Below are 72,089 nucleotides of genomic sequence, written 5' to 3' on the forward strand. Positions count from 1 at the left end.
GTAGCAGGACACCAAGGCATACCTGTATGCCCTGCGTCTTTAAGTGAAGACTTAATCAGTTCCACTGGGCAGCTGGGAATAGTTTTTACATTTTAGACGCTGCAATCAACTTTGATTACAGCGTCAAAAGGATTAATGCTGGCCATCACCGTGATTGGAGGTGTCCGGCATTAGCCATGGGTCCTAGTGGCAGGGATCATTCCGCTATAACGCGCCCTCAGCTCCTGAGCACGCGTCATAGAAGGGGAGCGCTGTACGCCCTGCATCTTTAAGGAGTAAAAGGGATTTGTCAACCATCTAAGGGTGCATTCACATCTCAATTTCTGTATAGTGTTTTGTATATCTCCCATGCGAAAACATATGCAACAAGATGCATCTGAGTGTGTGCGTTTTTGGTTGAGTACGGTTTTGTCTGTTTTTTCAACCATACACAAAACTGCAGTCTAATACGGTTTTGTGTTCTGTTTAAAAAACGTTTAACATGGAATTAAATGGAAAACGGATTTGTCTACAGTGCCATATGGTTTTTGGGATACGTTTTTTTCTTGTACATGGCATACCACACCTGCTTTCCTTCGAATTTCAATATAATAATTGAAACTTTATTGTACTAAAGTGTTAAACAAAACAATTATAATTTTTTTTATAAAAATAAAAAACTAATGCAACCGGACTTCTAAATTCAAACTGCATACAGTTTAAAACTGTATGCAGTTTGATTTCACAGGACAAGTTTGCATGCAGTTTTATGAGTTTTTAGGTCATACGTTATGTAAAAAAAAAAAAAAACTGATGTAAAACAGTATGGCAAAATCGTGATGTGAATGCACCCTTTATGTATGAGGGAGAAGAAGGGAAAGGGCATTTTAGATTTCACCATACTAAATTTGTTGTCCTCATGGAAAATAAGACACCAGAGGTGGAAGCTTATTTCCATCTTCCCACTTAGAAAATATACCTGCAAATGAATATGGAAGCTAAAGAAATACCTGTTGACTGAACAAGAATGCGAAAACATAACTCGAATGATTCACCACTTTGAACTTACTTTCCCAGAAGTTTGCTCTTTCCCTCCTACAACCATGTGGCTGAACAAGCATGCCATGTTGATATTTCCTTTTTTTGTTCTGTTTTATGGTATTATATTGAAATTGTATTAAAAGTGGCAGTTAGGAGCATGCTTTTTAAAATGTACCCTAAGTAATTCACAATCTGTATCCAAAAATATAAAAAATATATTGTTTATTAATTGACAACCACCTTCCTAATTAAAAAAATAAATGACAAATTGTTACATTTCCCGTTTCCATAAATAATAGATTGTGTATTTATAGTTAAAGCTTTACAATCATTATTCACTACCGCCTTGGCGCTCAGCCCTCCTGATTGCAGATGATAGCTCCATAGACTGTAATGAAGCCATCACCTGCAATCAGACGGGCTGAGTGCCGAGCCGGTATTGAAATGCGCTACTGCCGCACACTTCAACCAGCTATATCTGGCAATCGATGGGACTTTCAGCACTCAGGCCTGACCGATGAAAACATTTAATTTGTCCACGACACATGTTAAAAGTTTAAATAACGATAGTCCCACTTTATGTAATGTATCATAAAGAAGGAGAACATTATGCAATTATTAACAATAAAACTAAAAGGTCACATCAACATGTGAATTAGAGACATGCTGGAGTTGACTTTTAAAATAATTTGAAAAGGGGGTCAGAGGACGAAAATAAGGGTTCACGTTGAATCTTTTATTGAAACCAAATTTTTTTTGTTTGGGGCAGACACGTCATATAACTACATACCCCTTGTATTTTATTTGATTGGTTTTTTATTTCCTACTGATACATTTTAGAAGTTTTCCACTGGATAATTGTCTGAACAAGAAGATAAATCTCTCTGAGACACTGATATGTTGTACGTGCTGTGAGTAATTTGTCTGATCTTTATTTTTCCCCATAAAGATTAAAGTCACTTTGAGGTTTGTTCCACAGCTTGTCCCGTAGGTGATGTGCTCATTTCTTTTTTGGGATCACATTCAACAAAAAACAACCTGATACTATTTTGTCACAAATTAGGAGATTTAAAAAAATATATTGGAAAACACAGGTGGAAAAAGTAAAAAAGCTAACAAAAAAAGTAGCATACTAACATAACAAGACATTTTACTGAACAGAGTAGCTTAGTATTAAAATGTGTGCCATATTATACAATAAATAATTCCTATTTGGAACATAGACCATATGTCTCTATAATTATAAATCAATTTTTTATAGTTGTCGGGTTGTAACAGAACCCAGTTAGTTGCTATGGATACACGCTCAAGTTTTAGAATGGTTCCTCATTGGTTATTCTCTATTTATTTTATAATAATACATTGATCTGTTTCTATACTGTTTTCACTCACACAGACATGTTTCCATATTAGCATTCATCTGACAGCACGTAAAAATAACTTTTGGTCTTTCACTTGCCTAACTCATACAATTTATAGACGCACCAAAGTGATTACATTTTAGAGTCAAGTCTTGTCACTTACCATAGCAGAAGATGGTGATAACAAAAATATCTACAATCTGAAATTTGTACCGTAATAACATCACACCAAAATGATGTGCAAAATTAAAAATAAGAACTACAGACAATTTTCATTACAAAAAAGAAGTTGTGTTTCAAATGACTTTTGCTTGATACAGTAGTGGATTCCACCTCTGCAAGAACTGTGTTTGTGAAAAATAAGGATAACAATTGGGATGAATGATTAAAGGGAACCAAAACTCCGGGCAGCATGAAACAGTTACGTACTCCAGACTTCAGCTTATTATTTAAAATATATCAGCTTAATATATCAGAACAATTTAAAATACAAAGTGGACTTTAAAAAAATAAAAAATAACCAACGAATTTCGAAATAAACCTTTTTGTCTAGGTCTAGTTTACAAAAGAATCTATCTATCTGTGAATAAACAGGTAAATTACTACGTAAATCACACCTCCCCTGGAGTTCAACCTGTTCCTGTTAACCCTTCGATTACCACAAAACCCCAAACATAGTTAACCCATTTATTACACAACATTTAGATACAAATAAAGTCTAAGAAAATACATCTAAACATAATCAAAAATAATCTTATTTATATTTTACTGAAGTAATCCCATAAATGGAACACCTGCACTATAATATTAAAGCATAATCCATGACTAATGTTTAGAAAATATTATTGAGTGGTATTCTTAGTATAGGGGACACGTTTTTATAAACAGAAGTTCTCCTTTAATGTCCTTTAACTGCATTTGTCATAACGCTCCCATTTTTTGATGGTGCATTGCTGCCCTACATGGAGGGGAAAGAATGAGTCGGACACTTTGAGGAGTCCAATGGCTGACCTTCTAAAGAGAAACATAACATGTGAACTGCTGCTGCGTCTCCCATGCTTTTTCTTAATAATATATATCATTTTATCATTCCATCTTTTCCAAGCATAAACTTCATTGTTAGCGCAGTCCATATAGTCTCAAGCAGACTTAGTTTTTTTTCATGTTCGTTTTATATTCCTCTAATTTGTTAATGTTCATATCATTTTTTCGTTCAGTACATTGAATTCCTCTGTAATCTTATACTGCCGTAATGATTCCTGTATACTTCCCACCTTGCTTTGTGTCCCTTGAAGCACACGCTCCCATCTCTCTTTATGATAAAATAAATCAGTTTGAAGGCACACTCTGAGTGCTTCATTCCACTCAAGCAAGTACTCATAAAATAGTTACATATAGTTAGTATGGTTGGAAAAGGACATACGCCCATCAAATTCAACCAAGGAATTGTAGGGAAGGGGTAGGGTTGGATGAAAGGGAAGGGATGTGATTTTATAGTTCTGCATATACATGAATGTTATTTTGTTCTAGGAATGTATCTAACCCTGCTTTGAAGCTTTCAACTGTTCCTACTGTGACCAGTTCCTGAGGTAGACTGTTCCATAAATTCACAGTTCTTATGGTAAAGAAGGCGTATCGCCCCATGAGACTAAACCTTTTCTTCTTCAGACAGAGGGAGTGCCCTCTTGTTCTTTGAGGGGGTTTAACTTGGAACAGTTTGTCCCCATATTTTTTGTATGTGCCATTTATATACTTATATTACTTATGTACATTGATCATATCCCTCCTTAAATGCCTATTCTCAAGACTAAACAAATGTAATTCTTTAAATCTTTCCTCATAGCTAAGATGTTCTATGCCCCTAATTAGTTTAGTTGCACGTCTCTACACCCTTTCCAGCTCCACAACATCCCTTTTATGAACTGGTGCCCAAAACATATCATAAACCAATAGTTGTTAAAGGTAGTTGAGTACCACCAAATCTTTAATTGGTCTCCCATATGTTTTTCTAGTTCCAACATGAGTAAAAAATTGTCAATAATAAGCCTGACAATCTTATATTTACTTTTAGTTTCCATGTCACTAAAATGGGCTTTTCCATGTTAAAGGGGTTATCCAGGAATAGAAAAACAGAGCTAATTTCTTTAAAAAAAACGCTCCCTGTCAGTCTATTTTGAAATAAATTAGCTCTGTCTTTTCCTAGATAACCCCTTTAAGTTCTTCTCACACCCGATACAGGGAAGTATTCAGCAAAAATATACAGAAAGACCATCTCATTGACTTATTACATTTTAATAGTGGGCCTAAGGAACATACAATTAAATATCTTCAAATAGGAAAGTTTGTTAGTGTGAAGATGGAGGAATAACTTCATGAGAAATGCAGGAACATCAGGATGAGTTTGTTTAATTGGGGGGGGGGGGGGTTGTTACACGCCTAGTCTCATCTCTAATATAGCTAAAGAAACATACAGAGATCTGAATTTCTAAAAACTGGACGGAGGATTAAAAAAAACTGTTTTCTAAAATTAAATACCTCAAAATCTACAGATTTTACTGAAACTGTACTATTGGATACAATATTGCCCCAAATCTCTTTTTTTACAGGCAAATGTAAATAAGAAAACCTGGCCATCCTACACATGTAGTGTCCAGTGTGATAGGGTTAGATGCCCAATATGTTGTTATATGGCCAGAGCACAAAAGATTAAGTCAGAAACATCTAAACAAAAATGTGGTATTAATTCTTATATCTCTTAGGAATCGGCCATATTTGGATCATAAAATTAGGTACAAAATCACCACTGGGTCTAAATAATAATAGGTCTAATATTTTGCTCTTTTATTGACCATTTAGGAGAGGCAGATTTTTTTCTTATTTATTGTTATATGGTACCAGCTCACAATATGAATTGTATAAACATTAGTTTAATCTCATAGATTGTGCTTTAATATTGAAGTGCAGGCATTTTATTTATGAGAATTCTGCTGTAAAATATGAATAACTATCTATGTTTAGATGTTTGTTGTAGATTTTATTTGTATCTGACATGCCACTTATTTTTGTAAATGGAAAAAATATTTCAGTTCTTTAGCCTTACAAGTAATGTGTCAACAGAAAATTATCTACAGCAATTATGAGTTATAAGCCAAGTTAGTGGGCCTCATTGTGCTCAGCTTCCTGGCTGGCCGTCAGACCCAATCATTTCTCTACATAGAAGTCTATGTAGAGAAAACTTGGGATCTCTCAGCCAGCCAGGAAGTGGAAAGTAATGCCGTCCACTTACCTGGCTAATAACTCCCAATCCCAGCTGGTCACAGTAGATACAGTGCAATCAACAATGTTTGACATGTCTGGGTGACATGTCAAAAGTTGTGTTTTTTATGACAGTAAGGCTAGGTTACCACTTTGGCAAAAACTCCAATAAAAACGCTGATGGCATTTTTTTTTTGGGGGGGGGGGGGGGAAACGCTGTGGCCGGATGTTAGCTGCAAGTCAATAGGGAACTGCAAAATGTCACATACACTTGGCGTTTTTCAGTTTGGCATTTTTTTTAAATCCTTTTGGCGGTTTTCAGCTATTTTGGGCTCCTTGGCAGTTATTCAAAAATGACCTCTTGTTGAGGTTTTGGCGTCTTTTGGGGAAAATCTTGGCGTTTTCCTCCCATATAAGTCTATGGGAGTGAAAAAAAAACGCCTAGAAAAACCCCATGTGGGTTTTAACTTTGGCGTTTTTTGCAGGCAGTTTCTATTCTTTTTTGGACTTTTTTTGCGATCCAAAAAAGGGGTGGAGATACTTTTTTTTATTAAAATTTGGTAGGGTACTATTAAAAATGTTTTTATTTTTGTTTATTTATTTATTTTTAATTAATTTTGTTAAACTTTTTATTAGTAATGTATTTTAATAATGTGTTTAATAAAGTGTGTGTTTTTGACTTTTTTCTTAATTTTTTAAAAACATTTTTTAGGTATTACTACTTCTCCCAGCATGGAACAGACTGATGGCAGTAGTAGTACCTGTACTAATAGACAGATTGCCCCGGGTGTCACTTCTGACACCCATTGCGATCCTCCTATATAATCTATAGAAGTGGGCGGCACAGCCGCTTCTCTGCTACACTGCACTGTTCCCTTCACATCACAGATTCATATTTCCCGCAGAGAGCTGTGATTGCCCAGATGGTTCCAGCCAATCATAACTCTCAGCAACATATACCACAGTGCAAGGGACCAGAGAAGTGCAGCTCTGCCGCCCGCATCTATATATTAGACAGGATGATCGCAGCGGGTGTCAGGAGTGACACCCGCTGGGATCTGTCCTTAACTGCGGGTACTACTTTTCCCAACATGGAGCACACTCAATGCTGGGAGCTGTAGTACCAGCATTAATAGACAGATCACAACAGGTATAAGAAGTGACACCCACTGCGATCTGTCTATTAATGCATTATACTCCGGCTGGCCAGTGATGTGAATATAAATACACATCAGTGATTCATATTTCCCAGTGAGAGTGGTGATTGGCTGCCACCATCCGGCCAATCACCACTCTGGGTGAAAAATATGAATCAGTGATGTGAATTGAAATTCACAAACGTAAAAAAATAAAGAAAATTGTGAAAAAAGTTAAAAACACACACTTTATTAAACACATTATTAAAATACACTTATCACAAATAACACAATGGACGCCCGCAAAGCATGTAATGTCACCATAGAAGAAAAAGAAAAGCGGAGCGCTCACCGTCCCATGGCAGACAGGTCACTTCCGTAAGGTGATCGCTGGACCGGGAATGGATCCATGCAGTGGAGGTGGCAGCTGGAAACCGGGGTGAGCTCAGGCGTTGGGCCACAGACCGTTACATGCCCCTAGATGAAGCGCCTAGGGGCGTGTAATGGTCCGTGGCCCAATGCCTGAGCTCCCCCCGGTGTCCAGCTGCCGCCTCCCCTGCATGGATCCATGCCCGGTCCAGCGATCACTTTACTGAAATTACCTGTCTGCCATGGAACGGTGAGCGCTCCGCTTTTCTTTTTCTTCTATGGTGACATTACATTATTAAAATACACTGCTCAAAAATATAAAGGGAACACTAAGAAAACACATCCTAGATCTGAATGAACTAATCAAATGAAATACTTTCATCTTTACATAGTTGAATGTGCTGACAACAAAATCACACAACAATTATTAATGGAAACAAATTTATCAACCCATGGAGGTCTGGATATGGAGTCACACTCAAAATCAAAGTGTAAAACCACACTACAGACGGTCCAACTTTGATGTAATGTCCTTAAAACAAGTCAAAATGAGGCTCAGTAGTGTGTGTGGCCTCCACGAGCCCGTATGACCTCCCTACAACACCTGGGCATGCTCCTGATGAGTTGGCGACCTGGACTAAAGCATCCGCCAACTCCTGGACAGTCTGTCGTGCAACATGGCGTTGGTGCATGGAGCAAGACATGATGTCCCAGATGTGCTCAATCGGATTCCGGTCTGGGGAACGGGCATGCCAGTCCATAGCATCAATGCCTTCCTCTTGCAGGAACTGCTAACACACTCCAGCCACATGAGGTCTAGCATTGTCTTGCATTAGGAGGAACCCAGGGCCAACCGCACCAGCAAATGGTCTCACAAGGGGTCTGAGGATCTCATCTCAGTACTTAATGGCACTCAGGCTACCTCTAGCAAGCACATGGAGGGCTGTGCGGCCCCCGCAAAGAAATGCCACCCTACACCATCACTGATCCATCGCCAAACTGGTCATGCTGAAGGATGTTGCAGGCAGCAGAACGTTCTCCACGGCATCTCCATACTCTGTCACATCTGTCACATGTGCTCAGTGTGAAGCTGCTTTCATCTGTGAAGAGCACAGGGCACCAGTGGCGAATTTGCCAATCTTGGTGTTCTCTGGAAAATGCCAAACGTCCTGCATGGTGTTGGGCTGTAAGCACAACCCCCACCTGTGGATGACGGCCCCTCATACCACCCTCATGGAGTCTGTTTCTGACCGTTTGAGTGGACACATACACATTTGTGGCCTGCTGAAGGTCATTTTGCAAGGCTCTTGCAGTGCTCCTCCTGCTCCTCCTTGTACAAAGACAGAGATAGCGATCCTGCTGCTGGGTTGTTGCCCTCCTATGGCCTCCTCCACATCTCCTGATGTACTGGCCTGTCTCCTGGTAGCACCTCCATGCTCTGAACACTACGCTGACAGACACAGCAAACCTTCTTGCCACAGCTCACATTGATGTGCCATCCTGGATACGCTGCACTACCTGAGCCACTTGTATGGGTTGTAGATTCTGTCTCATGCTACAACTAGAGTGAAAGCACCGCCAGCATTTAAAGTGACCAAAACATCAGCCAGGAAGCATAGGAACTGAGAAGTGGTCACCACCTGCAGAACCACTCCTTTATTGGGGGTGTCTTACTAATTGCCTATAATTTCTACCTGTTGTCTGTTCCATTTGCACAACAGCATGTGAAATTGATTGTCAATCAGTGTTGCTTCCTGAGTGGACAGTGTGATTTCACAGAAGTGTCATTGACTTGGAGTTACATTGTGTTGTCTAAGTGTTCCCTTTATTTTTTTTGAGCAGTGTATATTACTAATAAAAAGTTTAACAAAATTAATTATAAAAAAATATATATATATTTTTTACATTTAAATAGCCCCTTTCCATATTTTTATTATTGTCGACTACATTTTTAGGTCCCTGCCCACCCACATAAATTGGTCCCTGTTTAAAAATTAATAAAAATGTTGTTATAAATAATATAAATTTCATTACATACATTTTTTTTTGCATCCCTACTGCATCTTTTTTTTCTGGTACCCAACAAATTTTGAAAAAAAAAACAAAAAAAAAAACAAAGGGGCCAAAAATGCAATTTCCACTCAAAGGCAAACACGCCAGAAAAAACGCAAGAAAAAACTCAAAAAATCTGGTAAAATCAGTGGCAGTTTTTCTGGCAGTTTTTTTTTTTTGTAAAAAAATTAATAAATAAATTAACGCCAGAAAAAATACTTAGTGGAAACCTAGCCTAATTTTATAATTTTGTGTCATAACAAAAAAAGACAAAAGTATTATAAAAGTGATACCTTTACCAATAACAAGAATAAAATATTGCTGAACCTGTCACAGTATGAGCCTGGTTCAGTGGAAAAGTGTTTTATCTACAGGACAACCATTCTATCCTGAAAAAGGACATTGTAAACTGATATGAAAAAAAAACCTGGACATAACAAAACATAGATCATTATCAAGAAATCTTTTCAGACAAAAAAGTAAAAACTGATATTTTTGACATTACAGACAATCCCTCTTTGGGGGAAAAGAAAGTCCTAAAATCTAACACAGTTGGTATAACAGAGCTGTAGTGATCATGAACACATCAGATTATCCATCGCATCAATATTTGGTGGTGTAGGTGGCACATGGTGTTTTTTGCACACCTTTCCTTTTAAACAACAACAAAGACTTGGTCTCAAAGGGCTGGAGGTGCTCAACCCCAAATGCAGTCTTGCATTTATGCTGGGGGAGTAGATCCTGCCCTTGTGGTCTGTTGCTAGCGGAGATCCCCAGCATAAAATGCATACAATGGAGGATGCCTGCAGTGGACTACAAGTGCCACAATAAGATCCTACACCAGATAGACAGTGTGAATGTGTAAAAATTTGAATAATACAAGAATTTTGGTGCACTACTGTGGTAAAAAAAAACTTTATACTTGGAGGTGTGTAAACTCCATATGTAATGCGACTTGAACATCTTCCAGGCAGCATTAGAGGGGTATTCCAGGAAAAAACTTTTTTTTTTATATCAACTGGCTCCAGAAAGTTAAACAGATTTGTAAATTACTTCTATTAAAAAATCTTAATCCTTTCAATAATTATCAGCTGCTGAAGTTGAGTTGTTGTTTTCTGTCTGGCAACATTGTTCTCTGCTGACATCTCTGCTGGTCTCGGGAACTGCACAGAGAAGAAGAGGTTTGCTATGGGGATTTGCTTCTAAACTGGGCATGTCCCAAGACACGTGTCATCAGAGAGCACTTATACAGAAAAGAACAACTCAACTTCAGAAGCTCATAAGTACTGAAAGGATGAAGATTTTTTAATAGAAGTAATTTACAAATCTGTTTAACTTTCTGGATATTTATATATATATATAAAGTTTTTTCCTGGATAACCCCTTTAACCTCTTTAGGACATAGGACGTTCTCTAACGTCCCCGCTACCTGGGCTTTAATGCCCAAGGACGTTAGAGAACGTCCTGTTGTATTTCCGGTCTCTGCGCTCGCCGAGCAGAGATCGGAAGCAGATGCCTGCTGAAATCCTTCAGCAGGCATCCAGGGCAAACGCCGAGGGGGGCCATGTAGGCCCCCCATGTCGGCGATCGCCGCAAATTGGAAGGATAAATAGCCCTTGCCATCTGCGGCGATACCGGGCTGATCGGGTCTCTGGGACCCGACCGCCCGGTAATTTTGCATGATCCCGGTTGTCACAGACAGCCAGGACCATGCTGGAGGCTAGGAGCGAGGTGGCAATCCTGCCACCTCCTCCTATCCCCTGCGATCCGTCTGTTAGCTAACCGACCAATCGCAGGGGGGGGCGGTTACTTCCTCCCGCCCTGCCCGGCCCCTGGAAGTCCGGAGAGGACGGGAGAAAGACCGGAGGACGCGGCGGGGGACGGGGGAGTGCTGGGGCCCGGCCCCGGTACTTACCTCGTCCCTGAAGACCCGGATCCCGGCGATGAAGGCGGCGGCGACAGGTGAGATCCTCTTCAGCCGCGGTCGGGCCCTTTACAGCAATGCGCGTCGCCGTAAAGCGACATGCATTGCTGTAATGGGACCCTGTATGCTAAAACTCCCAGCATGCCCAGCCAGCCCTTGGCGTCTGGGCATGCTGGGAGTTGCAGTTTTGCAACATCTGGAGGTCCACAATTTGGAAACCACTGTGCCCCTCCAGATGTTGCAAAACTACACATCCTCAGCATGCCCTTACTGTGCAGGCATGCTGGGAGTTGTAGTTCTGTAACATCTGGCATTTCAGATGTTGCAGAACTACCACTCCCAGCATGCCTGGACAGTTTTGGCATACTGGGAGTTGTAGTTTTGCAACATCCGGAAGGGCACAGATTGGGAATGTTGCAAAACTAAAACTCCAAGCATAAAGTAGAATATGTCACGAAAAAACAATCTCGGAATCAGAATGATAGGTAAAAGCATTCCAGAGTTATTAATGTTTAAAGTGACAGTGGTCAGATGTGCAAAAAACGCTCTGGTCCTAAGCTGTAAAATGGCCTGGTCCTTAAGGGGTTAAGGTCCACCTGTGAGGCCGGCAACTATATCAGCCAACTTAGGTGGTGTGCTCAGCCACACTGGAGGGTACCTGGGAGGAGGCTGTGAGTCGGCCTAATGCTGCCGTAATTGCCCACTGGCCCCTAGTTTTGCTTATCACGCACAGGTAGGTTTAGTGTTAGGTCCTGTGCCACTTGAGAAAACTTGGCGTTGGTGTGCGGGCTCAGGTATGTCCTTCATATAAGGATACACTGGCTAATGTCTCAATTTTAACATCAGTTTTGAGGGTTAGCCAATGTCATTGTTTACATCTACCACAGTAGTGCACCTAAATTCTTGTATTACACCTTTCATTTTGTAAGATTTCAAAAAATGGCCTCCCGTGTCATAGCGGGCCGGGCCCGGCAGTGACCCGTGGCTAATAGCATGCGGCACTGATCGCCGGAAGTGACGTATCGGTTGTTCTCCCGGCCAAATACGCGCACTCCAGGCTAGCTGCCTCAGACCAGCGGCAGCACAGACGCAAACAGGACCTCAACCCAGGTAAAGAACTACCCTTATTCCTCCATCCCCTACCCACTAATCTTCACATACTAAACATCGCTATGTCCACCCCATAGCTCTACAGTACCACAACAAGAAACTACTTGGGGTGAGTACCATCTTATCATTAATACTAACACCAATGCAACCCCCTACCAGTACAATTGTTACATGGAGATTTCATCCATATATTTTATCAAGACCAATAAGAAGCCTATTATTGTTGTCATTGTTTTTTACAAGCAATTTTATGCCCCTCCCCCCTCTTTTTTTTTTTTCTACCAAGGACCCACCACCCCAATTACCATTGGGATAACGTTTTTTAATGTTTCAACCCACAAATTTTACTGCAACAAAATATATATCACTAAGAACATACTGTGTAACTCCATTTCATTTTTCAAAATAACTGAGCCTAATTATCTATATATACTACCACCCATATATAAACAAACCTCCTTATCCAGCAACATTCTGACTTTCAGTTTTATTCTGTACAAAAATGTTTTCTTTTTTATACTTATGTGTATACATGTCTATATCCTTTTAGCACTGTAAGTGGACCTGAGGAAGGCATGAGTTCATGCCAAAACGCGTTGTCCCCATTATACCAATAAAAGCATTTTATTGCCCTGTGCTGCTCGAGTCCTCGCTTCATGTTCTTGTGCAGCGCCTCCGCAAAACCGGCTTTTTTCTTTCTTATCGGTGCTGTGTGCTATTAACCCTTTAGACGCGGCGTGCAAAGTTGATCGCCACGTCTTAAGTGAAAGTAAAATGCTGCCGGTTAGCTCAGGGTGCTGTTCGGGACCGCCGCGATTAAATAATATGGATTTTTAAATAATATGGATTTTAGGTGAAAAATTTAAAGGGTTTTGATTTTTAATAGGTAAGGAGGAAAAAACAAAAGTGCAAAAACTGTAAAAGGCCCAGTCCTTAAGGGGTTAAAAGTTAAGTTTTACTTTACTGATGCCACACATGTGATGCCAAGTTCTCCTTCCTTTGTCATTAACCCCTTAAGGACCAGAGGTTTTTCTGTTTTAGCACTTTCATTTTTTCCTCCTTACCTTTAAAAAATCCTAACTCCTAATCCTTTCAATTTTGCACCTAAAAATCCATTTGATCGCTTATATTTTGCGCCACCAATTCTACTTTGTAATGACATCAGTCATTTTACCCAAAAATCTACGCCGAAATGGAAAAAAAATAATTGTGCGACAAAATTTAAGAAAAAACACCATTTTGTAATTTTGGGGGCTTCCGTTTCTACACAGTAAATTATTTGGTAAAATTGACACCTTATCTTTATTCTGTAGGTCCATACAAATAAAATGATACCCTACTTATATAGGTTTGATTTTGTTGTACTTCTGGAAAAAATCATAATTACATGCAGGAAAATGTATACGTTTAAAATTGTCATCTTCTGACCCCTATAACTTTATTTTTCCACGTACGGGGCGGTATGAGGGCAAATTTTTTGTGCCGTGATCTGAAGATTTTAGCGGTTCCATTTTTGTATTGATCTGACTTTTTTGATCGCTTTTTATTCATTTTTTTCATGATATAAAAAGTGACCAAAAATACGCTAATTTGGACTTTGGAATTTTTTTTTGCATACGCCATTGACCGTGCGGTTTAATTAACAATATATTTTGTATAATTCGGACATTTCCGAATACCACATATGTTTATTTTTATTTTTATTTACACAGTTTTTTTTTTATGGGAAAAGGGGGAGTGATTCAAACTTTTATTAGGGAAGGGGTTAAATGATCTTTATTCACTTTTTTTGCAATGTTATAGCCCCCACTATAACACTGCACACACTGATCTTTTACAATGATCTTTGTTATCCCATAGGATAGATCAATGATTCTGCCGCTTGACTGCTCATGCCTGGATCTCAGGCACTGAGCAGTCATTCGGCGATTGGACACCAGAAGGCAGGTAGGGGGACCCTCCTCGTGTCCTACAGCTGTTTGGGACACCGCAATTTCAACTTTACACGCCGCATTTAAAGGGTTAATAGCGCACGGCACAGCGATCAGTATCGCGCGCTATTAGCCACGGGTGCCAGCCATTGTTAGAGGCTGGTCCCGACCCGCTATGACGTGGCCCCGCGTTATAGAAAGGGAGCTGACTTGGGGCGTACAGGTATGCCCTTGGTCCTTAACAGGTTAACACCCACCAACCCACTCTACCAAAGTGTACCAAAGTGCATGGCAGCGCCGACATTTGGAGCTGTAACTATGGTCAGGAACAATACATGTCCTTTATGGCCCACTGGGTGAATGTGGTTCCTGCACAGCCACAACAGCAACTTGGACAGGTCACGCATCCTCCACCATGTCCCATAGTCACATCAAGGAGAACTCGTCTGTCCATGAAAAATGTGGAGAGACTGACCTTTGTGAAAATGATTCAGGCATAGATCAGCCAGGATTTCCACCCACCAATGCCTGATGCATCAGAGTAGATTGAGCATGGTGCCACACCAACACTTCACAAATGTGGATAGTGGCAAACAGATTTAAGGCACTGCTCCCCAGTTACAAACATTCCTCCGCATCAGACCATTTTTCACCCACCTTCGTCACCGGGTACTGGTATTGCCACCCACCGCACCACTTTCAGGACTCCTGATGCTGCTGCCGCCACCTTCATTCTGTGCCATTCAGCCTCTATATGTTCTCGTCATTCTGCCGCCAACTCCCGGCTGTGCCATTCAGCCACTATAGGGCCTCCTCATGCTTCCGCCACCTCAAGGCTGTCTTATTCATCCACTATATGTTCTACTCATGCTGTCTCCAACTCCAGGCTGTGCCATTCAGCCATTATATCGTCTCCTCATCTGCCGTCAACTCCAGGCTGTGTCATTCAGCCACTATATGTTCTTCTCATGTTGCTGCAAACTCCAGGCTGTGCCATTCAGCCACTACATGGTCTCCACATGTTTCCACCACCTCTAGGCTGTGTCACTCAGCCACTACATGGTCTCCTCATGCTTCCATCACCCCCAGGCTGTGTCATTCAGCCACTAAATGGTTTACTCATGCTGCTGGGCCTGGAACATTACCTAAAAAATGTTATGGTAGCACTAGCTACCATAAATCTTCAATTTAAATGTGAAAATCATCTTTTAATCTTAGGGATTGTGAGGCCCTATGGTCTCCTCATGCTGCCACCAACTCCAGGATGTGTCATTCTGCCAGATTATGGTCTCCTCATGCTGCTGCCACCTCTAGGCTCTGTCATTGTGCCGCCATGTGACTCCTTGTCAGATTGGGTTTTGTGGTCACAGTATTAGTTCAAAGTAAACACCGGGACAATAAACTTGAGAATCTAATATAAATCTTAAATTTAAAAAAATCAATGTAATATTTTCAAGACTGAGGCCCTCTGGTTATTGACGTCATGTTACCTGTGGAATTATCACAAGAATCCAATGAAACAGCTTGGAGCGATAACAATGAACCATAACTGATCAAATGAAACATTCACACTTTCACAGTCTGGGCTGCACTGAGAGGCAGGGTCTGGAACAGGTGGTATCTTGCCTGGCGGAGGACCGCTACCTCAATGCACACCAGAATGGGGAATAAAAAAATTTAAATAAATTCAAATTAAATGAAATAAAAATTACATTAAAAATCTGCCCCATCTAGACGCTCTGTGGCAGTGATTCTAACAGCGATGGCTGTAATCTGCATGTCATACTGAATAACAATATTATTTCACTAACACAGCACATACCCTATGCGTGTTAGGACAAGGCAAAGTGTTCTACACCCCTATTGAGCCTCTCTGTAGGCCAGAAGTAGCCATTTTTAATAGCGAATAAATTCGGACCGAACCAATTTTTTTAGGAAAATACGGCGAATCGGCCGAATCAAATTTTTCTGAAATTCGCTCAAATCTAATAAAAGCCAAAGTAATAATCATTAAAATTCTAGTTTAATTTGACTGGTTTTATATATTTATGCTATGCATGTCTATAAATTCCTTTTTCGTTGTGTATATTATACACTGAGCTTACGAAAGGAGTGAAACAGACCAAAGCCTTATACAGCTTGTTCTAGTGCCAAAATGTAGTTTTACTATTACTCAAGGAAAAATACTTCCAATTTAAATTAAAGGGGACTCCGCCCCTAGACATCTTATCCCCTAAGATAAGATGTCAGATCGCCGCGGTCCCACTGCTGGGGAGCCCCGGGATCGCCGCTGTGGCACTGCTCTATCATTGCTGCACAGAGCGAGTTTGCTCTGTGCGTAATGAAGGGCGATACAGGGGACAGAGCAGCGTGACATCATGGCACTGCCCCTCGTGACATCACGGCCCGTCCCCTTAATGCAAGTCTATTGCAGGGGGCATGACGACCGCCACGCCCCCTCCCATAGACTTGTATTGAGGGGGGGCGTGATGTCACGAGGGGCGGGGCCGTGACGTAATGATGCTCCGGCCCCTGTATTGCCCGTCATTACGTGCAGAGCGAACTCGCTCTGTGCAGTAATGATAGCACGGTGCCGCAGCGGCGATCCCGGGGCTCCCCAGCAGCGGGACCGCAGCGATCTGATATCTTATCCCCTATCCTTTGGATAGGGGATAAGATGTCTAGGGGCGGAGTACCCCTTTAAGGGCAAAATAAATTCTGGTTAGAAGTCAGCTACACACTTCAATTGTGCTCTCAAAATGTAGTGTTAAATAGTGCCCATGTAAGTAATGTATAATACATATTTTTAACTTTACAGTGGGAGCCTATCTTAATGAGGGGCTCTGTATTCTGCCTTATAGATGTAGTAAAAGTAGGAGGACCCTGTTTATAGTGTTCATATGTGGTAAGTTTGGGTTCCAGAGCAGAATCCATTAGAGTGACAAACAACAGACCTAGGCAGTCTGTTATACAATGGACAGCAACAGGTCCCAATGTTCTCATTGACTTTGAATAGGACCTTCAGGTTTCTGTATGGTATCTGTTGTTTCACAGGAGTTGAGCGAAGGAAAATGCGTGCCTGCAGTATTTTTTTTTCCACTCAAATCCCATAATTTTAATGTAGCTTGACACTGATGTGAATCCAGCCTAATGCTGTGACATAGAAAGGAGTGGATCTGGTAAGACAACTACAAAAAGATTTTCATGATTTTCAGATTTTCAAATAGATTTCTATTTGCAACTTACATTTCCCAAACAAAAGCACTGAGCCTGGTAGGTATTTTGCACTGGGCAAGACAACAGTCAAAAGATATATGGAGATTTTATATTTAGCTTTCCATTCTTTGAAATATTATAGTGAAACTACAAGATCATGTGTTTTGTTACATATTCAAACCTTGTCATTTGGTCTGCAGACTTACGCAGAATATTCCTTCTGCTTGTGTGCATGCCAGATTGCTACACATCTGCATGCCAGGGGCTTGTTCTGCAAAAACAAAAAAACGTGCTTAAGATAAAAAATGTCAGATAATCAAAGAAATCAGGAAAAAGTATATTAGGCAGAAAAAATTTCACCATAAAATATTTTATCCTTAAGGCTATGTTTCCACTTGATTTTTTTTTTTTTTTTTTTTTTTTGCACTTAAAAAAACGCAAAAAAAAACTGCCATTCATTTTTCCTACGTTTTGGCAGTTATTCTGGAGTTTTTTCTGCCGTTTTTGCCTTTTAGTGGAAATTGCATTTTTGGCCCCTTTGTCATTTTTTTCTAAATTTGTTGGGTACAAATGCTCCACATCTCTGCAATAGATAGGACGATTGCATCGGGTGTCAGGTATGACACCCACTGTGATCTGTTCTTAACTGCAGGTACTACTACTCCCAACATGGAGCACACTCTGCTCCTTGCTGGGAGCTGTAGTACCTGCCTTAATAGACAGATCACAGCGAGTGTCACTTTTAACACCCAATGCGATCATCCTGTATAATGTATAGATGCGAGCGGCCTCTCTTCTATTGTCCCCTGCACTGACGTATATATACACCTATTCATATTTCCCACAGAGTTGTGATTGGCTGGAACCATCTGGCCAATCACAACTCTCTGTGAGAAATATGAATAGGTATATATATACGGCAGTGCAGGGGCCCATAGATTATACAGAAGGATCGCAAAGGGGTGATCTGTCAATTAGTGCAGGTACTACTACTCCCATCATGGAACAGTGTGTTCCATATTGGGAGTAGTTGTACTACCTAAAAAATTTAAAAAAATAAACAGACACACACTACATTTTTATTATTGTCGTCTACATTTTTAGGTCCCTGCCCGAAAACATAAATTGATCCCTGTTTAAAAATTTATAAAAATGTTGTTATAAAAAACATAAATTTTGTTAAATATTATTTTTTCCATCACTACTGTATCTTTTTTAGAATTTTTTTTAATGGTACCCTACAAAATTTTATTAAAAAAGGTATCTCCATCACTTTTTTGGATCGCTAAAGTCCAAAAAAGAATAAAAACTGCTGGCAAAAAAGCTAAAGTTACAACCCACATGGCGTTTTTCTTGGCATTTTTTCATTCCCATAGACTTCTATGGGAGGAAAACGCCAAGTTGTTGCTTTAAAAAAGCCAAAGTCTCAACAAGAGGTCGTTTTTGAAAAACTGCCAAAAATAGCTGAAAAAAAAATGCCAAACTGAAAAACGCCGAGTGGATATGGCATTTTGCAGTTCCCTATTGACTTGCAGCTAACATCTGGCCACAGTGTTTTTTCACACAAAAAAAAATGCCATGCGGCAGAATGGGCATTTTTATTGGCGTTTTTGAAAAAAAAAAAAAACAAGTGGGAACCTAGCCTAAAGGATAGAAAAACATGGCTGCTTTCTTCCAAAAATAGCAGGTTGTATCTGGCATTGTATCAATTAACCCGATAACAACCACAGACGAGTATAGACGTCCAGGTTGGCGGCCGTTCCCGCACCTGGACGTCTATACTCGTCCATTATTCTCGTGGGTGCTGCCTAGTGCACCCACGAGATCGCGGCAGGGACTCGGCTGTATCACACAGCCGGGACCCTGCTGCACTGCCAGGACCGCAGTAAACTTCGGTCCCGGCAGTTTTAACCCTTACAGCAACGGTCGGAAGTGACCGCGGGCTGTAAGTGTTATGACAGAGGGAGGGTGCTCCCTCTGTCTCCTCTGCAGCACCCCGCATCGCGATTGCGGGGTGCTGTGTGTGGCCGCGGCTGGCCAGGGCCTGCCGCACTGCCGGGAGTGAAGTTCACTTCACTCCGGACAGTTTAACCCTTACAGCCGCGGTCAGAAGTGACCGCGCGCTGTAAGGAGTTCTGACAAAGGGAGGGGGCTCCCTCTGTCTCTCCTGCAGCACCCCGGAGCATCGCGGGGTGCTGCTGCATACCTGGGCAGCCGGGGGTCCTACAAAGACCCCCAGGCCTGCCCTGGGTATTGCCTGAAAGGACGTGCCAGAGGCAAGTCCTAATATGCTGCCTGCTAGTGAAAACTGGCAGGCAGCATATAACTGCAATGCTTTGGAATACTAAGTATTCCAAAGCATTAAAAAGTGTAAAAATAAATAAATAAATAAAATAAAAGTGTAAAAATAAATAAAAATGTAATAAAAGTGTAAAAAAAAAATTTATATATATTTATATATATATATATATATATATATATATATATTAAAAATACATTTATTAAATTAATCTAATTAAAAAAAATGCATAATGTGTAGGATCGCATTGGCGGACATCCGCAGCATGTAATATGCTGCGGATGTCCACCATGTGATCCTACACATTATGCAGCAGTCACGGTAATGAGCTCCCTGCTGCGGCTGGGTAGCTTTGTGTGTCCACTCATAGCGGCGGATTTCCCGCCAGCAGTCATGAGCCGACACACTGAGCTACCCAGCCGCAGCAGTGATGGATATATTCGCCATGAGCGGGTGCTTATTCCCACAACATGGCGGATATATCCATCAGGAGCCTTAACTGTCACAGACAGACGCGTTATACTGCCAGCCGACCAAGGAGCAATCAGAGAGGACCCTGGTCCAGCCAATAACTTGTAGGGGTGCGGTATATGAATGGGGTCACTTGTGGGGGTGGGGGTACTGTTCTGCCCTGAAAGCCAAATGGCGCTCCTCTCCTTCTGAGTCCTACCACGCGGCCAAGGAACCATATATGGCCAAAGCGGGGGTATTTTCGAACATGGGACAAGCAGCTAAATAAAATATAGGGTGCATTTCTTTCAATATCAGAAGTGATGTACAAAAAATATGCCCCCCAAATGATGCATTTGTGAAAAATTGCAAATTTCGAATTTTTAACACTGACTTTGTGATAATTCCTGCCAAAAAACTATGGTGTTAAAATACTCACTGTACCCCCTAGCGAATACCTTGAGGGGTCTAGTTTTTAAAATGGGGTCATTTGGGGGGGTGTTCCTATGTTCTACTACCTTTTAATTTCTGCAAACCTTGCATAGCATACAAAAAAAGATGTACTTTTCAAATTTTCAACATTTTCAAAATTTCAAGTTAAATTGTTAGGCTTCTAACTAATTTAAAATGTTAATTAAAAACAAAAAAATGATGTCAAAATAAAGTACACATCTGAAAGTATAAGTTTAATAAACTATTTGGTCAGTATGTATAAATATATGCAACCTATTAGTGTTAAAATAGCAAAAAATCGTAATTTTTTGTAAAAGTTTCATGATTTTTTACATTGTAAAAAAAAAACTCGGCTTACTTTTATTATGTACATGAAGGACAACTTGTGACAAAAAAACAATGTCAGAATTATCGTGATTGGCAAAAAGTTACCAGAGTTATTCTCTAATAAAGACAGACATCCCCGATTTGAAAAAACAGGCCTGGTCTTTCAGGGGCGTACAGGTTTATTTGTATTGGTCCTTAAGGGGTTAAACTTATAATATGCTAATAATATACGTACCAGCAGTTGATCTATAACTAAATTTGACTGTCCAAAATTCACCAGATATATATTAGTCACTATTTGGATGTACTTATGGCTTTTTTTACTAACCTGTTGGTATAGGCTTGTAGTGTGGGTGACACTGATGACAAAGATTTTTGCTTTTTTCTGGTACCGTTTGCCCATTTTACAAATTAGCTGGCTTGGTGACCTCAGCACGTTCCAAATATGATGTGCACCATGACGTCTAGCCTGATTCCTTATAGCAAATGTACAACTTATTTATATATAAATATCCCTTTCCCTGTGAAATCTCTCTTGCAAGAGATTTCACTTACTGCCTCCATTTGGCAAGTGTGGCGCATGCGCAGTACAATGTACGACTGTACAGTCTTAAACAGAGACTTTGTTGGCGTAAATTGATCCAAATTTCATTAAAGATGAATATGAAGGAGATTTATCATTCTTTTCAAATGTATGGCTTTTATATGACAATGTTTTTTAACTTACTTTTGCTTACATACGACCTATTTATCAAATAGTCGCACAACCTTGATAAATAAATCACACGTAAGCAAAACCCGGGAAAACCTGGGAAACCCGCTTACAAAATAATTTTTTAAAGCAGAAGAGTTTTCCCTTATATTAAAAGCCAAAGTTCTTTATCTACCCTTTATTACCAGTAGCGTTGCTAGAGATTGACGGGGAGGGGGGGCGTACCGCAGCGGGTGATACTCTGACTGGCCTGCCTGTCACTAAATAGCTGCACTCCAACTATCCCGCAACAACCCATACATCCTCCTAAGAAATAAAAAAATATTTAAAACATACTATGCCGCACCATGAATATTCGCACTCTGGAGGCTTTCTTGTTTAATTTTGAGCCCCCATTTTGTGACGCTGGTGGGCGGAGTCTTGTGTCGCTGAGCTGAGGCCAGAGTTTACGTCAGGAAGGAAGACAGCGCAGCACCAACAGGCACATAAGCAATAGTGAAGCCAAAAAAAAAAAACGACTCGGTATGTTACCCACCCAAAATGTGCATGAAGCTGTATTACTATGGATGTTTCTTTTTTTAAAAGGAAAAATTTTAGTCCCACATATGGATTATTTACGTAGTCTGTAAAAATTCTTACATAATTATTTTGTGCCTTATTCTATTTTAACACAACATTAATATAAAAATATATAGGGTACGCCAGCATGTACGTGTCCTAAAATGAAAAAGGTGTGCAGTGTGAATTTTTAACCTTAAAATTAATAGAGTTATTAGTTATATAATACATTTTTTTCTATAAATAACATTAACATTAACGTAGTAGCTTTGATTCATGATGCAGAACAAGAACAGTTGTTAAAGTGGGTGTCAATGTCCTTTTCTGCAGACGTATGCACTTTCTCTAAGCCAGGTTGGGCCTGGAATACATATGTGACTTTTAAATGGAGATGCTACTTTTTTCTTCATAAATAGCGACTATCGCATTTGATATATACTTGACCACTGCAAAGTAAAAAAAAATTACTACATGAGCAGATTTCAGAAATGTGCTTTGGAAGAAGCAAAAAATCAAAAAGTTGCAGCATGTATAGAAAAGTCGCAAAAAAAATCTACAACGGAGCTTGATAAATCTCCCTCTATGCCATTTTTGGTTTATTCTAAAGTTAGAAAAAGAAATCTACATATGACAGCAGCAGACCATAAAAAGAAAAGAAAAAAAGATACTAATTCCAAAAAATAATCGTAGCAAGAGCATCCTTTTCAGTAAAGGCATTTTCGCACGACAGGATCGCTAAAGATATTCTGGGCAAAGATCCCATTTTTAGCATGAACATGTTCATTCTTTTTTTTGGAGTCTGAGCTTTTGAAATTCTGTAGCGTGAATGGTAGTACAGAATCCCATTACAAACAAAGAAAGGTTATTGCACCCTATTATCCCCAATGGAACTCTGGAGCAGTATTCTGTTTGGAAAATATGCCGTGTGAATAGGCCCTAATCCTTTTTATTTAGCACATAACAGCATATATAGATTGCTGAAAAGTATGCTGTCACCACCATGATTTTCTGATTTTAACTCCTGCAGGCATGTCAAGAGCATGAGCATTTTTTTTTGCTTACAGTGTCCAAACATTGTTGAAGGAATACAAACAACTACATATTGTAAAGTAATAAATAGACAGACAGACCGACAGATAACATCCAAGGACTACTTTAAAGTGTTTCATCTTTAATGTAGTGTTTCCCAACCAGGGTGTCTCCAGATGTTGCAAAACTACAACTCCCAAGGAGGGACTGCAGCACCAGCAACTTAGACAGGAGCACATTAAAGGGTACCTCTCATCAAAAAAACTTTTGATACATTATAGATTAATGTATGCAGAATAACTTTACAATTGCATGTTATTAAAAAATATGCTTCTTTCTATTTAATTTTCCACTTTGAAGAAATGACCACTAGGGGTCTCCCTACCAGTCCTGGCAGCAAGCATTTCAGACTCATGCTGGAGTCCTAAACACTACGAGCTGCCAGTCTGCTTTGTTCACAAAGGAGAACACTCAGAGCTGCCAGCCTGCTTTGTTCACAGCCTGTTTGGCTGTGAACAAAGCAGGCTGGCAGCTCTGAGTGTTTAGGACTCCAGCATGCTTGCTCAGAAATGCTTGCTGACAGGACTGATCGAGAAAAATACAATAGAAAGAAGCATATTTTTCATTAATATGCTATTGGAAAGTTATTCAACATTCATTAATCTAAAATATATCAAAAGTTTATTTGATGAGAGGTACCCTTTAAGCTTCTGTGCCGTTAAATGAGTAGACGCATACTGTTGTCTCTTGGACATGGCTTTGCCGATGGATTGCTGGCGGAATGGCTGACTAAAAGTGGGAGAAGCAGGAGCATCTGGAGCGACAGAAGAAGGGTATGACACACAGCTCCCTTCGGCTGAGGTGGTGGAGCCTTGGCTGGATGAAGGAGGGAGCGGATGGTCACTGGGTGATGCAGCATGCTGGACCAGTACATTGGAGCAACAGTTCTCCCAGGCCGCTTTATGGTGGTGAAGCATATGTTGACGCAGGTCCGTGGTGCCAACATTGGGACCCTGGCCACGCTTCACCTTCTGCCAACATATCTTGCATGTGGCTATGTGAACCTCCTCCGGATGCTTGATGAAAAACTGCCACACCGCCGAGTAGCTGATTTTCCCACCAACAGTCCGCACTAATTGACTGCTACTGCCGCCGTGTCCAGGAACCCCTGTTCCACTACCTCCAGGGAAGGTAGGCTGCCGCGAAGCAGGTGGTCTCCCCAAGGCACCTTTGGCTCCAGAATTTACACTTCTGCCACCACGCTGACTGCTAACCATGCTAGCGCCTTGCTGGCTCAGCTGCTGCCTCACGGGCAACCTGCAACTCACTTCTCCAGATGATGATGAAGCCCCTTCTGCACCCGGCTCCCAATTGCAATCGGCTTCATCATCATCAACAAGTGTCTGCACATCACTGATGTCCTCTTCAGGTTCCTCAACAGTTTCTGCTTCAGGACCCTGAACCCTGGCAACACCGCCACCCACGTCACTCTCCTCATCACTACTTGCCCGCCTAGTGGAGGAAGCGGCGGATGTCTCCTCCACTTCTTGGCTGGCCAGTAGCTGCTGACTGTCCTCTATTAGATCGTTCTCAGTGAATAGTGGAGCTGAACCCACAGCAGAGGATACTTCTGTAGAAGAGGGAACAGCATAGGACAGAGACAATGGGAGGACAGGGACTGCTCCCGGGCCATGCCAACTGAGGGTTGTGTCTGAGGAACCCACCGACCTTTGACTGGGGGTGTCAGATGTCACTTGTGATGAAGTGGATGACCGTGTTAACCAATCGACGATGACAGATGGGTTGCTGGTCCAGACACGACCGCTAGCTGATAACGGGAGCTCAGGCCTCTCGCTGCGACTCCTGCTGCCACACGCCCCTAGTCTGCTGCGACCTCTGCCTGAAGGATTTAGGCCTTCTTCCACTCCACTGTGCACATCCTGGCACTTCTCTGCCTGACATACTTGCGTATATGAGGGGAGTACAATACACTTCACTACGCTTCAAACAGTATTTGTCTAGAACAGCAGCAGGTGTGCACCTTTTGCTGTCCTCTCACAGTATCTAGGCCCTTGACAGATTAACACGTAAAAATTAGTACACTACTTAGATGTACGTATGCGGTATGCACTTATGAGGGCTGAAAAATGTGCTACAATGAGCCTAAGAACTCTGTAATTTTTTTAAAACACCAGCTGGTGATTACTTTTAGCTGTCCTTTCACAGTATGTAGACCCTTGACAGATTAACAGGTACAAAATAGTGCACTACTTAGATGTACGAATGCGGTATGCACTTATGAGGGCTGAAAAATGCGCTACAATGAGCCTAAAAACTTTGTAATTTTTTAAAAACACCAGCTGGTGATTACTTTTGGCTGTTCTTTCACAGTATGTAAACCCGTGACAGATTAACAGGTACAAAATAGTACACTACTTAGATCACTTAAAAAGTATCTGAGTACAACACGAGCCAATGAGTACTTTTGCTCGGACTTTCACAGTATGTAGGCTTTTGACAGATTAACAGTTACAAAATGGTACACTACTTAGATGTACATATGCGGCATGCACTGATGAGGGCAGAAAAATGCACTACAATATGCCTAAAAACTCAGTATTTTTGTAAAATGCCAGCCGGTGAATACTTTTGCTTGGATTTTCACAGTATGTAGGCCCTTGACCGATTAATAGGTACAAAATGGTACACAATTTAGATGTAGGTATGTGGTATGCACGTATGAGGTCAAAAAAAGCGCTACAGTACACTTAGAAAATGTAATTTCGTAAAACACCAGCCAGTGATTACTTTTGCCTGGACTTTCCCAGTATCTAGACTTGTTACAGATTTACAGCTACAAAATAGTACACTGCTTTGATGTAGGTATGTGGCATGCACGTATGAGGACAGAAAAATGCACTACAGTACACTTAAAAAAGTATCTGAGTACAACACCAGCCGATGAGTACTTTTGGCTGTCCTTTCACAGTATGTAGGCCCTTGACGGATCTACAGGTAGAAAATAGTAAAGTACTTAGATGTACATATGCGGTATGCACTTATGAGGGCAGAAAAATGCGCTACAATGCGCCAAAAAATTCTGTATTTTTGTAAAACACCAGCCGGTGATTACTTTTGTCTGTCCTTTCACAGTATGTAGGCCCTTGACAGATTAGCAGGTACAAACAGTACACTACTTAGATGTATGTATGTGGCATGCGCGCTACAGTACACTTGGAAAACGTCTTTTCATTAAACAACAGCCAGTGATTAGTTTTCCCTGGCCTTTCACTGTATGTAGGCTTGTTACAGATTAACAGGTACAAAAAAGTGCATTACTTAGATGTAGGTATATGGTATGCACGTATGAGGGCAAAAAAATGCACTACAATACACTTGGAAAATGTATTTTCATAAAACAGCCAGTGATTCGTTTTCCCTGGCCTTTCAGTGTATGTAGGCTTGTCACAGATTAACAGGTACAAAAAAGTGCACTATTTAGATGTAGGTATTTGGTATGCACGTATGATAGCAAAAAAAAAATGCGCTAAAGTACACTTGGAAAATGTATTTTCATCAAACACCAGCCAGTGATTACTTTTGCCTAGACTTTCCCAGTATCTAGACTTGTTACAGATTAACAGCCACAAAATAGTACACTGCTTTGATGTAGGTATGTGGTATGCATGTATGAGGGCAGAAAAATGCACTACAATCCGCTGAGAAAACATATTTTTGCACAACAGCAGCAGTACACAACAAAGCAGCACCACAAAAAAAAAATGTGTATAAAACCCAAAATTGCACTCTGTCAAAGAGTATTAAGAATGGAGTGAATTGCTGGTAATTATACCGTCTACATACTAGTATAAGCAGCAGATGATTTCTTGTGGAAAAAATGCACAGAATTGCACTGAAAAATAATTCATGCCTCCTCTGCTAAGGTTGATGAGGTTGAGGCAGCTTGTTGAAATGTATGAGGCAACAAAAAGCTATCTGCCCCTCTCTGATAAAATGCTGAATAAAGTGACTGGGAGGTTAATGGCTGGCGTAAAAATCCTTTTCAGTGAGAACAAGCACTGCTCTCTGTCCATAACGCTGATGTGACTAGCAGTTGGAAGTGGAACGCTGCGCTATGATCAATTCAGTGTGTCGATATAACACACAGAGACACGCAGTTTGTCCTATCACTCTGCAGGGAATGGCATGAAATGAGCAGCTGCAAAATGGCTGCCGATTATATAGGGCTGTGACATCACAGGGGTCAATGAATACTGATAGGCTGCATCCTGCATGTGATTCAGGGTCATCCTGCCTACCTCCCTTCCCGCCTTGCCTTCCTGCCTTCCCAGCATCCCCTGCCCCATGTACTGACATGTGGATCTGCCATTTTAGGTGTCCTGGAGCCTCGAACGCTGTAAAATGGAGTTTAAGTAAGCAATTTGCGCAATAGAATCGTGACGATATTCGCATTCATTGTGAATCGAATACTTCCTGAAATTCGTAATGTATTTCCGGTTCATCTGCTTCGATTCGCTCATCTCTAATTATCACCATACTTTTAACCATCAAACTGTTACTGACCAAATCTTGTATACTAAGTCTATTATTATCAGTAATACCAGTATACAAGTAGAAATATAATCACCATACATATTACCATCAAACTGTTACTGGCCAAATTCAGTATATTTAGACCAATTTTACCAATCATACTAGTTTACAAGGAAGAATATTATCACCATATTATATTACCATCATACTGTTACTGACCAAATCCTGTGTACTGAGGCCAATGTTACCAATAATACCAGTATACAAGGAGAAATATTATCACCATACATATATTACTGTTATACTGTTACTGACCAAATCCTGTAAACTGAGACTAAAATTACCAATCATAATTGAGGAATATTACGACCATACTTTATTTATTACTATCATAATGTTGCTTACCAAATCCTGTATGCCGAGACCAGTGTTACCAATAAAATGCCAGTATACAGGGTGGAAATATTCCCACCCATACAGTGACCATATAGTGGTAGATATCAGCTCTACAAATACTCTGCTTCACAGGGGAAGTCTTCTTTGTTTGGTGGTAACTTTTCCTTTTCTTAGTAAAAACCCATACTTGTCAGGGAATCCAGGAGTGGTGTTCTGGATTTCCAGGAATACCCCCTTCCTCTCTCTCTGTGTCAGCCAACTTCGGCCCTAAATACACACTGGGTGACCAGCCCAGGGGATGGGTGGCAATATGCCCCTCCCCCCAGCCCAGACAGAAAGCCCCCATTATCGTTTAAAAAGGAGTCCCTACAATCATTGCTTTTTACAAAATTTTCGGTGAATACTTACCAAATTTTTTTGTATTCATCTATATCAAACTGATTAGAAAATACACAATCATCCATTCTTTGCGCCATTACACAGATTCTATTTAAAGAATGAAGCTTTATGAAAATCTGCTTTTTTTTATTTATCTATCCATTTTTTTTGTTTAGCAAGGATCATGTTTTAAAATGACCAGTTGCTGGTCACGACATTTTGAAAGTGTTATTTTTTAGTGATCTTTGTCATTAGTGGAAGGTATAATTTCATGGCATCAAGAAGCTATTTTGAGCACATCACGCAGAAAAAAAAAACTAGCCAGGGATGCATGAGTCATTTGTGAATCTGTCCTACATGTGGTACTCACTTATCTACAGTGTCATCCGAGCATGGATATACGCAAGATAGAAAAGCCTCATTAGAAAATTGCAAAGGGAGCAGTGGCTATACAAGAACAAGCTCCCTGGAGTGATAAATCCTTTTCAGCCATATCCATTACATAAAAAGTCTATCATATGGATGTACCACGCTGGAAACTTAAATTGTTAAAAGTACCAAAGCTGCCATCATTCATTCCATGCTGGGGACTAGTTTATTCTTCAATTTAATGGGGTCTTTGATTTTTATACATGATTTTCCGGGGAGATATACTAGAATGATGTCAGCCATGAAAATCAATCAGAATTGACTTTCCAGAGAGCTGGTTAGAGACACTGTTAACCTTTCACATGGGGGGGGGGGGGGGGGGGGACACTGCATTTGATGAACAGTGTTTTTTTTTAAGGGAATCTGTCAGATAGTTGCACATAATTTAACTCATCACAGCACAAGGTAGGGCTGGGCATTTGTGTGTATATATTCAAATAAGCAACAAATGCCAGCATTTTTCTACCCTATCCTCACTTGACTCTTCCTCCTGCATTTGATTGACAACCTCTGTGCTGTTTGCAGTAGGGAATGGAAGTGCTGGGCACTTGAGGCCCCCACCCTGTGGACTCTTGCTGCTCATTTGCCTATTTGAAAAATAGAAATTGTTTGTCTCATAAGCAGACATTTTTAATCTGAAGGTATGTCTGTGAAGGTGCTTATAACCCTTACCTGGCACCATTACACTATGTGAAACCATCTGCCAGCTTTAAACCTAAAAACAAATAATTAAAAACTAATAACAAAAAACATAATCTGACTAATTCTCACTGTAGTTGTAACTGCCCTGAGGACTAGGGATGACCCCTTTTCAAATCCTGAAACACACACATTCACACATCTCTCTTTCAGCTAAGAGTTTAGCTTAATGGAGTACTCCGGTTAAACCCCTTTTTATTTTTTTTTACATCAACTGGTGCCAGAAAGTTGAACAGATTTTTAAATTACTTCTATTAATAAAATCTTAATCCTTCCTGTACTTATTAGCTGCTGAATACTACAGCGGAAATTATTTTCTTTTTGAAACACAGAGCTGTCTGCTGACATCATGAGCACAGTGCTCTCTGCTGACATCTCTGTCCATTTTAGGAACTGCCCAGAACAGCATATGTTTGCTATGGGGATTTCCTTTTACTCTGGCAGTTCCTATAATGGACAGAGATGTCAGCAGAGAGCACTGTGCTCATGATGTCAGCAGACAGCTCTGTGTTTCAAAAAGAAAATAATTTCCACTGTAGTATTCAGCAGCTAATAAGTACAGGAAGGATTAAGATTTTTTTATAGAAGTAATTTACAAATCTAAGAATAATACACAGGAATTGGGGCTCAAAGGTCAATGATAGTGGACACCAAATGTAAGTGAAAATAAATATAATAATTTATTAATAATCGGCAATATTATAATACTATAAAATAATGGTATACAGTGGTAACCGTGACCCACAGGGCCCTTGTGGAATCACGGTATTCACTAGAATAATAATAATATGGAATGCTGGACGCATTTCAAAACTATCTCAGTTTTTTCCTCAGCAGCAATCATAGATACATAGAACTATGTATCTATGATTGCTGCTGAGGAAAAAACTGAGATAGTTTTGAAACGCGTCCAGCATCCCGTATTATGAACATTGCGACCACCTCTATTAAGAGCTATTAAGCCCCAGTCGATCACTCACTACACTGACCAGACGAGAGGCATTTTATTCGCCACCTAGTCTGCCACATGCGCGTCTCGCTGCCACGAGGACGCCGCTATCTTGTCCATCCATCCAGGAGATAGAAGCGCTGTAGGACCATTGCTGACAGCATCTTCCTACACTAAGCGCTACTTTGTCATTTTCTACATTGCTACAGTGTATATGCCTATGAACTAGCCATTTGTCGGCAGTCCATTGCTATATCTATTCAGTGGAGACTATCAGACACTAAGTTCCATTATTCCAATAAGGATGTAGATACGGTTGCTATTGGTTACCACAGCTGCAAACCAAATTGCGCTGAAGCAGTGTGTTTGCATGAGGATTCCCACTTGCTGCTATTAACTGTGTGGACAATATTCTATTATAGGCTAATTTGCAATACTTTGCTGGCAATTTTACAATTGTTATTGCATTCATGTAATTTTATGAGGTTCGTCATATTTTATATTTGAGTGAATATCTATTTTTATCTTGATACTATTATTCTAGTGAATACCGTGATTCCACAAGGGCCCTGTGGGTCACGGTTACCACTGTATACCATTATTTTATAGTATTATAATATTGCCGATTATTAATAAATTATTATATTTATTTTCACTTACATTTGGTGTCCACTATCATTGACCTTTGAGCCCCAATTCCTGTGTATTATTCTTATATAACTTTGAACACCGTGGGTATAGGTGTTATTATTGGGCTGCCCAGGTCTATTTTGGTGTAGATATAACAGGAGCCACTCCATAGATTATTTTTGTACTCTATAATTTACAAATCTGTTTAACTTTCTGGCACCAGTTGATTTAAAGTACCCCTTTAAGGCAAAATAGTGAAATATACATGCCATAGCGAGGTTAAATAAATGTCTAAGGACACACACCTTAAAGGGGTATTCCAGGAAAAAAACTTTTTTTTTATATCAAATGGCTCCAGAAAGTTAAACAGATTTGTAAATTACTTCTATTAAAAAATGTTAATCATTCCAATAATTATCAGCTGCTGAAGTTGAGTTGTTCTTTTCTATCTGGCAACAGTGCTCTCTGCTGACATCTCTGCTTGTCTCAGTAACTGCGCAGAGTAGAAGAGGTTTGCTATGGGGATTTGCTTCTACTCTGGACAGTTCCCGAGACAGGTGTCATCAAAAAGCACTTACACAGAAAAGAACAACTCAACATCAGCAGCTCTTAAGTACTGAAAGGATGAAGATTTTTTAATAGAAGTAATTTGCAAATCTGTTTAACTTTCCGGAGCCAGTTGATATATATATATATATATATATATATATATATATAAACATTTTTTTCCTGGATAACCCCTTTATTATTATGTATATCAATATCTAGTGCAGGGAAAGTTTAAGAACAATCCAAAAAGCAGTTTGTGGTATTTCCCATCAGTCCACACTGGCTTTTGGGCATCTTCACGTTATTATAGTTAAATACTTAAGAGTACTTTAAAAGGTACGTACACTAAACTCAATATACACTAGGTTATAGTATGGATGAACAGGAGTCCATACACTGGTAACTTACTTTTTTATGTTTTATTTCTGCTGAGTTGTTACATTTCTGTAATTTTGGCCTTCATTAGCGCTCTGGCGAGTCCCTCGCTGGCAGCCTTGCTTTGGGTTCCGGAGGAAGGGGCCTTAGCCCGCCCCCTTGTTCGCGTATTCATTTTCCCCCTGAGTGCAACGCTCTGCTGTCTGCAGAGCGCATGCCCTGAAGTTTTACCCAGCTCTTGCGTCCTGATGATGTGAGAGCTGTGCGTCGGGAGACTGTTCTGCATGGTGTAACTGTGCATGCACTGGTCCCTTACTACACCCGGAAGTACCTCTTTCTAAAGTCTTCTGGCTTCCCAACTCCCGACTTCCGGGTGTAGCGAGGGACCGGCACATGCGCAGTTACACTGTGCAGAGCGCTCTCCAGACCCACAGCTCTCACGTCATCAGGACGCAAGAGCCAGGTAAAATCTTCAGCTCATGCGCTCTGCAGACAGAGCGCTGCGCTCAGGGGGAAAATGAATATGCGAACAAGGGGGTGGGCTAAGGCCCCTTCCTCTGGAACACAAAGCAATATTCACCCACCCTGTTCACCCACACTATAACCAAGTGTATTAGGTTTAGGGTGAACTGGCTGACAGTTTTCCTTTAAAAGACTATGAAATAACCCTGAATCCAGACCTCAGCTGACTTTGCATAAATATATCAATGGGTAGAGAATATAATACATTTGTGTTTGGCTGTGGTATGTCTCCTGAGTGGTCAATGGATTAGGCATGGTACAATCCAACATGACCACTATCACTGACAACTCGACACAACGTATCGATAGCTTCTAATCATCAAACCATGAACAATACTTAGGAAGCTAATTTTAACAATTTATTAAAGTCTTAAAAACCTTGTACCAACATAATACTCAAAAGCACCAGTTACATAAATCAACAAAGTAGTACAATTCTCCAAATGATGAACACATGTATATCCCTACGCGTTTCCCCGTGTATCTAATCACATACAACGGTTCATCAGGGGATTTTCATATACAAGAGAGATAGTACTATAAGATCAGGGATAATATAGACTATATAACAAAATATGGAGCTGAATTTAGCAGACAATGCAGACATTAACAGTAGCTAGACAAACATAGCATAACATAAAGCAGATGGTGTGTCCCTAAATAAGGGGCCTTGGAGTTTTGCTTGTAGTATAATCTGGCTGTGAATCCTGTGGCAAACGAAGAGAAATAGACAAACCACATAGAAAGCACAAAAAATACAATTACAAAAGTATATCAGCACATGAAAGAAGGTCTATCATGCAATACATTTAAAGCATGTGCTACATACAGAGATCTAGCAACATAGAACACAAAGAGGAAAAATCACATGCAAAAGTAAGGAACCAAAGGAGAAGGTAAGTAAAATATCTAAAAAGATGTGTAAATTCTCCCAATAACAGACAACACCAAAAAACTGATATTCATAGATAGAAAAAAGGAAGAAAAAAGAAGGGGAAATCAAAATGGATAGTAAATAATTCCCCTACCAGAATACACCTGGTGAACCCCAAAGACTTCTCAATTGTTAAAAAAAGGGGGTTAAGGTGGATATCAATTACCTTTTGGATAGTGTGTGGGGTTATTAGATGATACTATCCTGGTATGAGTGACTTTATTCCGCACTGACCAGATATCTACAATAAGGTTATAATATGACTAACTAATCACATATCTACAATGAGACTACAAGGAAACTTATATCTCCTACCTCAACTAGATTGTATAAGGTATAGACCTTAAGGGAATCAATTTTCCTCCAATACAAGTAAGTTTCCTTTATATGATATAATTTATGTTAACGTCCAAGATTTATATCCACACCTACAGTAAATTAAGAGTAATAATCTCAGGCTATATACTTTCTTGATATTCCACCAAATTATCAGTTTATCCACCATCACCACAAAAACAATTCCTTATCAAAGCTAGTTACAGATAAAACTTGCCTCCTAGACTTCTCTTACTAATATACAGATAGCTCCATAAATAAGTAAAATCTGCAGATGGAAAAGGACAATGCCACCAAATATAAAACATCAGAAGAATATTCTGAAAACAATTTTCTACAGACATCCTAAAAAGCTTCAGCTCCTTACTCCTGATCCACAAGGACTCAAGATACACGACACCACAGCCGCCGATCCAGGCTGTAGGTACTTACTGAACTGTCAGACGCGGTCTTTTATCCCAAATCCAGCAGGCATGGTTAGGACGCCACATGCGTCATTTCCGGTTTCGCGCAGCAGATCACATGATCGCTGCATTAGGGATAATACGACAAATATCAGGTAGACTACACTTAAATCATAAATTGATATTTAACCCCCTCAAGGACTAAGCCCATTTTCACCTTAAGGACCAGAGCGTTTTTTTCCCATCTGACCACTGTCACTTTGATTCCGAGATTGTTTTTTCGTGACATATTCTGCTTTAACATAGCAGTAAAATTTCGACGATACTTGCATCATTTCTTGGTGAAAAATACCAAAATTTCATGAAAAATTTTCGAACTTTGAAACTCTCTGTTTGTAAGGAACATAGACATAACAAATTAATTATATATTGATTCACATATACAATATGTCTAGTTTATGTTTGCATCATAAAGTTGACATATTTTTACTTTTGGAAGATATCAGAGGGCTTCAAAGTATAGCAGCAAATTTCAAATTTTTCACAAAATTTTCCAAATCTGAACTTTTCAGGGACCAGTTCAGTTTTGAAGTGGATTTGAAGGACCTTCATTTTAGAAATACCCCACAAATGACCCCATTATAAAAACTGCACCCCTCAAAGTATTTAAAATTACATTCAGAAAGTGTGTTAACCCTTTAGGTGTTTCACAGGAATAGCAGGAAAGTGAAGGAGAAAATTCAAAATCTGCATTTTTTTACACTGGCATGTTCTTGTAGACCCAGTTTTTGAATTTTTATAAGGGGTAAAAGGAGAGAAATCTCCCCAAAATTTGTAACCCAATTTCTCTCGAGTAAGGAAATACCTCATATGTGTATGTCAAGTGTTCGGCGGGCGAAGTAGAGGGCTCAGAAGGGAAGGAGCGACAATGGGATTTTGGAGAGTGAATTTTTCTGAAATGATTTTTGGGGGGCATGTCACATTTAGGAAGCCCCTATGGTGCCAGAACAGCAAAAAAAATCCATGTGGCATACCATTATGGAAACTACACCCCTCAAGGTACATAACAAGGGGTCCAGTGAACCTTAACACCCCACAGGTGTTTGACGACTTTTCGTTAAAATCGGATGTGTAAATAAAAAAAAGATTTCCACTAAAATTTTGTTTTTCCCCAAAATTTTACATTTTTACAAGGGGTAATAGGAGAAAAAGCACCCCAAAATTTGTTAGGCAATTTCTCCTGAGTACGAAAATACCTCATATGTAGCCCTAAACTGTTGCTTTGAAATACGACAGGGCTCCGAAGTGAGAGAGCGCCATGCACATTTGAAGACTAAATAAGGGCTTTGCATAAGGACACAACCGGATGCAAGAATTACACTTGCCTCTGATACCAAAAATACCCTATGACAGCGTTTCCCAAACAGGGTGCCTCCAGCTGTTGCAAAACTTCCAGCATGCCTGGAATGTCAATCGCTGTCCGGCAATACTGGGAGTTGTCTTGCAACAGCTGGAGGCTCCGTTTTGGAAACAGTGTCATACGAGAAATTTTTTATTTTTATTTGGGGGGGGGAAGTGACAGTGTAGGAGTATGTGTGTGTGTAGTATTTTACTTTTTATTTTGTGTAATGTAGTATAGTGTAGTGTTTTTAGGGTACACTCACACGGCCGGGGTCTACAGCGAGCTTCCCACTGGGAGTTTGAGCTGTGGCGGAAAACTTGCTGCATCTCAAACTTGTAGCAAGAAGCTCGCTGTAGACCCCCGTCCATGTGAATGTACCCTGTAAAACCTCCAGCTGTTGCAAAACTACCACTACCAGCATGCCCTCTGGCTGTCCGTGCATGCTGGGGGTTGAAGTTATGCAACAGCTGGAGGCACACTTGTTGTAAAACACAGAGTTTGTTACTTAACTCAGTGTTTCACAACCAGTGTGCCTCCAGCTGTTGCAAAACTACAACTCCCTGCATGTACGGTCTATCAGTGCATGCTGGAAGTTGTAGTTTGCAACAGCTGGAGGCACACTAGTTGCGAAACACTGTGTTAGGTAAAAAAACTTTGCAACCAGTGTGCCTTCAGCCGTTGCAAAAACTACAACTCTCAGCATGCGGTGACAACTGAGGGCATGCTGGGACTTGTAGTTATGCAACAGCTGGAGGCTTACTACTAACAATCCCAGCATGCCCTTTGGCTGACCGTGCATGCTGGGGGTTGTAGTCATGCAACAGCTGGAGGCACACTGGTTGCAAAACACTGAGCTTGTTACTTAACTCAGTGTTTCCCAAAAAGGGTGCCTCCAGCTGTTTCAAAACTGCAACTCCCAGCATGCCCAGACCGCCAAAAGACATGTTGGGAGTTAGTTTTGCAACATCTGAAGGGTCCCAGTTTGGTGACCACTGTTCAGTGGTGTCCAAGCTGTAGCCCTCAAGATGTGGCAAAACTTCAACTCCAAGCATGCCCAGACTGTCAAGGCATGCTGGGAGTTGCAGTTCTGCAACATCTGAAGGGCCAGATGTTACAGAACTACAACTCCCAGCATGCCCGGACTGTCTGGGCATGCTGGGAGTTGTAGTTTTGCAACATCTGGAAGGGCTACAGTTTGGACACCACTGAACAGTGGTCTCCAAACTGTGGGCCTCCAGATGTTGCAAAACTACAACTCCCAGCATGCCCAGACAGCCTTTGGCTGTCTGGGCTTGCTGGGAGTTGTAGTTTGGCAACTCCTGGAACGCAGCAGTGAAGATCACTTACGGCTGATCTTTACTGCTGCGTCCGCCGCTGCCTCCGTCGGTCCCGCGCTGCCTGTCCCGATCCTGCCGCCAGTCCCGCTGCGATCGTCGGTCCGGGTGTGAGGTGAGATTTCCGAACCATCCACCATCTTCCCCCCGCTCTCCGCCGACATTCAGGGGCGGGCAGAGCGGGGATTTCACCTTTAACCTCCCGCCCCCCTCCTGCCATTGGTCCCTAGCCCTAACGACCAATGGCAGGGGGTTAGGAGCGAGGTGGCAGCTGCCACCTCGCTCCTAACCCTTCAGGATGATCGGAGCAGTCTCTGACTGCTCCGAAAATCTCTAATTTCCCGGCGATCGGGTCACCAGAGACCCGATCAGCCCGGAACTCCGCAAGTCCTTGTCATTAGTCAGTCACTGACTGACTGACTAATGACAACAATCAGCAGCAGGGGACCAGTCTGATTGGTCCCCAGCTGCAAAGTGTCATCGGTCAGCTGTCCAGAACAGCTGAGATGACGTTTCTATCACCATGCTAACGGACATGGTGATAGAAAATGTATTGGACGTGTATACACGTCCATTTGCGTTAAGTCACAGGAAAAATTGACGTGTATACACGTCCATTTGCGGGAAGGGGTTAAGGTGTGCTCCTTTGTTCTACCCATGATATTATTCTGTCTATTACGACAGTAGCCTGTATTGTGCCGGTATGAGGCTGTTGACGTCGTTAACTACTGTTACCTTATTTTACCTAATACTGGAGGTACAAGTACCGTAATACTAGCCCCATAGCGCTCAGTCTCTTGAACTAGGGAAAAGATACCATAACCACGTTGAACTATGTTCTGCTCAGGGGTTCACCAGGAGAATATATAAACACTAGAAGAACAATAGAAGAATAATGAAAAAATACATTGCAACTGGTTAAATAATGATCATGTTGAAAAATATAATCAATAAGGGAAAAGAAAAAGGAAAATAATATATAAAGAACAAAATATCCAATATATCATTGCCAAAAGTACATATCATACAATATTGTAAAAAAAAAAATTATTTTACAAAGTTTCTCACTAAGTGCCGACCAAGCCACAAAGTGAACAGATAATATATCATATATTGCTCATTTGAGCCGATTCAAAGAATAGTAGCTTTCTCGCTAGGATAAATATTACAGGTATATACATGACAACCAGTACTGCGATCAAAAAAACGATCACAGGAATGGAAGTCAAGAAAAGTGGAAAAGAGCAATTAATAATGCGTTTCCAGAACCAGAATAATGCCAGTATACATATATCAATTTTAATTTATAATTTTACTGCATTATACATATTCTTGAACAGAGGTAACGATGCTACACAAAACAACTAAAAGTAAGGCGTTCATTAAGGCCAAAGGGGGCTACACTGCGCATTCTGAATATCCACTCTGCTTCTCTTTGCAGAATCCGTCTGTCCCACATACCTCCTCTAGGGGACTTTCTCACCACTTCAATAACACAAAATGGTATGGCTTGTATATTACCACCATGTTTTTTCCAAACATGTTGAGAAATGGGGGTATCTCTCTTATTCACAATATTGCAAATGTGTTCCCGAATCCTCTTTTTTAGAGCACGTTTAGTTTTCCCAACGTACTGCAGTGGGCAATCACATGTTCCCATGTATACCACCCCTTCTGTATTACAATTGGCAAAATCCCTGGACTGATAGATCCTGCCAGTGGTGGTACTCCGAAATGTTTTGCCTGGTTGGATGTTACTGCACGCCCTACATCTTCCGCATCTAAAGGTGCCCAGAGGTTTCCTATCCAGCCAGGTCCCAATTTTCTTTACTCCTTAAAAATGGCTATGTACCAATCTATCTTTAATGGACCTCCCCCTTCTAAGTGTAATCGTCGGGTATGATGGAATGAGATCCTTAACCCCTTAATGACCAGGCCATTTTACACCTTAAGGACCAGAGCGTTTTTTGCAATTCTGACCACTGTCACTTTAAACATTAATAACTCTGGAATGCTTTTAGTTATCATTCTGATTCCGAGATTGTTTTTTCGTGACATATTCTACTTTAACTTAGTGGTAAAATTTTATGGTAACTTGCATCCTTTCTTGGTGAAAAATCCCAAAATTTGATGAAAAAAATGAAAATTTTGCATTTTTCTAACTTTGAAGCTCTCTGCTTGTAAGGAAAATGGATATTCAAAATAAAACATTTTTGGGTTCACATATACAATATGTCTACTTTATGTTTGCATCATAAAATTTATGAGTTTTTACTTTTGGAAGACACCAGAGGGCTTCAAAGTTCAGCAGCAATTTGGAAATTTTTCACAAAATTTTCAAACTCGCTATTTTTCATGGACCAGTTCAGGTTTGAAGTGGATTTGAAGGGTCTTCATATTAGAAATACCCCATAAATGACCCCATTATAAAAACAACATCCCCCCAAAGTATTCAAAATGCCATTCAATAAGTGTATTAACCCTTTAGGTGTTTCACAGGAATAGCAGAAAAATGAAGGAGAAAATTCACAATCTTCATTTTTTACACTCACATGTTCTTGTAGACCCAATTTTTGAATTTTTGCAAGGGGTAAAAAGGAGAAAATTTTTACTTGTATTTGAAACCCAATTTCTCTCGAGTAAGCATATACCTCATATGTCTATGTTAATTGTTCGGCGGGCGCAGTAGAGGGCTCAGAAGGGAAGGAGCGTCAAATGGTTTTTGGGGGGCATGTCACCTTTAGGAAGCCCCTATGGTGCCAGGACAGCAAAAAAAAAACCCACATGGCATACCATTTTGGAAACTAGACCCCTCAGGGAACGTAACAAGGGGTAAAGTGAACCTTAATATCCCACAGGTGATTCCCGACTTTTGCATATGTAAAAAAAAAAAAAATGTTTTACCTAAAATGCTTGGTTTCCCAAAAATGTTACATTTTTAAAAAGGATAATAGCAGAAAATACCCCCCAAAATTTGAAGCCCAATTTCTCCCGATTCAGAAAACACCCCATATGGGGGTGAAAAGTGCTCTGCTGGCGCACTACAGGTCTCAGAAGAGAAGGAGTCACATTTGGCTTTTTGAAAGCAAATTTTGCTCTGGGGGCATGCCGCATTTAGGAAGCCCCTATGGTGCCAGAACCGCAAAAAAAAAAACACATGGCATACCATTTTGGAAACCAGACCCCTCGGGGAACGTAAAAAGGGGTAAAGTGAACCTTAATACCCTACAGGTGTTTCACGACTTTTGCATATGTTAAAAAAAAATTTTTTTTTACCTAAAATGCTTGGTTTCCCAAAATTTTTACATTTTTAAAAAGGGTAATAGCAGAAAATACCCCCCAAAATTTGAAGCCCAATTTCTCCCGATTCAGAAAACACCCCATATGGGGGTGAGAAGTGCTCTGCTGGCGCACTACAGGTCTCAGAAGAGAAGGAGTCACATTTGGCTTTTTGAAAGCAAATTTTGCTCTGGGGGCATGCCGCATTTAGGAAGCCCCTATGGTGCCAGAACAGCAAAAAAAAACACATGGCATACCATTTTGGAAACTAGACCCCTCGGGGAACGTAACAAGGGGTAATGTGAACCTTAATACCCCACAGGTGATTCACAACTTTTGCATATGTAAAAAAAAAAAATGTTACCTAAAATGTTGGTTTACCAAAAATTTTAGATTTTTAAAAAGGGTAAAAGCAGAAAATACCCCCCAAAGTTTGAAGCCCAATTTCTCCCGATTCAGAAAACACCCCATATGGGGGTGAAAAGTGCTCTGCTGGCACACTACAGGTCTCAGAAGAGAAGGAGTCACATTTGGCTTTTTGAAAGCAAATTTTGCTCTGGGGGCATGCCGCATTTAGGAAGCCCCTATGGTGCCAGAACAGCAAAAAAGAAAACACATGGCATACCATTTTGGAAACTAGACCCCTCGGGGAACGTAACAAGGGGTAATGTTAATACCCCACAGGTGATTCACAACTTTTGCATATGTAAAAAAAAAAAAAAAAATTTACCTAAAATGTTGGTTTCCAAAAAAATTTAGATTTTTAAAAAGGGTAAAAGCAGAAAATACCCCCCATAAATTGTAACACAATTTCTCCCGAGTACGGCGATACCCCATATGTGACCCTAAACTGTTGCCTTGAAATACGACAGGGCTCCAAAGTGAGAGTGCCATGCGCATTTGAGGCCTGAATTAGGGACTTGCATAGGGGTGGACATAGGGGTATTCTACGCCAGTGATTCCCAAATAGGGTGCCTCCAGCTGCTGTAAAAGTCCCAGCATGCCTGGACAGTCAGTGGCTGTCTGGTAATACTGGGAGTAGTTGTTTTGCAACAGCTGGAGGCTCCATTTTGGAAACAGTGGCGTACCAGACGTTTTTCATTTTTATTGGGGAGGGGAGGGGGGCTGTGTAGGGGTATGTGTATATGTAGTGTTTTTTACTTTTTATTTTATTTTGTGTTAGTGTAGTGTTTTTAGGGTACAGTCGCACGGGCGGGGGTTCACAGTAGTTTCTCGCTGGCAGTTTGAGCAGCGGCAGAAAATTTGCCTCAGCTCAAACTTGCAGCCGGATACTTACTGTAATCCTCCGCCCATGTGAGTGTACCCTGTACGTTCACATTGGGGGGGGGGGGACATCCAGCTGTTGCAAAACTACAACTCCCAGCATGTAGGGTCTATAAGTGCATGCGGGGAGTTGTAGTTTTGCAACAGCTGGAGGCTCCGTTTTGGAAACGGTGGCGTACCAGACGTTTTTCATTTTTATTGTAGGGGTATGTGTATATGTAGTGTTTTTTACTTTTTATTTTATTGTGTGTTAGTGTAGTGTAGTGTTTTTAGGGTACAGTCACATGGGCGGGGGGTTCACAGTAGTTTCTCGCTGGCAGCTTGAGCTGCAGCAGAAAATTTGCTGCAGCTCAAACTTGCAGCCGGATACTTATGTAATCCTCCGCCCATGTGAGTGTACCCTGTACATTCACATTGGGGGGGGGGGGGCATCCAGCTGTTGCAAAACTACAACTCCCAGCATGTACGGTCTATCAGTGCATGCTGGGAGTTGTAGTTTTGCAACAGCTGGAGACACACAGGTTGTGAAACACCGAGTTTGGCAACATACTCAGTGTTTTGCAACCAGTGTGCCTTCAGCTGTTGCAAAAGCTACAACCCCCAGCATGTACGGACAGCGGAAGGGCATGCTGGGTGTTGTAGTTATGCAACAGCGGGAGGCATACTACTTTGGCTGGGGATGCTGGGGATTGTAGTTATGCAACAGCTGGAGACACACTGGTTTGCTGCTTAACTCAGTGTGCCTTCAGCTGTTGCAAAACTACAACTCTCAGCAGTCACCGACAGCCAACGGGCATGCTGGGAGTTGTAGTTATGCAACCAGCAGATGCACCACTACAACTCCCAGCATGCACTTAAGCTGTTTGTGCAAGCTGGGAGTTGTAGTTACACAACAGCTGAAGGTACACTTTTCCATAGAAAGAATGTGCCTCCAGCTGTTGCAAAACCATAAGTCCCAGCATGCCCATAAGTGAATGCTGGGAGTTGTGGTGGTCTGCCTCCTCCTGTTGCATGACTACAGCTCCCAGCATGCCCTTTTTGCATGCTGGGAGCTGTTGCTAAGCAACAGCAGGAGGCTGTCACTCACCTCCTGCTGCTGCTTGATCGCCGCACAGGTCAGTCCCGCCGCCGTCGCTCCTGGGGCCCCGATCCCAACATTAACACCGGGGATCGGGGTCCCCAGCACCAGGGGTGCAAGTCCCGCACCCGCTCACGTCCTCCGGAAGAGGGGCGGAGCGGGTGCGGGAGTGACACCCGCAGCAGGCGCCCTGATTGGTCGGCCAGTAATCCGGCCGACGAATCAGGGCGATCGTGAGGTGGCACCAGTGCCACCTCACCCCTGCAGGCTCTGGCTGTTCGGGGCCGTCTCTGACGGCCCCGATCAGCCAATAATTCCGGGTCTCCGGGTCACTGGAGACCCGATTGACCCGGAATCGCCGCAGATCGCTGGACTGAATTGTCCAGCGATCTGCGGCCATCGCCGACATGGGGGGGCATAATGACCCCCCTGGGCGATATGCCGCGATGCCTGCTGAACGATTTCAGCAGGCATCGGGCACCGGCTCCCCTCCGGCTAGCGGCGGGGGGCCGGGAAAGGACAGGACGTACTCCTACGTCCTCGGTCCTTAAGGACTCTGAAATGGGGGCGTAGGACTACGTCCATTGTCCTTAAGGGGTTAAGGTCCAGGTCACTTCTCAGGATAGGCCAGAATCTACCAAGGACTCTTTGAACTCTCTCCGCCCAATTGTCATAAGTCCCTATCAATCTGACCAAATCCTCCTCTTGTGGCACATCTCTAGGTGTCAGAAGTGTTTTTCGTTCAGATGCCAATGCTCTCTTATATGAGGTGGTGAGGATATCCATAGGATAGCCTCTTTCCGTGAACCTATCTCTTAAGTCTTTTGCCTGTCTATTAAAGCCCAACTGCGACGAACAGTTTCGGTGAACCCTCAAAAATTGACCAATAGGTATACCTCTCTTGAGGGGACATGGATGAAAACTGTCCCACCTCAATAAACTGTTCGTCGCTGTTGGCTTTGTGAACGTTGCGGTTTCCAGGAAACCTGCATCTCCTCTCCTAATAAACACATCTAGAAAGGGAAGTTAATTTCTGTTAATCTCGAAAGTAAACCTAAGGCCCAAATTATTACAGTTCAGGCCATTGACAAATTCTCTAAACAGGCCCTCACTTCCGGACCACACAATGAACACGTCATCAATGTATCTACCCCAAAAAAATAATATGGGGGTTCCAGCTACTCTCCTCCTCCCCAAACACAATGGTACTCTCCCACCAGCCCAGGGTTAAATTTGCATACGAGGGAGCCACTGGGCTCCCCATAGCAGTCCCCCTGAGCTGGTGGTAGTACCGAGTGTCAAAAACAAAATAATTATGAGTCAAAAGAAAATTGAGTAGCTGGATGACGTATTCACTGTGTGTCCGGAAGTGTGTTCCTCTGGTTTGAAGAAAGGATGGTACAGCTTTCAACCCATCCTCATGCCTTATGGAGCTATACAAAGCCTCCACATCTATAGAAGCAAGAAAACAATCCTCATCCAATTGTATCCCATCGATCTTCTGTAGGAGATCACTAGTGTCTCGAATATATGAGGGTAATGAAGACACGTATTCTCTCAATATCCTATCAAGGTAAATCCCTACCTTCTGTGTAATTGAATCTACCCCGGATACAATTGTGCACCCCTTAAGGGTTGTAACCCCTTTATGAATCTTCGGGAGCGCATAAAAGGTGGGAATCTGTGGGTTAGTTGGGCACATGAATTTACACTCTTGATCAGAAATTAATTTCTGATCAAGACCCTTAATCAACAGTTGTTCCAATTCTTCTTTACATTTTTTAAAATTGTTTTCAGAATATTCTTCTGATGTTTTATATTTGGTGGCATTGTCCTTTTCCATCTGCAGATTTTACTTATATATGGAGCTATCTGTATATTAGTAGGAGAAGTCTAGGAGGCAAGTTTTATCTGTAACTAGCTTTGGTAAGGAATTGTTTTTGTGGTGATGGTGGATAAACTGATAATTTGGTGGAATATCAAGAAAGTATATAGCCTGAGATTATTACTCTTAATTTACTGTAGGTGTGGATATAAATCTTGGACGTTAACATAAATTATATCATATAAAGGAAACTTACTTGTATTGGAGGAAAATTGATTCCCTTAAGGTCTATACCTTATACAATCTAGTTGAGGTAGGAGATATAAGTTTCCTTGTAGTCTCATTGTAGATATGTGATTAGTTAGTCATATTATAACCTTATTGTTGATATCTGGTCAGTGCGGAATAAAGTCACTCATACCAGGATAGTATCATCTAATAACCCCACACACTATCCAAAAGGTAATTGATATCCATCTTAACCCCCTTTTTTAACAATTGAGAAGTCTTTGGGGTTCACCAGGTGTATTCTGGTAGGGGAATTATTTACTATCCATTTTGATTTCCCCTTCTTTTTTCTTCCTTTTTTCTATCTATGAATATCAGTTTTTTGGTGTTGTCTGTTACTGGGAGAATTTACACATCATTTTAGATATTTTACTTACCTTCTCCTTTGGTTCCTTACTTTTGCATGTGATTTTTCCTCTTTGTGTTCTATGTTGCTTGATCTCTGTATGTAGCACATGCTTTAAATGTATTGCATGATAGACCTTCTTTCATGTGCTGATATACTTTTGTAATTGTAGTTTTTGTGCTTTCTATGTGGTTTGTCTATTTCTCTTTTTTTGCCACAGGATTCACAGCCAGATTATACTACAAGCAAAACTCCAAGGCCCTAATTTAGGGACACACCATCTGCCTAATGTTATGCTATGTTATGTTATGTTTGTCTAGCTACTGTTAATGTCTACTGTTAATGTCTGCATTGTCTGCTAAATTCAGCTCCATATATTGTTATATAGTCTATATTATCCCTGATCTTATAGTACTATCTCTCTTGTATATGAAAATCCCCTGATGAACCGTTGTATGTGATTAGATACACGGGGAAACGCGTAGGGATATACATGTGTTCATCATTTGGAGAATTGTACTACTTTGTTGATTTATGTAACTGGTGCTTTTGAGTATTATGTTGGTATAAGGTTTTTAAGACTTTAATAAATTGTTAAAATTAGCTTCCTAAGTGTTGTTCATGGTTTTTAAATCCAACATGCCCTATGTTTTTTCTTCTCTGCTAACTGGCTTCATCTAGTTTTATAATGATGTGTGAAGCTAGTATTTTTAGAAACTATAGAATAATGCACCATATTGCTTGGTCATTTAAACGAATGCCAAAACCAGAATATGTAAAGGTGCACAAGGTCTCAGACCAGATTCTTAAGACTTTTTTTTTTACATTGAAAATAGTGAGCAAGAATGTATTGTCCATTTTTTGTACTTTGTTTTACATTTAAAATAGTGAGCAAGAATGTATTGTCCATTTTTTGCACTTTGATCCAGTTATCATACTGGGCAGGGATAAGTGCTGCCCGGTACTGACTTACACCCTCTGTCCCTGAATTTTTCTGTGCCCATCTTCTTAAAAGGGTGACCCCAACCTAAGGGCAGGGTCAACAAAACATGCAACATAGTATGGAAGTCAGGGAAAAAGTCAGGGCACAAAATCAAGCAGGCCAATTCAGTAACAGAGAGAGTTGTGCGGTACAAAATCAGAATGTTATAGAGTAGTCTGGAAAACAGGCCTAGAAGATACACAGGAATAGCAAACCAGAGCCAGGAAAGGAAAAAATATATTACAAGGCAAGAACATGATAAATAAACTAGCTGAGGGTGTGGATGTTAAAGGGGTACTCCGGTCGTCAACGTGATTTTCCGTTTTTGACAACCTATTTGTTTTGTTTCATTTCTATTCTTGTTGTTTAGGCTACTCTATTTCCGTTCTTTTTTGTATTTTTATTCCTCACTTTGTTTTCCTATCTTTGCTTCTATTTCCTGTTTCTTGCTGTGCTGAAAACTACAAATCCCAGCATGCTACATGCCTTGCTGGTTTGGAGCGGCTCCTTTTTTTTTTGTTCCGCCTTTTACCCACCCTACTATTTTCCCGGGTCGGCCCCCTTATACACAGCACTGTCAGGGCATGCTGGGAGTTGTAGTTTTACAACAGCTGGAAGCACACTGGTTTGTAAACACTAGCATACACACACATAACAGGAACTACAACTCCCAGCATGTGTCATTCAGCAGACCCGTGTCCTCCGGGAGGGGGAGATGAGGGGGCATTGCTTCTTTCTCTCATGCAGACCTGTGTCCTCAGGGCTCTGAAAGAACAGAGAAAAAAAAGCCCTGATGCGTTGTCCACAGCCAAATCCTAACATGGCCGACGTTGTGGACGACAGTAAGAGATCCAACACAGAACTACAGAACAGGTAAGAAAAAAAGACACATGCTACACAAACATATAATACATGTCAATTGCAAAAAACAGGAACATTAAAAGAAGATGCAATATAGCCAAAAATCTCAACCACCGGAGTACCCCTTTAAGGCCATACACTTTTGGCCAGTTGATCATATCTTCTGATTGGCCTGGGCATCATCACGCAACAGTCAAAGCTGCAGTTGCTGTCAGAATCAAAAACAGCACCCATTACGACAGTTTTACTACTTTCATTTATGTGTGCAAATAGTTTCAATGACATTCAAATAAATAAAATATTCAGTTTTAGAGAAATAATAAAAGTACATTTATTTATAAATCCTTTGTCGTGTTTACGGTCATACATAAAGTAGAGGCCTCTATTCGGGCCTCTTTTAGTCATGTGTGACACCATTATGTCCTTTCCTAACAAAAAGGGCCTGGTGTTTATTTAGTCTCCACTTCTTTGCATAGTTCTTATGTTATATACAGGCAATAGATTTTTTTTCCAATAAAGTAATCCATCATGAATTTTCAAGTGAACTTACCATTGCAATGAACAGTGGGTCCTACATAAGAAATCACAGACAACTTATTTTCTTACCACCCCTAGACAATAAATGGAGCTGTGGTCATACATTTATCCAGGATTACATGGAAGATCAATCTTATGAAGTGTTTCATTTATTGTGGAATTGCTATTACTTTGAGAGAAGTTCAATTTGACAATCACATCTCTGGAACAAGAGGAACGATTATGTACATAACAAATACCTAAAGGATGTGCGCCTTAGTAAGGACAAAAAAATGACCAGAAGAATTGAAATAGAAGATCAAATAAAAATCTAGGGTATGAAGTGGAATGGCTTTTATGTCACAATTCAGTGAAGCATGAATTATTCAATAACTTAATTCAAATATAACTATCCTTAAACACTTGACTGAATATATAATTTTTTTTCTCAATACAACTATCATACCTGCAATAGACCTACCCATACATGTTTCCGTGCCACTGGGTTTACACAAAGCAGTTAAAAATAAAAGCTAAAAAAAATCCAGCAAACTGATGTCAGGTGAAGAAGAACATTTGATTTTCTCAGAAAACATTATTATAACATTTTATTTATGTAATTCAGTTAATCTTAGAACACTATTTTTTTTTTCATTTCTTTTTCTTCATCACAGAATGCTCTAGGTATATGGTTTCATTAATCGATTTCACAATATAAAATTAATGAGTTGTGTAAAAACAGCATGTGTAGTTATGCAATAGGGTACGTGAGTGTAATGGGTGTTCGTGCATTTTGCTTTGAATGCAGCTCCAGCCCCTCTTGTTCAGCTGCTGCATCGCACATTGCTGTGGGCAAGGGCCAATAGGGAGGAGTGGTCAGCCAATTATGTCCGGCCATAGTGACCACACCCTCCTGAGTTGGTCTATTTAAGGTTGCAGTCTGCTAATAGTCAGTGCCTGAGAAAAAATATTCTTCCTTGCCTCCAGGCTAAGGTTTTGATCTATCCTGTGAATCTATATATCTCACCTTATATTTGTCACTTTGGGCAGGGATAGAGTGCAGCCCTAGTCTTGCCCACTCCCTCTGTCCCTGCCTACTTACGTACCCGTCCTAAATATTTGGTCCATAACCACTTTCTAAATAAGTGAGGGACAGTCAAAGAGTAAAAACAGAAAAATACAATACAGTAGGATGTCGGGAAACAGCTGGAGGAACACAAAACTAACAGAAATAAAACTAAACAAACACACAGAAGAGCAAGGTCAGACAGGCCAGGTCGGTAACAAGAATTATATGAAGTACCAAAACAAAAGCAAGAGAAGAGTCACAAAGAAGAACCGGAATGAATAGCCAAAAATACAGAGAATAAGATTGCTGGTTACTGGAAGCTAACTTCTTTCACTGGCAACTAGACACTGAATGAGCTGGACTTAAGTAGCTGAGCCCACAGGTGCAGACTAAGCCTGGAAACTACTCACAGCCCAGATTGGCTAAGGCATAGCCAAGCATCCAGACAAAACAAAGCTCAGGGAAGGTTAACCCTTTGAGTTCTTACAACATTGTTCTCTGACTACTCTTCTGTTTACCCTATCTAAACTGCAGCACTCTCTCCATTACCGACTTGACTTGTTTTACTCTGATTTTACATTTGTATGTGCATTCCCTGTCTGTATTTTTGCTGTGCTCTTGTTGGTAAACCCTTTTGTGCCCTGATCTTTCCCCTGACTTCTTTAATGTGTTTGTTTGTTACTCTGACTTTGCTATGCCCTTCACCTTATTACCATAGGGACTGACTCTGTGGTTTGTCCACCCTGTTAAGGAGGTTGGCATCCTAAAAGGCAAGAACAGAGGGTGGGGCTCAGTCCTGAGCTGCAAATGTCCCTGCTTTACATGAAAGTGAGTTCATAGATAGGAACTGTTCAAAGGCCATTTCCTGGAACTATTCCTAAATGGTTTACTCTGAGTTCGCCCTGCAGAGGGTGTTGTTACTCTAAAGCCTAGTTAGAAAATGGCCATGTAGAAGAATCTCGGCTTAACATCAGTACTGGGATTAGAAGCTCCAGATGCTTTTGAGCCTGATCTATTGCAGATTATGTGGGTGCTTCATATTGTGTACTGTACTTGCATCTATTACTTCAGGCTTTTCAAAAAGTAAAGTAGGCAAAATTTAGGCAAAGGAAGATAATTTGTGACATTGTGACAGAGGCTGGCACATCTTTAGATTGTCTAGTCAAAGTTGGCACCTTTAGTTGGCTTACTTTTATGCCAAAAATGTGCACCAAAAAGCGGTGTATTGAAAGTGTACCATTAGAATAATAGTCACTCCCTGACTATCAACGACCTCCATCCAGCTATCCTATACAGCCCTGTTATAAGTATAGGGGACTGGACAGAGATCACTGGGAAATAAAGCTCATTACTGCCTACTTATTTCTGCTCATTCTTATAAAGAATGGGAGTCTCAGCATTGGGACCCTGACTGATCAAAAGTTTTGACATGTCTATATTTGACATGTCAAAATATTTTTTGAATAACAGGTACACTTTAAGCCCTCCTCTCTTTCCAGTCCATGAAAAGTTTCCAATACACCATGTTCTCATTGTGCAAAAGCCTAAAAAGTGGTGCAAGCCATGGAAGCCAGTTTTTTGGTGTGCATTGAGCAAGATTTTTTGTCACAGTCTTAATTGTTTACCCAATATTTATCTTGTGCAAAGTACTGTAGGATGACATTGCTTATGCAATGGTGAGCTAAACGAATCATATACCCTCCAAAGAAATTGATTTAGTGGGCCCACTTTCCATTAATGTTGAATTGAGACATCTAGTTTTAATTATATAGTAATCACTGCTGTTAACATATTGTGCACAATGAAAATTACTTATTTCTTATAAAATTATACAGAATCTAACAGGCAAGAACTCCATATGTCTCTGTCTGAAATCATTACAGTAGACCCTATAAATGCCATAATATGGTAGCGTGCATGAGGCCTGAGGCTGAAACAGATAGCAATCTTAAAATTACATTTAGTAAATTAGAAAAATGGAATAAACAGGGTAAAAAGGTTCAATGGACTATATTGTAATGGTATTCTAGACCTGGGTGCTTATGCGCATGTGATATAGATGCCAGGCATTATGATGTGAATTTGGGGTGAAAGATCTGATATTAGAAGCAAAACATATGTCATATGTAGAATTCTTGCCAGTCCCCAGGCTAATCTACTACATGTATTTCTTGAAAGTACTTAAGAGATTAAATCATCTTTTAGTGCCAGTTTTTCTTAACTTTTCTTTTCCGTTCAGATCTCTAGAAATGCAGCTGTATGCTGTGGAATTTTAAGAAAAGTAGTTCTCTGTATTTGGTTGTAAGGGTGACTACTAGGGATGAGCATATCGAATTTGATGAATCAGAATTTGTTACGAATTTCAGGAAAAATTCGATTTGCAACAAATGCGAATATCGCCGTGATTCTATCACTCAAATTGCTTCATTAAACTCCATTTAGTGCAGTCCCGGCTCCAGGGCATCTAAAATGGCTTATCCACATGTGAGGACACGGGGCAAAGAATCCTGGGAAGGTGGGAACAAGGGTAGGCGGGATGACCCTAAATCACATACAGGATGCCGCCTATCAGCAGCCAGTCACCCCTGTGTTGTCACAGCCCTATATAATCAGCAGCCATATTGCGGCCAGTCACTTCAGTCTTTCACTGCAGAAATATAGATAGGGACAGACAGCCCTGTGTGTTGCACAGAAAAGCTTTTTCCAGCAGCGATTCACCTCCTAGTCAAGTCAGCGTTCTGTTGCACAGAGAGGGGGAAAGAGGGCAGTTTGTGTTTCACAGAAAAGCATTCTTACTACAGCGATTTACCTCCCAGTCAATGTCTACAGCGTTCTATTACAAAAGCAGTGTGTTGCACAGAAGAACCGCAGTGATTCAGCTCCGGCACACATCATGCCTAGAAGCACTGATAGGAAAGGGAGTGAGATTGAGAGAGAGATAGTGCAATTTTGGGTGTAGTACACAGCGACTGTGTGCTACAGCACTGTTTTGTACTGCTGGTGATGTGCACAAATACTTTTTTAAGCATACTGTAGTGCATTATTCTGCCTTCATAAGTGCATAGCACATATGTATGTTACGCCGAGCGCTCCGGGTCCCCGCTCCTCCCCGGAGCGCTCGCAACATCCTTGCAATCGCAGCGCCCCGGTCAGACCTGCTGACCGGGTGCGCTGCGATACCTCTTCCAGCCGGGATGCGATTCGCGATGCGGGTGGCGCCCGCTCGCGATGCGCACCCCGGCTCCCATACCTGACTCGCTCTCCGTCGGTCCTGTCCCGGCGCGCGCGGCCCCGCTCCTTAGGGCGCGCGCGCGCCGGGTCTCTACGATTTAAAGGGCCACTGCGCCGCTGATTGGCGCAGTTGGTTTAATTAGTGTATTCACCTGTGCACTTCCCTATATAACCTCACTTCCCCTTCCCTTCCTTGCCGGATCTTGTTGCCATCGTGCCAGTGAAAGCGTTTCCCAGTGTGTTCCTAGCCTGTGTTCCAGACCTCCTGCCGTTGCCCCTGACTACGATCCTTGCTGCCTGCCCTGACCTTCTGCTACGTCCGACCTTGCTCTTGTCTACTCCCTTGTACCGCGCCTATCTTCAGCAGTCAGAGAGGTTGAGCCGTTGCTAGTGGATACGACCTGGTTGCTACCGCCGCTGCAAGACCATCCCGCTTTGCGGCGGGCTCTGGTGAAAACCAGTAGCAGCTTAGAACCGGTCCACTAGCACGGTCCACGCCAATCCCTCTCTGGCACAGAGGATCCACCTCCTGCCAGCCGAATCGTGACAGTAGATCCGGCCATGGATCCCGCTGAAGTTCCACTGCCAGTTGTCGCCGACCTCACCACGGTGGTCGCCCAGCAGTCGCAACAGATAGCGCAACAAGGCCACCAGCTGTCTCAACTGACCGTGATGCTACAGCAGCTACTACCACAGCTCCAGCAATCATCTCCTCCGCCAGCTCCTGCACCTCCTCCGCAGCGAGTGGCCGCTTCCGGCCTACGACTATCCTTGCCGGATAAATTTGATGGGGACGCTAAGTTTTGCCGTGGCTTTCTTTCACAATGTTCCCTGCACTTGGAGATGATGTCGGACCAGTTTCCTACTGAAAGGTCTAAGGTGGCTTTCGTAGTCAGCCTTCTGTCCGGAAAAGCTCTGTCATGGGCCACACCGCTCTGGGACCGCAATGACCCCATCACTGCCTCTGTACACTCCTTCTTCACGGAGATTCGAAGTGTCTTTGAGGAACCTGCCCGAGCCTCTTCTGCTGAGACTGCCCTGCTGAACCTGGTCCAGGGTAATTCTTCTGTTGGCGAGTACGCCATCCAATTCCGTACTCTTGCTTCCGAATTATCTTGGAATAATGAGGCCCTCTGCGCGACCTTTAAAAAAGGCCTATCCAGCAACATTAAAGATGTTCTGGCCGCACGAGAAATTCCCGCTAACCTGCATGAACTTATTCATCTAGCCACTCGCATTGACATGCGTTTTTCCGAAAGGCGTCAGGAGCTCCGCCAGGATATGGACTTTGTTCGTACGAGGCGTTTTTTCTCCCCGGCTCCTCTCTCCTCTGGTCCTCTGCAATCCGTTCCTGTGCCTCCCGCCGTGGAGGCTATGCAAGTTGACCGGTCTCGCTTGACACCTCAAGAGAGGACACGACGCCGCATGGAGAATCTGTGCCTGTACTGTGCCGGTACCGAACACTTCCTGAAGGATTGTCCTATCCGTCCTCCCCGCCTGGAAAGACGTACGCTGACTCCGCACAAAGGGGAGACAGTTCTTGATGTCTACTCTGCTTCTCCACGCCTTACTGTGCCTGTGCGGATATCTTCCTCCATCTTCTCCTTCTCTACTATGGCCTTCTTGGACTCCGGATCTGCAGGAAATTTTATTTTGGCCTCTCTCATCAACAGGTTCAACATCCCGGTGACCAGTCTCGCCAGACCCCTCTACATCAATTGTGTTAACAATCAAAGATTGGACTGTACCGTGCGTTACCGCACGGAACCCCTCCTAATGTGCATCGGACCTCATCACGAAAAAATTGAGTTTTTGGTCCTCTCCAATTGCACTTCCGAAATTCTCCTTGGATTACCGTGGCTTCAACGCCATTCCCCAACCCTTGATTGGTCCACAGGAGAAATCAAGAGCTGGGGTACTTCTTGTTTCAAGGACTGTCTTAAACCGGTTCCCAGTACTCCCTGCCGTGACCCTGTGGTTCCCCCTGTAACCGGTCTCCCTAAGGCTTATATGGACTATGCTGACGTATTTTGCAAAAAGCAAGCTGAGACTTTACCTCCTCACAGGCCTTATGACTGTCCTATTGACCTCCTCCCGGGCACTACTCCACCCCGGGGCAGAATTTATCCTCTGTCCGCTCCAGAGACTCTTGCTATGTCTGAATACATCCAGCAAAATTTAAAAAAGGGGTTTATCCGCAAATCCTCCTCTCCTGCCGGAGCTGGATTTTTTTTTGTGTCCAAAAAAGATGGCTCCCTGCTTCCTTGCATTGATTACCGCGGACTTAATAAAATCACGGTAAAGAACCGCTACCCTCTACCTCTTATCTCAGAACTCTTTGATCGCCTTCAAGGTGCCCACATCTTTACCAAACTGGACTTAAGAGGTGCTTATAATCTCATCCGCATCAGGGAGGGGGACGAATGGAAGACTGCATTTAACACCAGAGATGGACACTTTGAGTATCTGGTCATGCCCTTTGGCCTGTGCAACGCCCCTGCCGTCTTCCAAGACTTTGTTAATGAAATTTTTCGTGATCTCTTATATTCCTGTGTTGTTGTGTATCTGGACGATATTCTGATTTTTTCTGCCAACTTAGAAGAACACCGCCAGCATGTCCGCATGGTTCTTCAGAGACTTCGAGACAATCAACTTTATGCCAAAATGGAGAAATGTCTGTTTGAATGTCAATCTCTTCCTTTCCTAGGATACTTGGTCTCTGGCCAGGGATTACAAATGGACCCGGATAAACTCTCTGCCGTCTTGGATTGGCCACGCCCCTCCGGACACCGTGCTATCCAACGTTTTTTGGGGTTCGCCAATTATTACAGACAATTTATTCCACACTTTTCCACCATTGTAGCTCCTATCGTGGCTTTAACCAAGAAAAATGCCAATCCCAAGTCCTGGTCTCCCCAAGCGGAAGACGCATTTAAACGGCTCAAGTCTGCCTTTTCTTCTGCTCCCGTGCTCTCCAGACCTGACCCATCTAAACCCTTCCTATTGGAGGTAGATGCCTCCTCAGTGGGAGCTGGAGCGGTCCTTCTACAAAAAAATTCTTCCGGGCATGCTGTTACTTGTGGGTTTTTTTCTAGGACCTTCTCTCCGGCGGAGAGAAACTACTCCATCGGGGATCGAGAACTACTGGCCATTAAATTGGCACTTGAGGAATGGAGACATCTGCTGGAGGGATCAAAATTTCCAGTTATCATTTACACCGATCACAAGAATCTCTCCTATCTCCAGTCTGCCCAACGGCTGAACCCTCGCCAGGCCAGGTGGTCGTTGTTCTTTGCCCGTTTTAACTTTGAAATTCATTTTCGCCCTGCCGACAAGAACATTAGGGCCGATGCCCTCTCTCGTTCCTCGGATGCCTCGGAAGCAGAGGTCTCTCCGCAACACATCATTCCTCCTGACTGTCTGATCTCCACTTCCCCAGCCTCCATCAGGCAAACTCCTCCAGGGAAGACCTTCGTTTCTCCACGCCAACGTCTCGGGATTCTCAGATGGGGTCACTCCTCCCACCTCGCAGGCCATGGGGGCATCAAAAAGTCCCTGCAACTCATCTCTCGTTTCTATTGGTGGCCGACTCTGGAGACGGATGTTGTTGATTTTGTGCGGGCCTGTACTGTCTGTGCCCGGGATAAGACTCCTCGCCAGAAGCCTGCTGGTCTCCTTCATCCTCTGCCTGTCCCCGAACAGCCTTGGTCACTGATTGGTATGGACTTTATTACTGACCTACCCCCATCCCGTGGCAACACTGTTGTTTGGGTGGTCGTTGATCGATTTTCCAAGATGACACATTTTATTCCTCTTCCTGGTCTTCCTTCAGCGCCTCAGTTGGCAAAACAATTTTTTGTACACATTTTTCGTCTTCACGGTTTGCCCACGCAGATCTTCTCGGATAGAGGCGTCCAATTCGTGTCTAAATTCTGGAGGGCTCTCTGTAAACAGCTCAAGATTAAATTAAACTTCTCTTCTTCTTATCATCCCCAATCCAATGGGCAAGTAGAAAGAATTAACCAGGTCCTGGGTGACTATTTACGGCATTTTGTTTCCTCCCGCCAGGATGACTGGGCAGATCTTCTACCATGGGCCGAATTCTCATACAACTTCAGAGTCTTTGAATCTTCTGCTAAGTCCCCATTTTTCGTGGTGTACGGCCGTCACCCTCTTCCCCCCCTCCCTACTCCCTTGCCCTCTGGTTTGCCCGCTGTGGATGAAGTAACTCGTGATCTTTCCACCATATGGAAAGAGACCCAAAATTCTCTTTTACAGGCTTCATCCCGCATGAAAAGGTTTGCCGATAAGAAAAGAAGAACCCCCCCCCCATTTTTGCTCCCGGAGACAAGGTATGGCTCTCCGCTAAATATGTCCGCTTTCGTGTCCCCAGTTACAAACTGGGACCACGCTATCTTGGTCCTTTCAAAGTCTTGTGCCAGATTAATCCTGTCTCTTACAAACTCCTTCTTCCTCCTTCTCTTCGTATTCCCAATGCCTTCCATGTCTCTCTCCTTAAACCACTCATCATCAACCGTTTCTCTCCCAAACTTGTTTCTCCCACTCCTGTTTCCGGTTCTTCTGACATCTTCTCCGTAAAGGAGATACTGGCCTCCAAGACGGTCAGAGGAAAAATATTTTTTTTGGTAGATTGGGAGGGCTGTGGTCCTGAAGAGAGATCCTGGGAACCTGAGGACAACATCCTAGACAAAAGTCTGGTCCTCAGGTTCTCAGGCTCCAAGAAGAGGGGGAGACCCAAGGGGGGGGTACTGTTACGCCGAGCGCTCCGGGTCCCCGCTCCTCCCCGGAGCGCTCGCAACATCCTCGCAATCGCAGCGCCCCGGTCAGACCTGCTGACCGGGTGCGCTGCGATACCTCTTCCAGCCGGGATGCGATTCGCGATGCGGGTGGCGCCCGCTCGCGATGCGCACCCCGGCTCCCGTACCTGACTCGCTCTCCGTCGGTCCTGTCCCGGCGCGCGCGGCCCCGCTCCTTAGGGCGCGCGCGCGCCGGGTCTCTACGATTTAAAGGGCCACTGCGCCGCTGATTGGCGCAGTTGGTTTAATTAGTGTATTCACCTGTGCACTTCCCTATATAACCTCACTTCCCCTTCCCTTCCTTGCCGGATCTTGTTGCCATCGTGCCAGTGAAAGCGTTTCCCAGTGTGTTCCTAGCCTGTGTTCCAGACCTCCTGCCGTTGCCCCTGACTACGATCCTTGCTGCCAGCCCCGACCTTCTGCTACGTCCGACCTTGCTCTTGTCTACTCCCTTGTACCGCGCCTATCTTCAGCAGTCAGAGAGGTTGAGCCGTTGCTAGTGGATACGACCTGGTTGCTACCGCCGCTGCAAGACCATCCCGCTTTGCGGCGGGCTCTGGTGAAAACCAGTAGCAGCTTAGAACCGGTCCACTAGCACGGTCCACGCCAATCCCTCTCTGGCACAGAGGATCCACCTCCTGCCAGCCGAATCGTGACAATGTACATCTAAGTGGTGTACTAATTTGTTCCTGTTAAAGTCTCAAGGGCCTAGATACTGTGAAAGGCCAGGCAAAAGTACTCACTGGCTGGTGTTGTACACAAATACTTTTTTAAGCGTACTGTGGCGCATTTTTCTGCCCTTATAAGTGCATAGCACATGCGTACATCTAAGTGGTGTACTATTTTGTTCATCTTAAAGTCTCAAGGGCCTAGATACTGTGAAAGTCCAGGCATAAGTACTCACCGGCTGGTGTACACATATACTTTTTTAAGCATACTGTAGCGCATTTTTCTCCCCTTCATAAATGCATAGAACATATGTACATCTAAGTAGTGTACTATTTTGTTCCTGTTAAAGTCTCAAGGGCCTAGATACTGTGAATGGACAGCCAAAAGTACACACCTGCTGCTGTTCTAGACAAATACTGTTAAGCATAGTGGAACGCATTCTACTGTACTCATAAGTGCATACCACATACCTCCATCTAAGTAGTGCACCATTTTGTTCCTAATAGAGTCTTAAGGGCCTACTAACTGTAAAAGGCCAGTCAAAAGTACACACCTGCTGCTGTTCTAGACAAATACTGTTTTAAGCATAGTGAAGCGTATTGTACTCCCCTCATATACACACTAAGTATGTCAGTCAGGGAAGTGCCAGGATGTGCACAGAGGAGTGGCAGAGGCCTAAATTCCTCAGGCGCAGGCAGAGATCACAGCAGACTAGGGGCGAGTGGCAGCAGGAGTCACAGCGACAGGCCTGATCTCCCGGTATCAGATAGTGGTCATGTCTCAACCAGCAACCCATCTGCCATCATTGATTGGTTAACACGGTTATCCACTTCCTCACAAGTGACATCTGAGACCCCCAGTCAACAGTCGGTGGGTTCCTCAGACACAACCCTCAGTTGGCATGGCCCTGGAGCAGTCCCTGTCCTCCTATTGCCTTTGTCCTATGCTGTTCCCTCCCCTACAAATGTATCTTATGCTGTGGGTTCAGCTCCACTATTCAGTAATGACGATCAAATAGAGGAAAGTCAGCAGCTACTTCCCAGCCAAGAAGTGGAGGAGACATCCACCGATTCCACCGCTAGGCAGGCAAATAGTGATGAGCGAACTTTTGAAAAATTTTATTCAGCAGATTTGCCGAATTTTTCGAAAAAATTTGTTTTGGGTCCAATTTATTTGTGGTGAATCTGTATTAAAAACGGCTATGTCTGGCCTACAGAGAGCCTCAATAGGGGTGTAGAACAGTTTACGTTGTTCTAACATGCATAGGGAGTATGCTGTGTTAGTGAAATAATACTGTTATTCAGTATGACATGCAGATTAGAGGTGTCGTTACTAGAATCACTGTCACAAAGCGGCACAATGAATTGCTATTAGAATGACTGCTGCAGAGCGTCTATGTGGCAGCAGGGAGACCATATGGTGTCAAAATTGAAGAGGATGAAGAGATTTTTTAATGTCATCTATATTTACTTTAATCAGAATTTCTTTTTATTTTTTGAGTACCCATTCTGGTGAGCATTGAGCTGGCGGTCCTCCGCCAGGCGAGATACCACCTGTTCCAGCCCCTACCTCTCAGCTCCCCCCTGACTATGAAAGTGCAAATGTTTCATTTAATCAGTTATGGTTCATTGTTATCGCTCCAAGCTGTTTCATTGGATTCTTGTGATAATTCCACAGGTAAGATGACGTTGACGACCATAGGGCCTCAGTCTTGAAAAAATTACATCAATTTTTTTCCTCTAAATTTAAGATTTATATTAGATTCCAAAGTTTAATGTCCTGGTGTTTACTTTGAACTAATACTGTATGACTGTAAAACCCAATCTAACAAGTAGTCAAATGGCTGCACAATGACAGAGCCTAAAGGTTGCAGCAGCATGAGGAGACCATAATCTGCAGAATGACACAGCCTGGAATTGGAATTTAAGGTAATGTCCCAGGCCCAGCAGCATCACTAAACCATATAGTTGCTGAATGACACAGCCTGGAGCAGGCGGCAGCATGAGTAGGGCTAGGGCTTCACAATCCCTAAGATTAAAAGATGAATTTTAAAATTGAAATGGAAGAATTATGTTAGCTAGTGCTACCATAAAATATTTGTGGGTAATGTCACAGGCCCAGCAGCATCAGTGTAACACTCACCTTTCAGAAGACAGGAACACAGGTGGATGTGGATCCACTGGACCTGTGTGGCAGATGACTCGGACCGTACCAGGGAGCAGAGTCTAAGATGCTGCTGGTTTTCAAAAGAGCCCCACCGCAAAGCCGGATGGACTTGCTGCGGCAGGTGGCACCCAGGTCGTTACCCCTGGCACGGCTCGACCACACAGGCGGCTGAGGAAATGCGAGGCACAAGAGGGATAAGGAAGCTCGTAGTCTGGATAGCAGAAGGTCAGGGCAAGCGGCACAGTAGCGTAGTCAAGACGTAGCAGGTGTTCATTAGGCAGGCGGCAGAGGAGCAAGGTCAAAGTCACAAAGCAAGGAATCAGATACACGGCAAGGCAATACTGAGGAACGCTTTCTCTAAGGCACAAGGCAACAAAGATCCGGCAGGGGAGTGAGGATGGTGGAGGAATTTATAAATAAGCTACAGGTGAATTACACTAATGAGCATACTGGCCCTTTAAATCTTAAAGCTCCAGCACGTGCGCGCGCCCTAGATGACGGGGACACACGCGCCAAAGCAGAGAGGCAGAGGCGGAGGCAGGAGAAACACCAGGAGAGTGACAGACTGGGGCTCGAATGCGGGCACGTCCCGCGATGCGAGTCCCAGCCACGTCGGCAGCAGCAGGTAAGGGGACCATGTGCTCTCGGCCAGCGTGTGCGGCCGGAGCGCATTATGTAACAGTACCCCCCCCCTTTGGTCTCCCCCTCCTTTTATGAAAGAGGAAACTCCTGAGAAGGTCACGGTCCAGGATATTCTCCTCAGGCTCCCAAGATCTCTCCCTTAGGACCGTAACCCTCCCAGTCGACAAAAAATAATAATTTACCTCTCACAGCTTTTGTCGCAAGAATCTGTTTAACTTTGTAGACGTCAGAAGAGCCAGAGACAGGTGTGAGGACAAGATTCTTCTTAGAGAATCGGTTTATGACAAGAGGCTTGAGAAGAGAGACATGGAAGAAATTGGGAATACGTAACGCAGCAGGTAGAGTTTGTAGGAGACAGGATAGATTTTTTTGTAGAATCTGGAAGGGACCAAGGTAGCGGGGACCGAGCTTGTAACAAGGGATCTTGAAGCGGATGTACTTGGATGAAAGCCACACCATGTCACCATGAGAGAAGGAAGGAGGAGGTCTTCTACTTTTATCCGCTTGCGCCTTCATGCGTGAAGAAGCCTGGGATAATGACTGTCGGGTCTGTTGCCAGATGGTGGAGAAGTCATGGACCAGATCAACAGCAGGCACACCGGAGGAGACTGTGAGAGGAAGATGGGAACGGTGATGGAGTCCATAGACAACAAAAAAGGGAGACGACCTTGAGGACTCAGAATCCTTATGATTATATGAGAATTGAGACCAGAGGAGACGGTCATCCCAATCATCTTGGAGAGCTGAAACAAAATGCCGAAGATAAGTCTCAAGGATTTGATTAACCCTCTCCACCTGACCGTTGGACTGAGGGTGGTAGGTCGAAGAATGTAGCCAAGAAACGGAAGACTAGATTTCTCAAAAAGGCATTTCTCCAGTTTGGTGTAGAGATGATTCTTCCTTAGTCGTTGAAGAACCAGACGAACATGAGAACAATGCTCCTCTAGGTTGAAAGAGAAGATCAGGATGTTATCAAGGTATATGACAACACAGGTGTAGAGAAGATCACGGAAGATATCATTGACAAACTCTTGAAAAACCTCTGGAGCATTGCAGAGACCAAAATGCATTACAAGATACTCACAATGTCCGTCACGAGTATTGAAGGTCATTTTCCATTCATCTTCCTTGAGGATACGAATGAGGAATTGAGGTTATACACACCGCGTAAGTCCAACTTGGAGAAGACCTTGGCACCACGTAGACGGTCAAAAAGTTCTGAGATAAGAGGTAGAGGGTAACGGTTCTTGACCGTAATTTTGTTAAGTCCCCTGTAGTCAATACATGGACAGAGTGAGCCATCCTTCTTCCCCACAAAGAAGAAACCTGCTCCAGCAGGAGAAGAGGACTTTTTAGAGATTCTCCTGCATATACTCAGCCATGGCGTTGGTCTCAGGAACTGATAGAGGGTATATCCTTCCATGAGGAGGAGTGGTGCCGGCAGAAGATCAATAGGGCAGTTGTAAGGACGATGTGGAGGCACTACTCCATGTTAACTAGTAACTAGTTACGCGACCCCGGGCTTTGTATACATTAATAAAGTCATTGTATAATAGATACTTTAGTGGTGTGCATTCCATTTTCAGTGGTAGCTGTTCTGGTTAATATTGTGTAGTTCACTGAATTGCACCCCTTGTTTTCTTTATTTGATTCAGTGAGCCCCCCCTGTTCATTGCTTGAGATGTGGAGGCAGAGACTCAGCCTGTTTCTTGCAGAAAACGTCAGAGAAATCTTGGTAAGGTGGTGGCAGGCCAGGTAAAGGAGGAAGACAAGAAACAACTTTATGCAGAACTGGTTGGAGGCAAAAATGTTGACAGGATTGTCCCTAGCGAATTATTTCTCCAGTTCTCCAATCCAGTTGCAGGGAATGGCGTTGCAGCCAAGGAAGGAAGGAAGATTCTCAAAAGTACAGTGTGGCAGAACATAGAATGCAATCTTTTCTTTATGCAATACTTCCACTTGTATGACGAGAGATTCAGTACGGAGTGAACCCTACAGTCCAGATTTTGTCCATTAACAGAGGAGATGAACAAGGGCTTGGCAAACCAAGTAAGGGGAAGATGATACTTGTCGACTAAAGCCGCTTCAATTAAGTCGCAATACTGAGGAACGCTTTCTCTACGGCACAAGGCAACAAAGATCTGGCAAGGGAGTGAGGAGGGTGGAGGAATTTATAAATGAGCCACAGGTGAATGACACTAATGAGCATGCTGGTCCTTGAAATCTTAAAGCTCCAGCGTGCGGGCACCTTAGGGGACGGGGACACGCGCGACGGAGCAGAAAGGCGGAGGCAGGAGAAACACCAGAAGAGTGGTGAACGGGGGCTTGCATGCTGGTGCGTCCCGCGATGCGAGTCTCAGCCCCGTCGGCAGCAGCAGGTAACGGGACCATGCGCTCACGGCCAGCGTGTGCGGCCGGAGTGCATAACATAACAATCAGTAAATATGTTGGCTGAATGACACAGCCTGGAGGTGGCAAAGACATAAGGAGACCATATAGTGTCTGAATGGCACAGCCTGGAAGTGGCTGAAGCATGTGGAGACCATATAGTGTCTGAATGGCACAGCCTGGAGGTGGCTGAAGCATGAGGAGATCATATAGTGTCTCAATGGCACAGCCTGGAGGTGGCTGAAGCATGAGGAGACCATATAGTGGCTGAATGGCACAGCCTGGAGTTTGTGGCAGCATGAGGAGACATATAGTGTCTGAATGGCACAGCCTGGAGGTGGTGAAGCATAAGGAGACCATATAGTCTCTGAATGGCACAGCCTGGAGTTTGTGGCAGCATGAGGAGGCCATATAGTGGGTGAATGGCACATCCTGGAGGTGGCAGCAGCAGCATCTGGAGTGGTGTGGTGGGGGGCAATACCAGTACCCAGTGACGACTAGTGTTGAGCGGCATAGGCCATATTCAAATTCGCGAATATATGGACGAATATTCGTCATATATTCGCTAAATTCGCATATTCGTAATATTCGCGGTTTATTTTCGCATATGCGGAAATTCGCGTATGCGAAAATTAACATATGCGAAAATCAGCTTAAATCAAAATTAGCATAAACGAAAATTCGCAAATGCGAAAATTAGCACGCCAGTCTCACACAGTAGTATTAGAGCCTTCTTTATACCACACAAGCTGGAAGCAGAGAGGAATGATCACTGTGTACTGTGAACAAAAAAATTCCACCCAAAAAATGAATATTCGTAATTACGAATATATAGTGCTATATTCGTGAATATGCGATATTCGCAAATAAAATTCGCATTGCGAATATTCGCGAGCAACACTAGTGACGACGGTGGGTGAAAAAAGGTCTGAAGCGAAGGAATGTTTGTAACTGGGGAGCAGCACCTTTAATCTGTCTGGCATTATCCTTTTTTGTGAAGTGCTGGTGTTGCACCATGGTCAATCTTCTCTGATGCATCAGGCATTGGTGGGTGGAAATCCTGGCTGATCCATGCCTGACCCATCTTCACAAAGGTTAGTCTTTCCACATTTTTCGTGGACAGACGAGTTCTCCTTGGGGTGACTATTCTTTAGGGGAGGGAACAGCTTAGGACTGAGGCAATGGGAGGACAGGGACTGCTCCAGGGCCATGCCAACTGAGGGTTGTGTCTGAGGAACCCACCGACTGTAGACACGGGGTAACAGATGTCATTTGTGATGAAGTGGATGACCGTGTTAACCAATCGATGATGGCAGAAGGGTTGCTGGTCGAGACATGACCACTAGCTGATACCGGGAGCTCAGGTCTCTCACTGCGACTCCTGCTGCCACTCGCCCCTAGTCTGCAGTGAACTCTGCCTGATGAATTTAAGCCTCTGACACTCCTCTGTGCACATCCTGGCACTTCTCTGCGTATATGAGGGGAGTAAAATACGCTTCACTACGCTTTAAACAGTAATTGTCTAGAACAGCAGAAGGTGTGTACTTTTGGCTGTCCTTTCACAGTTTCGAAGCCCTTGACAGATTAACAGCTACAAAATAGTACACTACTTAGATGTAGGTATGTGGTATGAACTTATGAGGGCAGAAAAATGCATTACAGTACACTTAAAAAAGTATCTGATTAAAAACAACAGCCGGTGAGAACTTTTTCCTGGACTTTCACAGTATGTAGGCCCTTGACAGATTAACAGGTACAAAATTGTACACTACTTAGATTTAGGTATATGGTATGCACTTACAAGGGCAGAAAAATGCTCTACATTACGATTAAAAAAAGCACTGGGGTAAAACACCAGCCAGTGATTACTTTTTCTTGGACTTTCATGGAATCTAGGCCCTTGACAGATTAACAGGTATAAAATAGTACACTACTTAGATTTAGGTATATGGTATGCACTTACGAGGGCAGAAAAATGCTCTACATTACGATTAAAGAAAGCACTGGGGTAAAACACCAGCCAGTGATTACTTTTTCTTGGACTTTCATGGTATCTAGGCCCTTGACAGATTAACAGGTACAAAATAGTACTCTAGTTTGATGTGCATATGTGGTATGCACTTATGAAGGCAGAAAAATGCACTACAGTACACTTAAAAAAGTATCTTAGTACATGCCTTCAACATACGATGGGCTCTGAGAGGCCATCATATGTTGAAATGATCATATGTCGGGGCCATCATAAGTCGGGGGGTCACTGTACAGGGTAAGCCATTTATATGGATACACCTTAATAAAATGGGAATGGTTGTGATATTAACTTCCTGTTTGTGACACATTAGTATATGTGATTGGGTGGTGACCATGGCGGCCATTTTGAAGTTGGCCATTTTGAATCCAACTTTTGTTTTTTTCAATAGGAAGAGGGTCATGTGACACATCAAACTTATTGGGAATTTCACAAGAAAAACAATGATGTGCTTGGTTTTAAAGTAACTTTATTCTTTCATGAGTTATTTACAAGTTTCTGACCACTTATAAAATGTGTTCAATGTGCTGTCCATTGTGTTGGATTGTCAATGCAACCCTCTTCTCCCTCTCTTCACACACTGATAGCAACACCGCAGGAGAAATATTAGCACAGGCTTCCAGTATCCATAGTTTCAGGTGCTGCACATCTTGTATCTTCACAGCATAGACAATTGCCTTCAGATGACCCCAAAGATAAAAGTCTAAGGGGGTCAGATCGGGAGACCTTGGGGGCCATTCAACTGGCCCACGACGACCAATCCACTTTCCAGGAAACAGTTCATCTAGGAATGCTCGGACCTGACACCCATAATGTGGTGGCGCACCATCTTGCTGGAAAAACTCAGGGAACATGCCAGCTTCATTGCATAAAGAGGGAAACACATCATCATGTAGCAATTTCGCATATCCAGTGGCCTTGAGGTTTCCATTGATGAATAATGGCCCCACTATCTATGTACCCCATATGCCACACCATACCATCAATTTTTGTGTTCCAACAGTCTTGGAGGGATCTATCCAATGTGGGTTAGTGTCAGACCTATAGCAGTGTTTTTTTTTGTTAACTTGACCATTCACATAAAAGTTTGCCTCATCACTGAACAAAATCTTCTGCGTAAACCGAGGGTCCTGTTCCAATTTTTGTTTTGCCCATTCTGCAGCACCTGAAACTTTTCAGTATATCATAGCCTGGATGTGTTTCAGGACCCCCATAGGTCCTTTCCTCAGCAGCTGCATTTTTATCAAGCTCCTGAGGAAAGGACCTATGGGAGTCCTGAAACATGTCCAACCTATGATATACTGTTATCTGTGACCACCACCAGTACCCTATTGTGCCCTATTTGGCACTTATTGACTTTGTTACTTAAGGGATATTTGCCTGTCAATCAAAGCACCGGCAGGCGCACATGACATACACAAGGACGGTGCCAATAGTACCAGCTTCCTTTACTACTGAAGCGCTGCAGTCCACCGAGCCAGAGCCCACTGTACCCAGTACTGCGATCCTATGAGACGGCAGAGTCTCCAGCAGCGCTCGCTCCTGCAAGGAGAGGCGGCACAGAGAATTAAGACCAGCGTTACAGGAAGGTACATTTTCCTCACCTATATCCAACATCCTAGGATTGGTGAGCAACATTGCAATTGAACGTACATATAACCTCTGAGGATACTAAATGGAGTACTATCCTCGAGTTTGCTTGTTAAAGCATACAAGCCGAGTATTTTTTAGTAACAGAACTTGCTATTTGGAATACTTGGAATAGTTCTATTCGGTGTATGGTCACATGTTATACCAGTCTATTATTATCGTTTATATATTTTTTACATTTCCAATGACCTGAATAGTATTTTATTGATTAAGAGATGACCCAGACGGCTCACAAGGGTCCTGTGAGCCGCAGGTCATATTATATGATTGTGTGTACTTTTAATAAACAGTTTATTGGTTAAATATCTGTGACCCTGAGCCCCATATTTTTTGTATTATAGTTCCCCATTTTTAATAGCGATTTGCTGCGAATAAATTCGGACCGAACCAAATTTTTCCAGAAAATTCGGCAAATGGGCAGAATCACATTTTTCAAAAATTCGCTCATCTCTAGTGACTATATCTAACAACGAACGACTGTGCGAATTATACAGAGTGACCTGTGTAAATGGAATCTGTATTAAAAACAGCTATTTATGGCCTACAGAGAGCCTCAATAGGGGTGTAGAACACTTTGCCTTGCTGTAACACGCATAGGGTGAGTGCTGGGTTAATGAAATAATACTGTTATTCAGTATGAGATACAGATTATAGGTGTCGCTACTAGAATCACTGTTGCAAAGCGGCACAATGACAGAGCCTGAAGGTGGCATCAGTATGAGGAGACCATATAGTGGCTGAATCACCCAGCGTGGAGGTGGCGGCAGCATGAGCAGAACATATAGTGCCTGAATGACACAGTGTGGAGGTGGCAGCAGCAAGAGCAGACCATATAATAGCTGAATGACACAGCCTGGAGTTAGCGGCAGCATGAGGAGACCATATAGTGGCTGAATGACACAGCCTGGAGTTAGCGGCGGCATGAGGAGACAATATAGTGGCTGAATGACAGAGCCTGGAGTTGGCGGCAGCATGAGGAGACCATATAGTTGCAGAATGAGACAGCCTGGAGGTGGCAGCAGCATGAGGAGAACATATGGTGGCAGAATGAGACAGCCTGGAGCTGGCATCAACATGAGGAGAATATATGGTGGCAGTATGAGACAGCCTAGAGGTGGCATCAGCAGCATCAGGAGTACTGAAAGTGACCTGGTGACATAGTGGGGCGGTGGGTGCCAATACTTGGCATCAAATGTGTGGCATCAGGCGGGTGGCAGGATCAGAATAGTAGCTGAGGCATGTAGGCAGAAGAAAACTTTTCTAAAAGTGTTAGAGTTTTCTAAAAGTGTTAGAGTGCACAAGTATGTATTGAGGATATGCATTACGTAAAACGTAACTTTTAATAATATTCTTAGGATAAAATATATGTACCCAACATTTTTTTTAAATCAAACAAAAGGAAAGGTGTGCAAAAAACACCATGTGCCACCTCCACCACCAAGTATTGATGTGAGGCAAAGAACTCTAAAAGGTGGAAGTAATGAACAAAGGAATGGATGTCCAGCGCTGACTCTTGTGCAAAAGGAACTTCTTTATTGATTAAAATTCATAGTTGCTAAGGGATACAAGGATGCTTGCAGTGACACTGCAAGCATCCTTGTATCCCTTAGCAACTATGAATTTTAATCAATAAAGAAGTTCCTTTTGCACAAGAGTCAGCGCTGGACATCCCCTTCTTTGTTCATTACTTAACCGGATTAGTCCAAATCCAGTCCGGGCGCTTACAGGAGTGAGCTGGCATCTTTGTTTCTTGCTTTAAAAGGTGGAAGGGAACAACGTTTGATTCATTGTAACCGGTGGGGATAAAAACTTCCCCTGTAAGGCCCTACTCGCATTATTAATTCCCTTCTTTGCAAGTTTTACTCGCCATAAAAAGGATTGCCCCACCACAGGAACCTCTCCCTATTTCCACCTGCAAACACTGCCATTTCCCAGGGTTTTTAGGTGGAAATAGGGAGAGTTTCCTGTGTGGGGCTGCTCTTTTTAAGACGAGTAACACTTTCCTCGAAAAAGTGGAAGGGAACAACGTATTGTCCATTGTAGCAGGTGTGGATAAAATATTCCCCTGTGAGGCCCTACTCTCCCCCTATTAATTCCTTTCTTGGCAAGTGTTACTCGCCCTAAAAAGGGCAGCCCCACACAGGAAACTCCCTATTTCCACCTAAAAACCCTGTGAAATGGCAGTGTTTTTTAGTGGAAAATCGGGAGAGGTTCCTGTTTTGGGCCACCCTTTTTAGGGCGAGTAACACTTGCCAAGAAGGGAATAAAAAATGCTAGAGTAGGGCCTTACAGGGGAAGTTTTTTTTCCCACCGGTTACAATGAACCATAAGTTGTTCCCTTCCACCTTTTAGAGGTCTTTGCATCACATCAATACTTGGTGTTGTAGGTGACACATGGTGTTTTTTGCACACCTTTCCTTTTGTTTGATTTAAAAAAAAATGTGAGTACATATAATTTATCCTAAGAAAAGTTAGCTAATGCATATCCTCAATACTTACTTGTGGTCTGATCCTGAGGAATGTCTGTAACTGGGGAGCAGCACCTTAAATATCCATATCTTGCACCTTGCACTATCCATATTTATAAAGTATTGGTGTGGCACCATGGTCAATCTACTCTGATGCAACATTAAAAAGAATCTAATGCACCATAGCCTGTCCCATCATATAAGCATCAAACACATAGGATTTGAAAATACTGCATCCATTATGCCCATAGACCACATCTCAGAGAGTACTGTGAATCGTTCCGATGCCCTTGCAAAAAAAGAAATGTACCAGATTTACCATCTCCAAACGTTACAACCGCACGGGCTTAATGAAGTGGTCGAATTGATCCGCTAAAAAAAAATCTATCTACCTCCTTTAACCCTCACACCAAGAGAATTTAATAATAATGATAGAAACAATGAACAATTTACCTCTGGTGTGCCATTTCTCCTCTCTCTTCGATCCCGGATGTCCTGGAGGCGGAGGTCCACTCGGGTTCTCCTGAAGATAAAAACATCCACGGAGAACGGTGACTGTCACATCCTCCCAGGATCTACAAAGGTACACGTTCTGCAGTGGACCTTATAAGATGTCAGCAGAAATATGCAAACACAGAAATAGAGCATTACTATAATAAAAAAAACTGACACATATCGATCATAAAACAGCATCAGAACTAATTTCTATAATAACCCAGATATGCATTAATTAAAATACAAGACAATTCTCTCTTGAACTCAGAGCAAACCTGGGTGGTTGTAGGTGGTTTTCCATCCTATGGTGAGCCTATTCGGTTCTGCTGCTTTGAACGGAACCAGCACCATCTGTAGTCCGCCGGTGCTCGGAGCCGGACTATACTAAAAGCCAGCCCAGCGGCAACTTGAAATTATATCTATGCACTTTATCTAACAAATGTTATGCACATTTTTTATAGTTTTTGGCAAAACAATTTTCCTGTCTTTTACATTTGGGAGTTTCTATGTGATGTTGATAATGAATTATTATATTAATGTAACCAGGAACTTTTCTTATTATTTATCACTTTTATCCCCGACATTTGTTCTTTTTGCGGGTGTTTTTTTTGTATTTAAATGACGTTGCTTCCCTGTACCCAATCACTGGACCTGATAAAGAGGGGGTCCCACACCTTGAAACGCATTGTCCAATAACGTGTTTTTACTTTCTAATAAAACAGTATTTTACTATACCTCTAATCCGGGTCTGATTTATCCATCCAACGGCCGAACAGCCACCCCAAGGAGAGCGCCTCATTGCACCTGCACTTTTTTCCGTGGTTACGGTTACAGATGTCTGCTTAAAGTAACAAGCGCACCTCTGAGGGCCGTTACCTGCCTCATCGCCATCTAATCTGTCCCTCGATGCTCCAGTTAGCCTAGGCAGGCGGGAGCAGTCAAGCACCAATAACACTGATCAATGCTATGCTATGGCATAGCATTGTTCAGTGTATGCAATATAAGGATTGCTTTTAATAGTCCTATGGGGACAAAAAAATTGTAAAAAAAAAAAAAGGAAAAAAAATAGTTAATAAATGTGATTTAACCCCTTCCCTAATAAAAGTTTTCCTTTTTCCCATTAAAAAACAAATAGGTAAACAAAAATAAACATAAACATATGTGGTACCGTCGCATGTATAAATGTCCGATTTATAAAAATATAATGTTAATTAAACCACACAGCCAAAGGCCCCATATATGGTAAAATAAAAAAGTTATAGGGATCAGAAGAGGACATCATTCTGGGAATCATTTCAATCGTCTGGTAAAATAAAAAAGTTATAGGGATCAGAAGAGGACATCATTCGGGGAATCATTTCAATCGTCTGGACACATGGAATAAATATAAGGTGTCATTTTAACCGAAAAGTGCACTGTATAGAATCGGAAGCCCACAAAATTTACAAAATGGCGCGTTTTTTTGTTTTTCAATTTTGCCCCACAACGATTTTTTTTTGTTTCGCCATACATTTTGTGGTGAAATGATTGGTGGCATTACAAAGTACAATGGGTGGCATTACAAAGTACATATTGGTCTGTAGGTGGAAAATTGAAAGCGTTATCATTTTTAGAAGGTATGGTGGAAAAAATGAAAGTACAAAAATGACAAAACCTGTGATCCTTAAGGGGTTATACAGAATTAACTAAAAATCCAGTTACAAAAAAAATTAATCATAAAAAAAAAAAAAAAAAAAAAAAAAAAGGGAAGCATAAAAAATATTCATGTACCATTTTTGGCCAAAAAATATTTGTCTAAAGGGGCCTTAAAGTGTTTTGCACTTTGTTCGGCACTTTGATATGTGCAGACATAATGTCACTAGCCTTTTTTTGCCTTTGAATGTAATATATTTTTTTTAATGATTTTTTTCTTCCACTTCATGAAATGTCAATGTAATTAGCCTCTAATGCAAATAGACAGACATGGACTATACATGTTGTACAATTTAATACAGTTTTCTTTCCAGTTCCTAAACTTCTCTGAAGAGTTCAGTCATCTCTATTAAGCCCAGTTCAGTGGGGCAGAAAACAGAATCTAATACAATGAAGATTTGTAATTACTAAGCGGAGCTGTCTGAAGATGTAACAATTATATTCAATCCTGAAAATCTCAGTCTTCTCCAATCTAGTATGGTCTGTACATCAAAGGTCTAATAAGGTACCCAACATTAATATGTCACTTAAAGGAGTAGTATTGTCAAAATTATCTTCATACCATAGTGCCCAGGCTGCAAAAAAAAAAAAAAAAAAAAAAGAAAACAAACATTAACTCATCTTCCTCCATTCCCCAGTTACACCGCTATAGCTGTTTGGTCCTCTGGTCCGGTCTTCTTCCTTGTGCACGGATCGTCACACTGCGCTCAGCGTATTGCTGGCCACACGATGTCCCGCCTCAGCCGGTGATAGGCTGAGTGCAGTGTCATGTAAGGAGCCCAGGCAGCAGGGAGAAGGCGGGGCCCGAGCTCCTTACATGACAGTGCACTCAGCCTATCACCGAAGCGGGACATTGTGCGGCCAGCGATATGCTGACTGCAATGTGACAATCCGTGCACACTGAAGAGGGAAGGAGACCAGACTGGAGGACCAAACATCTATAGCGGCACAACGGGGGAATGTCAGAAGGTGAGTTAATGTATGTTTTCTTTTTTTTTCTGCAGCCCGAGCACAACAAGAAAATAATTTTGACTATACTACTCCTTTAACCACTTAGGGACCAAGGGCATACAGGTACGCCCTGGCTCCCTGGTACTTAAAGACCACAGGCGTACCGGGACGCCCGTGGGAATTCCGGTCCCTGCCACTCACCAGGCGGGACCCAGACCGGGATGCCTGCTGAAATCATTCATCAGGCACCCTGTGCAAACCCCTGGGGGG

The sequence above is a fragment of the Hyla sarda genome, chromosome 2 (assembly GCF_029499605.1).
Source record: "Hyla sarda isolate aHylSar1 chromosome 2, aHylSar1.hap1, whole genome shotgun sequence".
NCBI classification, from domain to species: domain Eukaryota; kingdom Metazoa; phylum Chordata; class Amphibia; order Anura; family Hylidae; genus Hyla; species Hyla sarda.